This window comes from Perca fluviatilis, chromosome 11 (assembly GCF_010015445.1).
Source record: "Perca fluviatilis chromosome 11, GENO_Pfluv_1.0, whole genome shotgun sequence".
NCBI lineage: Eukaryota > Metazoa > Chordata > Actinopteri > Perciformes > Percidae > Perca > Perca fluviatilis.
Window position 1 is genome coordinate 18325931 of NC_053122.1, and position 72089 is coordinate 18398019.

Sequence of the window (72089 nt, forward strand, 5' to 3'; positions counted from 1 at the left end):
GGTTCTGCCATGAGTACATGATGCTAATGTCTGATTACTCCACATTATCATTGTGATATTTTGTGATTACATTCTAAATCTGCAAAGTTTTCTGTCAGGTAAATCAGTAAGTTAGTAGTAGGATATACAGGGGAGTTGCATATGAAGTGGTCTGGGGTCCTTCTGTAAGTAATTTGGGGGTACAATTTGGTTTTCATGAATTCTACAAGCAGCAATACCACAGGCCAAGCAATCGGCCCATTCCAAACAGGCACATTTTCAACAGGCACTGCACTAGTTATAGTAAAAGCACATAGCCAAGTAAGGTCACTACAGGTTCACTTCTCACTGCCACAAGCACAGTTTTAATCACTGTTGAGCATTATAAATACAATCCAACATAACTTTATTGGGATATGTCATCACCAGAAGCAGCTCTACAAGTCACATATTGTAATCATTTTATTTAAAATAACCTTACATAACCTCGCAACCCCCTTTAAATAAATAAATGTTTTTCAAAACCAAAGAACCCCATTTTCAGATGCTACATGTACAAGATGGTTTGAGGCCAAAATGTTGATTAAATTGGTCAAAAGGAAGAAGGAGCCTCTGGACCAGTTTTAAGAGTGCAGACCATGACACATGGACATGCCATTAAAACCTTACATTTCCTCACCAAAAGCTCTGTCTATTGTTAATGATGCTGACCATCTTCTCCACTCTGAATTTGCCTTCTGGACAAAACTATGGAACACCTAAGATAAACAAAAAGAAAAATAAGGGGTCCTTTGCTACATCGGCAACCAATATAATTAATAAACAGTACTAAAATATCCTCACAACAGGACATTTCAATGAAGTGCATCAACCTTTGAGCATATATTTCTGGATAGCTGATGATTTGTGTGTGGCTGTGGTTTTATTGTTTTGATTGTGTTTATTGAATTGTTTATTTATTTATTTTTGGTGAGACAAACAAATTTCCTGACATGGTAGAATAAAGTTATATTCTATCCTATTATAGTCTATTCCAGTTTTTAATATTTTCTGTTGTGCTCAAAATAAAATATTATTTTAAGAGTGTATTAATGACATATATAATACTGATGCATCAATGTGTAAGCAGCATTTTAATGCTGTTGCTGCCCGAGGTGGAAGTAGTTTTAACTACTTCTGAAATGTTAGGGGCCCAAACAAGACAAAAAGGTTGAAACCACTGGTTTAATTTAACACAGTGTTTTATAAGCTTATCATACTGTATGCTCTAACACCTAACCCTAACCTTATCCAATTTTAATCTAAAAGGAACTACTTACTATAGCTGTCAAATTAATATCAAATAACATTTCTTTGTCACATACACATGTGTCTTTTGTGCCATGCTCTCCTTGTGGCTGTGACACCAACAAAAAATCTCTCTCTCTCTCACACACACACACACACACACACACACACACACACACACACACACACACACACACACACACACACACACACACACACAGAAACAAACACACAAACAGGCCTGTGGTTGTTGTATCAGCTGACACAAGAGGCCCATATCTGGCCTTCTTTTTTATACAATGCATATAAAATAGAATAGGTAAAATATTTTACACTGCCGCAATAAAACAATACAACAGTAGGCTATGTTTCAAATAATAATGTAGTGGAATAAAATACAGTGGAAAAAAAGTACGATAGTGGGGTAGAAGTAGGCCTAGTGAGAGAAAATGAAAATACTCAGGTAAAGTACAAGTACTTGAGTAAAAGTACTTTACACCACTGCCTTTATGTGTTTAAATAAATATTCTCTGACTCTGTGATAACTGAAACTTCCACCAGGGGGTGCTCAAACCACACAGCTCACCCATCATCATAACACATTGAACTGCTCAGTCGTAACCGTAACCATAGACTGTATAGTATATGGTCGTAACGCTCTCTACTAACTTCTTCTCCTCGGTAATGTGAAACTTTCTCTGTCACAAATTGTGGAGTTTTCGTCGTGGTGTCTCCCGTTTGCCCCAGGGGGGGGGGGGTCGGGGGGGGGGAAGGGGTTTATTAGTTTTTTCTCTTGTTTGCTAAAGTGTGTGGTTTTTTTGGGGAGAAAAAAAAAAAAACCATTTATTTTCACCTCGTGGACGTGTGTGTGTGTGTGTGTGTGTGTGTGTGTGTGTGTGTGTGTTTGTTTGTGTGTGTGTGTGTGTGTGTGTGTGTGTGTGTGTGTGTGTGTGTGTGTGTGTGTGTGTGTGTGTGTGTGTGTGTGTGTGTGTGTGTGTGTGTGTGTGTGTGTGTGTGTGTGTGTGTGAGTGAGCCAGCCAGTGTGTGTGGAGAAATCTAGGAAGTAACGTCAGCCTCTACTTAACTCTTCGACCAGGACGACGCGGAAGACGTTAATCCTACATTTCTCAAAGAGACTGTGATTTTTAAGCGATAATGTCGCCGAACTGCTGGGAAATATCAAGTGTATATCCAATATCTAATATTTAATCATTTAAAAACTGCTTTAATTATTAAAACAGTTTTATTGGCTCACCTTTTTTTGGAAAACTCAGGTGAAGCAACCCTCAAATTGTGGGATTGGAGATTGTAGCGCCAGAGATCTTCCTCCTTTCTTCGCTTTCAGGAGTATTTCGGCTTTTAAAGATGGAATGAGCAGGTCTTCTTGAAAGGTGAGACTTTTTTTACTTGTTTAACACTTGTATTTGGGAATTGTGATGAGGATAAGACGAAGTGTCGACTGTCGTTGATACAGAAGGTATTTACATGTTGATACAGTTGGTGCAAAGAGGCATGTGTTTTTATGTCAATTGCAGAAGTTTTTGTACCAGAAATAATTCATTTTACTGTATTTAGTATATTTGAAATGTAAGTAGACTCAATATTAGATCAACATGGTGCTTTTACCTTAATTCCTGCTTTCTTTTCTTCATTTTTAACTGGCATTTGGTTACATTATACAGTATGTGTGTTCCTGCAGTGGATGATGGCAGAGAGGCGGGGCACTGAGTTATGCTGAGGCCTGCCTGAATATCTGAATATCAGGATGAACACTACAGATGGAGCCGGGCCCCCTGAACAGGATGGAGAGGTCCGTGTAGTGCAGATCTACCCCAGGCTGCCCCAGGACACAGCTGCCTACTGTCCCCTGCAGGTCAGTGGTGGGGACACGGCAGAGGCGGTCATCCACAATGCCGTGGCCACTCTGGGTCTGGATGCCAGCCAGACATACAGCCTGCTGGAGGTTAGGAAGAGCAATGGAGAGGAGAGGTTGCTGGAGGCTGGGGACTGCCCTTTGGAAAGGGTCCTGCTGTGGCCACCCGGGGCACAGAGGTGGCACCCTCAGAGCCAGGGGCACTACTTCATCCTGCAGCACCACCAAGCCAACAATGGAGGCAACCAAGCAGAAAGCAGCAGAGAGGACTATGATGACCTTTGTAACCTCCAAACTGTCACTGAGAAGAATATTCTGGAGGCTTTACGCCAGCGCTTCTACAAGCTCAAAATCTACACCTACGCCAGCAACATCCTCATCGCTATCAACCCCAATACGTTCCTGCCTCTTTATTACAATCCCAAGTATGTCAAGTTGTACGAGAACCAGCCACTGGGCAAACTAAGCCCTCATATATTTGCCATAGCAGACGTGGCCTTCCGTGCCATGCTGAACAGGCAGGTTAACCAGTGTATTGTGTTATCTGGTGAGAGTGGCTCAGGGAAGACTGAAAGCCGCAGTTATCTCATCCACTGCCTGACTGCCCTCAGCCAGAAGATGTACTCTAGCGGGCTGGAAAGGACCATCCTCGGGGCTGGCCCGGTGCTAGAGGTAGGTCCCTGTGATGTGAAGCTGGCCACCTGCTAAAAACACTTGACACCCCACATCTGTTGTAGCAGCCCACACTGTTAACTTTTTAGAGGCTATATGACTTCTCACAATCTGTATCAGATATCAAATATACACAGTTATCATCAGTCTATTAAAAATTCTTAGAACGAGGGCTAAAAAGATCAGTCAATCAACAGAAAATTAATCAACAACAATACTGGTTAACAGTCATTTGTCGTGCAAAACTGCCTAGGATTTACTATCCTTATTATCATTGCAAATAGAATATCTTTGGATTTTATTGTTAGTTGGACAAAGCAAGCAATGTAATGATGTTGCCAAGGTCCTGGGAAGTTTAGATAGGAATTTATTATATAAATATTATATTGTAAGTCTCTATCCCTTAGATCAGGGATCTTCAACAAGGGGGTCCAGGACCCCTAGGGGGTCCTCAGAGTCAATGCGGGAGGGCCTCCAAATAATTGTTAATTTTTGAAAGATTTTTCGAAAATTAAAAAAGTCTTAACATGAATCCAACATATTATTAGCTAATATAAATCGCCACTGATTATACGGGCTCAAGCTGTCCCTTTTTTTTTATGGAGAGAGAGAGAGAGAGAGAGTTGCGGTTGCTGTACTCCAAGCAGACCGGTGTTGCCAATCCGAGCAGAGGAGAAAAAAGTTGTAAGGTTGTCAAATGGTAGTAAATATACAGTTTAGGTTTCAGTTTGTCCATGAATAAATGCTGCGGCTCACTAAAGTCAACATCAACTTCAGCCCTGGAGGCAGAACAAAGTACCACCTGTGCTTCACAGTCTGGAAGCTGAAGCAGCTCTGTTTTCCATAAGACCAACATTTGAAGCTGTCTCATAATTGTCATTAGATGTAACCTATGTCTGGTCTGTTTAACAAAGTAACATTAATTAATTAACTCAATAACACTTCAGATGAGTAATTCATAATTCATTCAACACATTGTTGAAAAAAGGGTGATTCAGTTGTTAAATTTATTAAATTAAAAGCAAGTCTCAATTATTTTTCTCAAACATATCTTAACCATGTCATATGAATTGATACTTGCTGTTCTAACCATCTGAGCATGTGATTTCGCTGCAGCCTGCAGTGAGTGACATGAAGCAAGACTCTGCCATCCTGACTTCGTAGACTCATGGTGATACGAGTTTGCTGATCAACAGATTAGTGTGGATGTTTTTCTTGCTCTAGGCCAGGGTTCAGAGTCTAACTGAAACTGCTTTTGACTCATACAAACTGCCCACTCTTTTCTCATATCCTTTCTTTAGACCTGTTAATCACGTCTGTTGAAAAACAGAACGTGCCAAATAAAGAAACCACTCTTTGTACAGGATATATATATATATATGGTGCTGATAGACATTTTATATGTCTATCAGCACCAAAATGTCTATCAGCACCATGTGTTTTGCACTTCCTGCAATAAAAAAACAGTAAATCACCGTAATCAACATTAACCACAGAAAAAGCGGTGTGATCTAAGCAGGAAGGACTATGTGGTCATTTACTGGTAAGACAAAATGCTACAAATGACATCAAGGGCCACACACATTGACCAGTTTAAATAAGAAGGCAGAAAACCTGTATCCTGCACGCTAAATTTTGATTATCAGAAATATTTTTAAATATCAGTGTTTGCATAGTTTGCCTTGTGACGTTCCTCTGACATTTGGGATTGTTGTGAAGCTCACATATGGCCTTAATTCAAAACACACCAAAGAGCAAAGCAGTGTTTGTCAACTAGGAATTCACACGTCTTTTAAACTTCAGTTTCACTCTCGCTTATTTATGGTTAAAAATTCTCTTTGTTGGCTACCAAATCAGCCAGTAACCGTGTCAATGAGTAACAGGACGACACATTTGCCCACATTTTTCTGTAATGTGTGCTTCTGTTTCAGTTATAATAACTGACTTGAAACTAGGCCAAATGTTTTTTTAGGGAAATACCCCCCTCCTTGGTACTTACCAAACATTGTCATGTCATTGACGACACTTGCAGTATTTTTCTTTTTTCTAGGAGTCTGTTTTTGATTCACGAGAACTGACAACAAATCTGCAAGTGGAAAGCAAGGCATTAGTTGGTTTCAGTTCATTTAAAATACAAAACCTGTTGGTTTATTCATGTTGTTTTTGAATGTGCTGCTTGTGGATCTTTGCTTCACACCAGCTAAATCTGTTCCAGCTACCAATATGGGCAAATGTTATCTATCAATCAGTAGACCAACTAAACTTTTTTGCATAGGACCCTGGCCTGTTACTAATCACACCACACCCCCACACCCACAATCCCAAGGGGCCAGCCTTTTGTTAGAGAGTGGCTAAATATGGATTCTTCCTCTCTCTCTGAACGAGTCTAACAAGTTTTTCTTTGAATAAGCAACAGCTTAAGTATTGTTCCTGTTAACTGGTCTTCCTTGCAGGGGGTTGTTTTGTGCTCTTCTTCTGATAGGCTTTCAAATGAGGCAGAGATTTGGCTCGATGGGAGAAAGTGAATCCGAATACTTTATTGATCCCCTCAGGGAAATTGTTCAGTTGCTCACAGTCAAATTCAAGGTAAAAATAAGAGTACGAAAAGAGCGAGTCAATAAATGGATAAAGAAAAATAAAGTAACATAACTACAGTGCAAGAAATAAAAATGTTACTAAAGACTGCCACAGCAGTCAGCCTAAACCATTTACAAGTGTTTTCACCTAAACGGAATATAAAAGGGGCTAGCCAGACATATTTACAGGATGCCTACTCTAGTGTTGAGTCTGTTGTTTGGGGGGCTATGGTTCAGTAGTTTGGCTGATTTGCAAAATACCTCCTGCCATCATAGGGTTTTACTCTATGTGTCACACCCTGAGTTACTTTTTATCTGGAATCACAAAACCAGGACTTATTTTTCTTTCCCTAAAGCTTTTTAATGTTATTTCACTTGACGTGAGTAGGTAGCAGAAACTGCACATGATTATGAAACTGCAGCTTACTCGTGTATTCAATGCCCCTTTTAAAATGTTGTAAGTAATGAAAATCTATCAAAGTATCTTGTAAGTTGTTTCATTTAATCAGGAGATCTGCAGTCAATAGCCAGCAGGGGACTGCACATTGCTTTTATTAAGTATGGCGGGTGGTTGTTGCTGAGCTCCACAGGGGAAATTTGCAGGGCGTTGTCTTTGAGGGAACACCAGAGAAAGAAGAGAAGCAGGAACGTGTCAGAACAGGCTAACCCAGGCCTGCTGGCAAACCTACGCCACAAAGTTTATAACCGCCTCCTCTCTCTCTTTGCTTAAACCCTATTCTCATCACGGATTCTCTGGGGTCTGCATTTCCCAATGTTTTCTTCTTTTGTCTGAATTGTAAGAGCAACTGGAGCATATTGTTTGCAGCCTTCAGAATCCCACAATTAATTTTGCACCAGTTGCATCGGTTGTTTAATGCAATGTTCAGGTGGTCCTTTGTAACTCACAAAGTCAGGAAATACCGCATGATCATCTTCTATCTTTAAGTTACCTGGTTTAAACACATAATTATATGCAATAGTGATGATTGGTCAAGTAGACATTGCTAAAGAGTCCCAAACTCCATTAAACTCCAACTCCATTGTTTGTTCTTTTTAGCAGCCTGAATGACTTTGTAGTTAATCAGACGGTAATACAAATAAATTGATGTTAGATGTATTAGGGTGGAATCTAACAACTATTTATTATCAATTAATATGTCAATTATTTGTTTAATCAATTAATGCCAGAAAATAATGAAAACGGTCCATTACAGTAACCAAGACTCGCAGGTGAGATTTTCAAATGGCTTGCCAGACAGCAGCCCAAAATCTAAATCTATTTAATCTATAATGATGTAAACCAAACAAGAGCAGTACATCCTAATATTTGAGAAGCTGCAATCAGAGAATATTTGGCACTTGTCTTGCTTAAATCTGTTTCAATTTTCAAAATTAATTGTTTTCCAGGTGTCCATTATCTGTCGCACATTTCACATTTCATTCTGTCAAATCAGGTTTCATCAAATTTGTCCCAGTTTTCCTGCTGGTATTTCCCACTTTGTTGCAGTTTTTCGAGGCCAAATTCTTGGTGATATACTTGGATTTTTTTTTTCTTCACTACCTGAATGCATCATTCTTAGTTTTTATCTCTGTTAGGGAGGAGGAGCAAGTTCAACCTGGCCTTCTTCGTGATAGTGTACCTTAGGATCCCTCCTCTGAACTAGGACGTGGTAACCATACACTGGTTTTACAGAGGTGCACAGGGTAGGAACATTCCAGCAATTGAAAGGTTTACCTGCCAGCTTGCGATCAGTACAGTATGCTGCTCACTGTCTACGTAAGCATTTCTCTGGCCTGTTAAGACTTGACGCTCAGCATAGCTCACACTGGAATGAGGAAGAACCTTAGTTACAGTCTCCAGTCACAGAATAACAATCCGTGCAACTGTGAGATCAATCATACGTTTCCTCTTGGGCTGCAACAAATGATTATCTTAATCATTGATTATTCTAGCGGTTTGTTTTTTGTTAAATTGTTTAGGTTCACAGATGGCTTTAAATGGCCTAATTTGAACAACCGTTAAATGTAATGTAAACAATAAATGAAGGTATTTAATTTGTTATAATATGAAACCGAAAAAAAGCTGAAACTCCTCACATGGGAGTTGCTGGAACGAGCTAAAGTTTTGGTGTGCTTACTTGATTTAAAAAAAAAAACTAGAAATGATCAATTAATTTGTTAAGATAGCTGTACATTTTGTGGTGGTTGACTAATCAATCAAACAATCCTCATCAGCTGATTGATTTATCGTTTACCAAATTATTACATTGGAGCAACAGTAACGGTTTTCTAGAAGTACTGCAGTAGAGAAATTACTTTTTTCACTGAAATGTAACCGACCCAGCAGAATTAGCAGAGCAGAAAACACCACTGAAGCCGTGTCTTAAGTGAGAGTAAAACTCCACTGTGTTTATCCAGGAGCCTTATTGAGAAAAGGCTGATTGATGAATATTTTATTTTAAATGCTTGTGGCAACTTAACCATGTGCATAATCGATGGAGTCCTAGTTCAGCTAGGTGGACTGAAACATAATGCGGTGTTGCAAGTGAATTAGTAATGCTGATGTTGTGGTAAATAAGATGGTGGTCCAGTTGTTAATCTGAAGTTTCAGTATTTGTAAATGTATCATAGAAAAAAGAGAGAACGTTGATTATATTTTCAGAAAAGCAGTGCCTTACTGCTGTTTGGTTTTATACAATTTCTTTAAGTTATTATTTACTTACACTTACTAACATCAGTTAGAGAATACCTACTAATATTGTCTTCGATCGTTTTTTGTAATTTGTCTTAATACTGATTGATTCTCAGATGTTACAGACACATGAGAGTGGCTTTGCTTGCGTTCAGAGTAAAGCTGCAACAATTGGTAGATTATTTAGTTAGTCGATCAACTTTCTAATCAAATTAACGGCAATTATTTTTAAATTGATTTAATGATCTTGAGTCTTGTTTTTAGAAATTCTATGGTTTCAGCCTCTCAAAATTGGATTTTTTTTCTGGACTTTAATTATAGTAAACTTAATATATTTGGGTTTTAGAATGTTAGTCGGTCAAACAATCAATTTAAAGACGTCCCCTTTGGGCTCTTGGAAGTTGTGATGGACATTTTTCACCATTGTATTACACAAATAGACCAAAGATGAATCAGTCGAGAAAATAATCAACCCATTAATTCAGGGGTGTCAAACTCATTTTCACTAAGGGGCCACACTGGAAAAAGAGAATCACACCAAGGGCCAGACATGTAAAGTTTATTTGTTTTTGTTCAGACTTTTTTTGTGGCTTTCTCAGACATTTATCACCTTATTTTAAATTTGTTGCTTTTTGTCACATTTTTGTTAACATGAAGCCCTACAAAAGTCACCAAAAGAGTTCCTTAGTCATCATAGAATTTAGCAAATCAAGCAAAACAATGATTTCTTTTTAACAACAACCTGTTTCTCAGCCTGAATATGAAAACTCTCTGAGTCAGCAAATCTGCCAAATTCTGCTTTGAATGTCACGTAATTGCATTTAAAAAAAACTTTCCTGTGTTTTTGGTTTGGCGCACAGCTAGGCGGGCCAAAATGTATTGTGAACCCAAATTGATATGTGGGCCGGATCTAATTCTGCAAGGGGCCGGATTTGGCCCATAATAATGATAATAACGGTTAGTTACAGCCTTAGTTCATAAGGCTGCTAACACAAACAGTCTCATGCCATCCACCAACCCAAGTGATTTATTTGATTAACATTTGCTATGTTTAGGTCTGGGGTGCCAGTGTCTCTGCGAAACAATTTGTCTGTTTATTTTAGTGAAAACGTATGTACGCTATGTTTCAAACAGGCCTTTAGCAACGCTAAGACTGCTGAGAATAACAACTCCAGTCGCTTTGGGATGTTCATCCAGCTCAACTATCTGGAGAGTGGTGTCATCAGAGGGTAAGACATCATGTTTTATTTTTCTCATCAACCTTCTGTACTCATTTAGTGAATCTTCAAGGCTTCTGCAGTACAGTTTATCTTGGTTGGTATATTTGTTACATTTAACAGTTCATTTTTCTTCCTCTGGCATAATTGCACAATGTTGGCAACCACACCAAAGTTTCACAGGCTTTGTTGACCTTCTCTTCTTGTGTGTCTCTTGCAGGGCAGTTATTGAGAAGTACCTACTAGAAAAGTATCGCCTGGTGTCCAGAGATCACAAGGAGAGGTATAATGAAGACCCACAGAAACACTCCTAGTTCACATTTGATTTCTTATTCATACATTTAAAATCTGGGCATGGAAATGAATACTTAACTGGTACCAACCTTGTTCACATTTTCACCAAATTGTACCTGAACCCTGACCTCTAATATAAGCCATTAAAAGCAGACAACCCTCAAAACACTTTGGATGAGGCTCAGTGTAACCTAACTATCTTTACACCGCCGGTTTAGTAAATAGTAGAGTTGAAATAAAACCTAACGTGAGCCCTGACTGTATCGACGCTGTGACCTCTGACCCGCAGGAACTACCACGTGTTTTACTATCTGCTGGTGGGTGCGTCCAAAGAAGAGCAGGAGGAGTTTCATCTATTAAAGCCACAAGATTATCTCTACCTCAAGCAGGTACGTTTGATCCACACACTTCACAGCAGCAGCAATAGAGACAGAGGAGCATGAGTATAAGACATACTGTGTCATTTGTTAGCAAATGGGCGGAAAACCAGTGGTAGATGTTTTACAGAGACAGGCCCATAATATCTACAATCTTCTCAACTGCACTTTAACTAGGCTTACAGTGCACCTGCTTTCCCTCAAAATCATGTTATTATATTGAGAATTTAAAGCCATGTTCACATCCTGATACCTTTGCCTATTTAGTCCTGTTTATTTATGTCCTTTTTAAAATGCTTTTGTTTAATAAAACCCATGGTGTGGACTTAAAAAAAAAAAGTACTAACACCACAAATGGTTGATCTGTCTGAATTCAGAGCCTTTTGTCCATTTTGTTTGTTTTTAGTAGCTCTTGATTTATGATTTATAGTGTTCCAGCTGCAGTCTAAATTCATTCTCATGACTAACTACTGTACGTTTTTGTTATTGCTTTTCTCAGACGTTTAGAAAATAAATTGATAAAGCTTTTTAGCTCAGTCAGTCGCAGCATCATTTGCTTTCACTCATTGAATTTTACCATGTGTCCCTGATTAATCAGAAAGACTCCGCAACAAAACTGTCCTATCAAAGAGATACCAATCTTAAGCTTTTGAAACTCAATTAGAGGTGTGAACACACCCTGGAAAATCTAATATAGTAAGGTCATTTTATTTATAGAGAACTATCAGATAAAACCCTCAAATATAAACAGGAGAATGAATGAATTGCATACACCTCTGTGGCTGTGCTTAATATTTCTCCCCTTTCTCCCCGTATCTGATTGTTCTCCAGGAAGACCTCCATTTAGATGATGAGGAGAAACTTGGGCAGGAGTACAAGAGGCTCCATCAAGCTATGGAGATGGTTGGCTTCCTGTCCTCCACCAAGAAACAGTATGTATGAGTTTGATAATGAACAACACAACTGGAATGCTGCAGGCTGGAGTCAATCTAAACAGTGTAACTATAATGACCTTATAGGGAAAACTAAACAAAAAAGTTAATGGACCTGCAAAACATTTTGTTTCTACAAAATAAATTACTTCTTTTTTTTTTCTGTCAGACGTGAGATTTTTCATCAAGAACACAACAGCACATGCCAGAAGGTTAAGATTGTCTCAGGAATGTATATTATAACAGTAAAGCCCACTCACTTAGTCGCTTTGAAAGGGTGAAGAAAGAATTACAGAAATATTTGACAAATATTTGCTGTACACGGCCCGACAACATTTCACTGGGTTACAACATTTACAGTGATGCTGCCCAGCTCTCAGTTAGCTGTAGCTGTTCTTTAACTAAACGCTGTCGAAGAGTTTCTGCTTTCTATACTGGTGTCAGTAACAGGTCAGAGCTTGTCAAGTCAAGCAGGGGAAAAATGCACCAAACATGTCAACAACTGCCTGGCTGCCTCAAGACACCGCATACACGTTAAAGTGCTAGCAGCATAGTTTGTAACCTGTTCAGGTTGGTCCTCCTGGTGAATAACCACACTGAAGAAAGTAACTGTTAAAGCGAGTAAATCTACAGAGTAATGTACAGTTGGAAACGTAACATTAGATTAGATTCAAAGTAAAGTCCATAAAAATAAAAATAGCTATGAAGTCTGTTAAGGCATAATTTTCCTTACATTAACAGTAAGTTGAACTGTCTCTTGAACTGCATGTACAACTTGTTCATAGGCTTTGTTGCCTAATGTAGCTGATGAGATATATCAAAATATAACAAGACTAGTATATGGCTGGATCGTGTTTGGTCAATGTTCTAAATTGTTACAGGGCTAGTCAGCAGTAATGTCTATAATGTAAATTCCTGGATACAAAATTTTCATCTGCAGCTTTCTCTTGTGGTCCCAGTGATATTTGTTCTGAAAGTATATTGGGTGCACACTAGTTTTACAATATCAGCAACATGACCCCTAATGTTAACTATGCCAAGATACAATAATGCTAAAGTACACAAAAAATCAACTTTGTTACAGAAACGAGAGTAAATGTAATTTGTAACATCCACCCTTGCTTACTACGCACACACTACGCTATATGCTTTAAACGCTGAATGTTTGAAACACAAATGCAGGAAAATGTAAATTTATACAGAACAAAACCGTGGCATCAAAAAATGAGCTATTTTAGAGCTTCCCCTAAGTTTCCTGTATAAGGCTTTCTGGGTCGAGGTTTTCGGGGAGATTAACAAACGCCTTGCACAGCAACAACAACTGCCTCTACAGTACTAGATGTGCTTTGTAGAAGGCAACACTGATATGTTTACATCAACACAGCAATGTTAAGCTGTTGAGTTGGCTACAAATGCACTAGTTACACATCAGCTTTGTGTTATTACTGACATACTGATGAACTGGCAGCAAGGTTATAATAAACCGCAAAAGAAGTGTAAAACGAAAACAAGTCAGTCAGATTTGTTTTTAAAGTGGATATTGTGACTTACGCCCTTCACAGAATATACTTAAAGCTGTGGTAGGCACTTTATTTTTTGGCGTTGTTGGGCAGAAATTCTGTCATTCTTGCAGCATATTGTAATTCAGGCTTCAGTAAGAGGCCTCACTCTACTTCAAATTCTGTCTTTTTTAGTATTCTACCCACTGCAGCTTTAAGTAAAACACAGCAGTGCAACTGAAAATATACAGGGAGTAAAAATTCAGTAGATGCTTTTCAGGCAGAAATAAGCCATCTGTTTGTGTCTGTGTATTTCCACTGTGCAGCATATTTTCCATCCTCTCTGCCATCCTGCTACTGGGCAATGTGACATACAGACTGACAGAGAACACTGAAGTCCTGGAGGTCGGACCTGATGAAGTTTTGTCCACACTTTCTGACCTGCTCAAAGTATGTTGCTTAAATGAAACGGTTGATTTTATATGCTAACTGCTAAATCATCATCTGGAATTATTATCACTAGTCTCTGGTTGATTTCTTGTGTTCATCAAAAACCTTCTTGATGAAGAACAGTTCTTGATGAAATCCCAGTAGCTTGAGAATATTTTCATCGCTAGCAGTGCAACTCCTAGAGATGAACTGCGTCATCGCTACGCCTAAATGGCTGTCTGTATTGTTTAAGAACAAATGTGTTCCAACTTGTTCTGCTTGTCAAGTACAGCAGTTAGTCGGGATTTCCTTTTGTGACTAATATATGTTACAGTATTGTGGAACTGTATAACAGTTTGTCTATTTTTTTTTTTTTTTTTTTTCCTAGGTGAAAAAGGATCTACTGGTGAAGACTTTGACCAAGAGGAGAGTAGTGACCGGCAACGACATCGTAGTTTCACAGTACACTCTACAAGTGGTATAGAATTTAGATTTAGTATTATGGCTGACCCTTTAAGTGAAATTATTAAATTATTACATGAATATAATATAATGTTTTATTTTGAGTTGTGGTGTGCAACAACTTTTTTTCATTTGAGTTGAAGATGTAATTTGCTTCGTTTGATGGTTCTGTGCAATTAGGCCCCCACAGTGCGAGAGTCCATGGCCAAGTCTTTATACAGTGCTCTGTTTGACTGGATCATCCTTCACATCAACCATGCAATGCTCAACAGACGAGACATGGAGGAGTCCGTCTCTGTAAGTCACACAGGCAAAAACTGCAATATTGACTGCAGGAGACCTACTTTTTTAGTCAAATGGGAGAGTGTAAAATATTTCCAATGGTCCTCTTTTAAAAAAAACTTAAAGTTAATTTGCCCACTGGAATATTTTTAAATTTTAAAAAAAAATTTTTTTTTTATAATTTTTTGTGTTTTTGTTAAAAAGAGAAAAAAAAAAAAATGGTTTTTTTTTGCAATATCACGTTGCACAATATTATATCAAAAGTGTCGCAATAAGTATGCAATATTTTTGTTTATTTTGTGGAGCACTGCATCCCATCCATTGGCTGTGCAGCTTAGTTGTGTTTGATTTAGAGCCCGCTTGAAAAACTATAATCATGTTTCATTGGCCAGTTACCGTGCCACTTGCACATGTTAGTACACGTCAGCGCACGGGTCCACTACGTGACAAACCCTATGTAGCGTACCGCGCGTGTGCATATTTTGATAGAGTGACAGTGTAAGTGAAGAAATAGAGACAACAAAACGGAACGAATCAGAGAAGCGAAAGAAAAGTGTCCTGTTCTCTTTATTTATTTTATACTGTACAACCAGTAAAACATGTCCTGTTCTGTAGATATGGTCGTTATTTATTTATTTATTCATGTTGTACCAGTCCAATATGACCGTCAGTTGAAATAAACCTTGTGTTGTAAGAAAACTGTTTAATTTGTTATGAATATATTTTGATGCGTTTTCCCATAACTTTCGTAAGTTTAAAAATATCAAAATTAATATTGATATCGCAATATTCATAATCGATATCGCAATATATAAATATAATATAAATATTTTGTCCATATCGTGCAATCTGATGTCAAAGTTGTTGATCAACAATACTTTAATACATATATACATAGGATTAGCAGTAATGTGCAGACTGAATGCAGATAATTAATAACATGATCATGTTTTCGGTGTTCTGCCTTTTTATATGTTAGTTATGAATTGTCCTTTTTTTGTTTTTAGTGTTTGTCCATCGGTGTCCTGGATATGTTTGGATTTGAGAACCTCCAGACAAATAGCTTTGAGCAGCTGTGCATCAACTACACCAATGAGAAACTGCAGTATTACATAAACAAGCACATCTTCAAGCTTGAGCAAGTAGGTTTTTTCTTTCATGACATTCAGAGGTGGTTAGTTTTCATTGTTTATTTGGACTCAGCATGGGTGGCACCTTTTTATTGAATGGTCCTATTGTCCTTCCACCACTGTGCCTGCAGAAGTCTTTAATTATCTGAAATTATGTTATCAAAATTACGGAATTTACATTATTTTACAGACAGACATACTGTGGTGTAATACACCATTAAGCAGTCCTTTTAAGTGTTTCTTGGTGCTTTCAATTTTTTTAAATATTTTTTTTAATCAGTTGGCATTTAGAAGTCTTAAAACCTGCAGGCACTGTATGTACTGTTTGACTGTTACTAATCTTTTTTTGTCAGTGCCACAGAGCATTGATTTACATTCACTTCCCCGGAGTAACCTAATTCTGTAAATGTGATTAAATATATTCCAGGAAGATTATGTGTCAGAGGGCATCACCTGGCAAAACATTGACTACACTGACAACACTGGCTGCATTCAGCTGATCAGTGAGAAGTCAACCGGACTCTTTAACCTGCTGGATAAGGAGAGCAAGTAGGTGAACTTTGCTTGTAACATGATCCCTGCGGTGATTTGTCACACTTAACATATAATGGTAATATTATACAGGTCAGAGATATCAAGGCATTTGCAAAATTCAATACAATGTAGGGACAAACTGGTCAGTCTGATTACTTTTACAAAAGGTCTCAGGGCAGAAGAGCGGAATAATTCCTTTTTTGAACAATAAATGACAAACACCATTTGTTCTGTGTCAGCTGACCAGTCATGACAAGAAATCCAGCTGGACTTGTGTATCATCATATCATGTTAGCAAGTCAGCATCAATTGCCCAGTGTCATTTCCGTTGCTGTTGACCTGCTGTTGACCTAAGTCAGTCTAATTTTCTTTCCCATCTACCATATGTTGATATTGATATTCTGTCCCTCTCTGTTGTGTATCCTCAGCCTTCCTAAGGCCACAGATGAAACCCTGTTGGACAAGTTGAACCAGCAACATCGGGACAATCCATTCTTTGTACCCTCCTTGAATACAGAGCCGACTTTTGTCATTCAACACTTTGCTGGAAGGGTTAAATATCACATCAAGGTGGAGTATATATTTCCCACACTGCAAACATATTTGTTCTACAAAGTAAATAATAAACATTTGAAATTCAATGAATGTACACTGTAACATAGTGAGGATCTGCTGTAGCCTTGTTAGATAAGCCACCGTGGGAAAAACCTGGAAAATCTTTGAACTAAGTGAATGATTAATGCTGCTCCCTCCACCAAGAATACTGTTGTTGCACTGTGAAGTTTAAAGTTGTGAATACACGTAATTCATGTGGAGCTCTGTTTTGTGTAACTACAGCAAGAATAAAAGAATACAGCATGTTAATTGTGATATTTCTTGTTCTTCAGGATTTCTGTCAGAAAAACACAGAGCACATGCGTCCTGAAGTCATATCACTTCTACGGAGCAGTGAGCGGTCGTTCGTGCATCACTTGGTTGCATCCAGTCCAGAAGCTCTGTTCAGATGGGGAGTCCTCCGAGCCACCATCCGCATCCTCACAGTATTCAAGAAAATGGGACGCCAGAGGGCAAAATCGAGTAGGTAGCTTTAGTTGCTAATTGAGCTGCAAGTTTTGGCTGCAACCAGCAGCTAAAATATTTCACCCTGTTTATAGAAAAAAAAAAACGGCAGATGCGTCTTTGCAGGAATTACATGTTTATTTAACTGTTGTTCTGAATGACTCACCACAGTATCTGCCAGACGAAGCTCCCGCAAGACCTTCAAAGAGAGACTGTCAAGGTAAATTTACGACACTAATGTATTCACTATGGGCTTTAGTTTTACCAGTTGCCACTGACATGTCTCTTTTCCAAATAATATATATCAAACCAAATTTGTTCAAACTGACAACAGTCTTGAATCAGGCAGACAAGAAAATTAACAATTGATCAACAACTTTAGCCATCAACCAACAAGATTTCATTCCAAAAAGAGGCACAAATACTGAATTATGTTATTATGTTATAGTTAGTTAAGCTTTATTTATTCAGGAAATGTTCATTGAGATCAAGATCTCTTTTGAAAGAGAGACCTGAGACCATATTACATATACCAGTACACAAGATCACCACAAGAAAATTAATTCACTAAAAACAACCATTACAATCGCAGATAAAAAAAAGAAAAAGAAAGAGCATATGCTTGTCAAAAAGCAAATATACTCTGAAAATGAAAGCGGACTCTTTGCTGATGAAGTTGAAGTACCTCTCTGATATTTACACCAACAGCATGACTCTGGATTTCTCCTTTGATCGCTCTGATGAAACGCCTCTTGACGTATTCGAAGACATCTTTGTCAATTATGAAAATAGAAAGTAAGTGGGCCTCACGGCTTTAGTTTATACTCACTGATTTTGATGCGCTATGGGTTTTTTTATTTCCAGAGCTGTATGTTCATTGTAGCCTCATTTTGTTTGTATTTTCTGCAGGAAAAGTCGAGCTGGTCGACAGAAGCAGCTTATTCCCAAGGTAACGTGTAATTATGGGTGCAGTGTTGATGAAGCTCAGAGCTTTTTAAAAAAGCAGCACTTCTACACAGATGGTTGTACATCTTAAAAGTGAAAGAGTGATTCATTGTTTGTTCATTCTTCAGTTCATCCATGTGTCCATCCAAAGTCCTTTAGTTTTTGGAGTCCGAAAGCTCACCAACTTTTTTATGTTTTATTAAACAGAACCTCATGGATTTGCACTCCCTCCGACATATTGTTGCTCTGGCCGCGCATGACCGAACCAGCAAATTCATCTTCCACCCTCATCGGCAGACAAAGCCCCCGACAGTTAGCACTCAGTTTCAGGTTTGTTCTCTCTGTACCTTTGCTGACTATTATTGCTTTCTTTCATAAACCTAAATCATGACTTAATGTGACATATGTGGTAGGGAAAGATTTAAGTGTCATCTCAAAAATGAGATAGCAATTATTTGAAAGTTAAGAGTCACTTCCTGCTATCATAATAATTAAACCATCAACCATCACTCACTGTACTTCTGTATCTCACAGGCCTCACTCAGAAAGCTGATAGAGACAATTGAAAACGCAGAGCCATTCTTTATTTTCTGTCTTCGCTCCAATGCTGAAAAGGTAATATCGTCTGTGAATTTTGTAACATAATTCTGTTAAATGTAGTCCTACTGTACATGTTGGACTGTATAACGCAGTCCATCACTTGGGAAAATGTTTTGTTTTTGCAGAAGGAGCTGCACTTTGATGATGAACTTGTGCTACAGCAAATCAGATACACAGGCATACTGCAGATGGTTAAGATCCAGAAGTCTGGCTACAGCGCCACATACACATTCAAGGTGGGCAAATATTTTTGATATGTTCGTAGCACTAGATTTGGACGCTGGAAAAGCAACACTACAGAATATATATATATATATATATATATATATATACTGTATGTATGTATATATATATATATATATATATATATTATATATATATATATATATACTGTATATTTCCAAATGAAAATCTGTCCGTAAGAAAATTTAAACGGTGTTAGTTAACAATAGTCAACTCTCAGAATGATCTGAATCTATGTAAAGGAACTGCTGTGATAATGTCTCAATATACACAATCATTGACTTTCACCTGTCTGAACAGGTTCCCAAGTCAAAAATTATTGAAATTGCAGCTGCTCTCTAAAAATGTGCAGCATTTTGTGAGAAATTATATTCAAAAAGAGCAAGGCATCTAGGAAAAATATAATTTTTTAGTTCACCTTTTGGTGGAGAATACTCACCCTATCCCCACGGTGACATGTAGTTGTCTTTCCTCCTTAAATACAAAGTCACTTAAATTATATATATATATATATATATATATATATATATATATATATATATATATATATATATATTAGGGCTGTCAATCGATTAAAAAATGTAATTGCGATTAATTGTATGATATTTGTCAATAGTTAACTCGCGATGAATCACAAATTAATCACAAATCTTTTTATCTGTTCTAAATGTACTTTAGAAGGGATATTTTTCACGTTTGTAATGCTCTTATCAAAATGGAGGTGGACAGATATGCTAGCTTTATGCAAATGTTTATTATTTTTGCAACAATCCAAAACAATGACCAGTACTGTCCAGAATAACCTCAAAGGTACTGTATGCTCAAAAATATGCTAAAAGCATAATATGGCAAACTCAAGCCGATCAAGCAACAAGAGATGGGCATATTGACCTGAATGTAATACTAACACAATGTAGTGTCCCACTTTATACTTTTTTTTTATTTATTATTTTTTTTTTTTAAAAAGGTGCACTATGATGCATGGTTTCAGCACGATTTCATTTTTGTCTCAAATCGTAGGCATCTCTCCTTGATCCGCTAGCTGCCTGAGCCCTGAATACACGGTGAAAAAGTCCGGTCTCAGGAGACAACTCGGGGGTCGTAAGCGTCAAACAAACAAACTAGAGGCACAGGCTGTGCACCAAAATACACCAAACCACGTTCCAGCCAATCACCGACAACATGGTTGGGGGAGGGGGTGGCGGTTCGTGCTCACTGTCTCCCCATTATGTGCATGTGCCTGTGTTGTCTCCTAAGACCGGGCTTTTTCACCGTGTATTCAGGGGCAGGCAGCTAGCGGATCAAGGAGCGATGCCTATGATTTGAGACAAAAATTAAATTGCGCTGAAACCATGCAGGAACTCATAGTGCACCTTTTAAGCAGCTCAAAACAATTAACCTTGTGCATTACAGCAACAGACACAATGCACAAGTACATGCATTGCCATTCAAAAGACCCTTTCAACTTCTGCTCAAGGAGGTTTGTTTTTTAACATTGATTGGCTTTCTGACGCCTCTGATCACGTAAAAGAGATCTGTTCAAGTCTTAACCTATCACAGCTAATCACAGAGCCTACTAGACCAAATAAAATAAAAGAAACACACATCTGAACTCAACACTTATTGATTTAGTTCTATCCAATAAGTGTAATAAAATAGTTTCTGCCGGTGTATTTTACCTTTAGAATTACTGATCATTGCCCGGTGGCCTGTATCAGGAGTACTTGCCTAAAAAGATCACCAGCCCAAATTATTGTAAAGCGTCACTTTACATTTTTTTAATGAAAAAGCCTTTTTAAATGATCTCCATCATAGTGATATTCGTCGTACATGTGAAATTCCATATACTGAGTTGGCCTTTGACTATTTTATCAAGACCTTCCTATCAGTCATAAACAAACATGCTCCTTTTGACCCATGACCCATGTTTTACCACTGACCTATCTGATTTATTAATGGGAAGAAACAAAGCCTGGTCCCTTGCTAGAGGCTATGGGAGTAATTCTGATGGACATTTTTTTAGACCAAATCTAGACCGAGTGGTGATAAAAACAATCTTAATAGACCAATATCCAAACTGCAAACTATGTCTGTCAAAGGTCTAGTCTGGAATCTCCGATCATTTATCAATTGAAGTTGTTTCTGTCTAGAGCTTCCATTTTGAGCCTGTTTCAGTCCAGCTTTAGAGCAGGGCACAGTACTATAACTGCTGTTACTTTAGTCGTAAATGACATTGTATCAGCCTTAGATATATTTTTTTTGCCGTGCTATTTGCTGATCTTTCCAAAGCTTCTGACACAGTAGATTGACTGCTCTTACAGAGGTTTTCTAGCCTTAAAAGGAATTTTCATTACATTCAAGGAATTTAGAATGAAAAGCACATCTAACTCACTTGTGATTTACTCTTCTGATACCGATTTGCACTTCTGATACAGTTTTTCTCGTTATGACAGGAATTTGTTGAGAAGTTCAGAATGTTGCTTCCAAAAGGAGCTACGGTAACGCCTGGGCACATAATTGAACTGTTTGAGAGGATGGAGTTGGATAAGACCACCTATCAAATAGGAAAAACCAAGGTAACTACTCTTGATCATATTAGTAATTTATTCTGCAGTTTACTCACCATAATGGCCAGAGGATGAAGGTAAAGTTCCCATGGTTGGAAACTTACTTTCTGTAATGTGTTTTGAAACATCCAACAAATGCAGGAATTTTGTGAACATCAAAATGTATTTTAAGGTAAACCGTTATTGTCTCTCTTGGAGAACATTGTCATGAACCAGAGAACACTGTCACTTCCTAACAAGACATGGCAGATTTCATGCTTTACATAAAATCATAAAAGTGCATTAACGTCACATAAGCAGTAATGCATGTATTAAAATGTACCACCGATTACACATTACAAATGTTCCCAGTGGTTTCATAATTTGTGTGCCTCTCTTTCATCTACTCAGGTTTTCCTCAAGGAGAAGGAGAGGCAACTGCTCCAAGACACTCTTAACAAAGAAGTGATGCGTCACATCATCATCCTGCAGCGCTGGTTCCGTACCTGTCTGATGAGGCTGCACTTCCTGCAAAACAGAGATGCCACTATGATTATACAGGTAGCATTTATGGTATAAAATATATATGTATAATATAATGGAATACAACTGGAAATTTCCTCATGGAGACTACTAGACAATAAAACATTTATCCCATCACAGGTTTCCAAGGATGTTGTAGATAGTCTGTCCCTTTGGCTTCCCTGCTCAGTGTCACATCAAAAACAAAATAAAGAAATATTCCCAAAGTGTCAAGAACAAATAAAGCCACTAAAGCTGACGTAGGATTTGTGGTGTTTTTCAGAGGAGCTGGCGTGAATTTTATGAGAAACAAAACCGAGCTGCTACAGTGATCCAGACAGCATGGAGGAGTTCCCTGAAGCACCAACATGAGACGGAGGGTGATGAGAACACGGCGAAGACCCGGCCTGGACGGGACAGGTATACATACCACTAAACGTACACTGCTCACATTTTAGAAACACCAGCTGTTCTTATTGAATAAAATGTCACTTTAGTAGAGTTTTCCTTTTTTTTTTTTTAAAGAATGTAAAAAGGCAACTGCATAACTTAAAAATGGAGGCCAACACATGCCTTGTATTATAGCAGGTTGATGGACTTGGTTGACTGAATGTTTAGTCAATAACTTCAAATCACATCAAATGGTGTGCTTGTCTTTGAAAAAACATTTATCATTTAAATCCACAGAAGCTATATGAAAATAAGAAACATATGCGTTGTTGCAGCATAATGTTCAAGCTACACAAAGGGCCTTTACTTAAATCCTGCACATCACACAGATTGCATTGATTTCTCTTTAGATTGATAATATACTGTATTCCACACTCTCAATAGCACATTTTGCATTAGGTGTGTCTATCTGGCAGTGAATTTTGTGTTCAGGTGTGTAACAGGTAAAATATTATTCAAAGACGGCGGTTTGAGTCAATAAATCATTTTTAAATTAACTAGACGGGTCATTTTATTTAAGTTTACTGAATGTGCATTTAAGGTGGAATTAGAATCAAAACCGATAATAATGCATTAGCATTTATATTATGGAGTTGTTGCTGTGATGCCAGTCTGATTTGGTTCTTGCATAACAGCTCAACAAAAAAGGAGTTCAAGAGGCAGCACAAAGTGGAGCTCAGCCCCAACATGACCCGGCAGAGGTCCAGGAGCCAGGAGAAACAAGAGGGCAGAGGATCCCCTCCTCCTCTCAACAGACCCCTCTCCCTCCCACTGGACCCTAAAGTTGGCAGTGGTGATGGCTCCAACAGCCCCTCTAAGAGCAGCTCGCTTCAGCGCTACAAAGATATGGGGGGCATCAAGAAGAAGGCCGAGAGGTGGAAGGAAAGACAGAGCGAGGGTGAACTGACAGATGAATCAAGTCCGGAAATACGACGACGACGACAAGATGATCAGAAAGACACGTTTCTGTAAGCATCCTGAATTAATAGAAATCTTTCTGCACAAATGTTGGTGTTCTGTTAATATGGTCCCAACAAGGTCTTTTATGTTTCTATGTTTGTATCTATTGTCTATCTCATAACAAGATGTTTACATTGCAATACTTTCTCAAAATCTATATCTTGATGCTGTTACCAATAATTGCAAAGTGTTTTGTTTTAGTCCCACAATAGTCCACAGCTCTGCTTCCATTTCCTTCTGCAACACAGGTGCAAAGGGATGTCAGTGTCTGTTGATCAACTGACCAAGATCAGCTCATCCGGCTCTGATAGCTCACCCTCTACCAAAGAGGTAACCTTTGTCGATATGTTATTGCATAATCCAAAACACAAGATCATTCAATCCATTTTACTTTTTGCTTCTCATACAGTTGTTGTTAGTGTCCTGTACAACAATACATGTGGGCATTGGCTTTTCAAACTACTGTAGTTATGTGTGCTGTAAGCTGACAAACACACAAATGGAGGCTCCTTACACATGAATCAAAGAAGGCCTCTCAGTCTGTGCCTCATCACCTTTCCTGACCCAATCAGGTCAGGGCGCGTCTTCGCAAGCTGCCCAAACATAAACGGCACTTAGCCTGCACCCGCAGTGGTTTGATGGTTAACTTTGGGGGCTCCAAGGAAAGCGAGTACTGGAGCTACCCTCTGCCTCCCATCAGCCCCAATGTGTCCAGCCTGAAGAGCTCAGCCAGTTGCGAGGATATCCGGGCCCTCAAATCCCAGGTCAAGGTACTGACCGAAGGGACGTTTTCACCGACCACCACTCTGCTCTGCATGCAGGCCTTGCATGTGTATGTCCCAAAAGGATTGCAGGTTGCATTGCTCTGGGACTTCTCATTTCTGCTCTGCAACCCAGGAGGAAAAAAAGAGCTGCTGCTTCCGTAAAACAAAAAGGAAATTTCAAAGCCCATTTCCAAAGCTCATTTCTGATCTTTTTTTGTCTCTTCGCCCAAATGAGCCATAGCCCAGCAGGTATAGTTTTGAGTCACCATGGAATATGATGAATTGCTTCTATGTCAGTGTTTTTGGTCATTTCAAAATTAAGACAGGGATTGTGACTTATTTTTGTGTATTGCCTAATTTCCGTTCATTCTGATTATGTTTACAATACAAAAATACTAAATGCCATACAAAAAAAAAATTATGAATTTGATTAAGGCAATTATTATATGTAAGTCTTTTGATTTATTAAGTCATAAACACACCTTCATCTTATTGTTTTTATCTATATATGGCAGTTGGAATATCGTTATTCACACAAATCATAATCAACAATAAAAAAGATCATACAATAGGTGTTCAGAGCCAATCCCATTCATTAATAAACATATAAACAGGGGAATCAAATTTCGAAATGAATGTATCAATACATGTTTTAACACTGACACATTGTTATGCTCTGCTCATCCTAATTAAAACAAAAAAGGTCAAAGTTTAGCTGGTGGCAGTAGACAGTGCAGCTTTGCATGAGTTAAAAATGTACTACCAATATGTTGCTAATATTTTATCATGTTTACGTGGCCTGGTTTGGTGGTGGTGGGGGAGATGTGGTGCAGCCGCTGCAGGGCAACATGGTGGGGAAATAGTACTACTAACTATCAGAAAAACACATTTTTTTTTTTTTTTTATGTTTATGTTTTGATACTTTCGCAGACACCAGCAGAAACTGATGGGTCAAGGTTCAGTTTTCCAGCCAGAAGCACCAATGAATTGTCGGGACAACAGGGATCTAACCAGTCACAACTCACAACTCCTGAGAGGTAAAACCCTCCCCTCTGTTCAAATGGAATTGTTCAAGGTTTTCAGTTTTGGCGTGTGTATTTGATTTGTTGTCTTTTCTACAGGATTTGGTTTCTCGGTAAATTCCTGAAAAAGCGACCTAAAACTTCCCCTGGCCACGACTCTTCGTCAGATAAATCGGGTAACCAAAAGCAGCAAAGCAGCAATCTTAATATATTTAATGTACAATGCAGATATTTTAAAATGTACACATACGGTGCACTTTAAATAGGCAGCAAGTACTGTTGTATCTAATTAAAGGAAAGAGGGGGGAAAAGAGTAAACAATTACAGTGTCACAGCTTTCTGCATGTAATATTTCTTATTGTTTACTGGACCTCACAAGTGGAGGTCACAGTTTACCATCATACATCACTGGTTAACACACTTCCTCTCTTTACTGCCATCTGGAGATTATTTGCTGGTCAGCAACATGTGTAAAACAAGGTCTTCTTGAAGAGGCTCCAAATGTCCTGTGCATCACCAGTAGATATAGTGTTGGAACTTTTAATTGTCATTTTAGACTAATAATGCCACATCTTCCTCATCTGACTGCAGTCACCTTGGCCAGATACACTCCACCTCACTACCAAATGCCAAACCAGAACAGTGAGAGGGTCGGTCACCACCCGTCCACTCGAATCAGCCGGGCCACACGGTCGTTACATGGCAACTCCTCTCTGGAGCGTGAGATCACTGACCCCAAAGAGCTGCGAAACCTCGACGAATTCCTCGGCAATCAGGTGAGATCATCACCTGAGGACGGGAATCTGAAGCACAGCCGATAACCACTAAGTCAGAATTTATTGATAGCACTTTAATATCTTGACACACATATGGCTCTCACTTTATACTGTAGATGTGCAGCTTTGTGCAGTGTTGTCACATAATGTAGCCAAGTTCTTTTACACAATCTTACACTTCACACTTTTTATCTATGCACAGTATGCATATTTACATTTATCTCTCACACACACACACACACACACACACACACACACACACACACACACACACACACACACACATAGATTTTTAGAGTTTTGATATTATTTCACAATTTACAGGTAATTATTTACATACATATTTTATAAAGATAATTTACAAATTCAATTTTAGTACGTTTTTATAGTGGAATAGTTCATATAAATTGTTGTATTGTTATCATAATGTTTTAAATCCTGTGTTTCATGTTAATATATCCCTCGTCTTTGTCCTCAGGTGAATGAGCTGCGAAGTAGAATAAAAGATCTGTCACCAACAGAGAGCATCTTCCTCACAGCCACCATGCAGTTCAGAGATACCATTAAAGGCATGTACTCTCTCCAGGTCAGTTCAGCTTTTTACTCTGTACAATATAAAGTTTAATCTAGAGTCTATCGTCTTTTACAGCTTTTACCAGCATGTCTTTTTCATTCATAATCATTGTAGGAGCATTAGTTATTGACTTACCTTCTGCAGTTCTTTTACAGTGTTTCAGATGTTGGAATGTAGTTTAATTCAAGTTTATTTAAGCATTTATTTACCTCTTCTGTGACAAACAGAAGCCCCAAATTGGCTACAAAGACCTGATGAAGGGCTACCAGAACAAAGTGAATACACTAGCAGGGTCGACGATGACAGAAGTCTCGCTGGTGGTCAACTTGTTTCAGTCTGTGCTGGATGGCTTTATCAGGGGCGAGCTAAAACGAGGGGAGTCTGAACCAGCCAAGGTAAATAAGAGAATTTCAGTCAATCATCAGTCTCAAAACTACTTGGTGAGTGTAAACTATCACTTGAATCTTACTTATGGCTTCTTTCATGCCACCAAGATGACAAAGAAGAGGAGGAAAAAAATGGACACTTGTGTAAGTTAAATATCTTTACCTGCATTGTGAAGTTTCTGCATTATACATCCAAGTAAATTATCTCAGTGCCTTGTATGCGCATCCTCTCTCTACAGCCTGATAGTCCTCTGGATCACCTGTTCAGCACATACCAGGTGAACATTATGCAGTCCTGTGACTTGTGTACCTCCTACATATGGGGAATGGAGAAAGCCTATATGTGCAGTGGTGAGTTCAACGCGCTGCAAGACCACAAAATGTGATGGCTTTTTTAGAAAAAATACAAGAGGAAAGTAATTAAATTTAACTTTCTTCTGTTTTTTTATTTTTTTTATTTTAGCTTGCAAGTTAATATGTCACAAGAAATGTCTGACCAAAATCATCACAAATTGCTTGACACGATGTGCCAGGCAGGTAGGAACTGACATTTTAAGAACTCTTACAAATACTATAGTATGATCAAATTAATAACACTCAAAACTCCCTGTCCATAATTCTCTCATGTATTCTCCTCTTGTGTTTGCTTCTGATAGGTTGACCATATACCAGGCTCCCTTCACTTTGGGGTGCAGGTGTGTGTCCTCACCAGTAAAGCCAACCCTGTGCCAAAAGTGGCGGAGTTGTTGCTGATGCACATCGAGCTAAACGGCCTCTACACAGAGGGCATTTACCGCAAGTCGGGCTCAACCTGCCGAGCGAGGGAGCTCCACCAGATTCTGGCGACTGGTAAGGAATTCTTTGCACACCAGCTGAAACAGAAACCGATCTAGTCGGCTATAGTCTATTCATATGGTAAAAAAATACTTTATCTAGCAGGGTGTCTCCATGTTACATAAAGTTGAGATGAGATTTTTTTTTTTTTTTCACAATTTTTTTTTTTTTTTTTTTTTTTTTCTCTCTCTCTCTCTCTCTCTCTCTCTCTCAATTCAATTCAATTTGCTTTATTGGCATGAACAAAGAAAACATGTTGTTGCCAAAGCAGTTTACAGAAAATGCATATAGTACATATCACATATTAAATACATACAGTAGGTGTCACATATATTCTATACAGTGTAATAAACATACAACATACTACATTACAAAACAATTACATAACACAATGTAATACTTAACAGTTTTGTACAATCTTATAGTGGTGAGTCCCTCAGGTTGTGGCAGGCAGATACATATTTAGCTGCCAGTGGGGCTGCTGTCCCTTCTCCTAGGACAACTACCAGCTTCTCTTCTGATGTTAACATTGAGAAATTTGCTATTTTGTTGGCTATTTTTCCAAAGTGTAAGTCTCTTAGTGAAGAGAATTTTTCACAGTGGAGGAGGAAGTGCATCTCTGTTTCTATCTCCCCTGTTGAGCAGTGAGCACATATAATCTCTCAATTTCCTATTCTCTATTTTCTTACTTTTTTTGTCTTTCTTAGTCTAAACTCCTCTTTTAATTCGTATATTTACGTGTTTGTTTCTTAACACTTAAAACTTAGAAGATATGATAATATCATATTTTATTTTTAGATTATTTTTTGGGGGCATTTTCGGCCTTTATTTTGACAGGACAGCTGAAGACATGAAAGGGGAGAGAGAGGGGGGAATGACATGCAGCAAAGGGCTGCAGGTCGGAGTCAAACTGCTGTGTTGAAGAGTAAACCTCTATATATGGGCGCCCGCTCTACCAACTGAGCTATCCGGACGCCCGATAATATCACATTTGATGATAAAATTCCATAATCACATCCTTTGTCACCTGACTGTGAAGAATGAAAAGTAATTGCATATACTATTTAAATAATTAAAAATGTTGGTGTGTTTTCATCCGTGTGTTCTGTCTTGAATCAGATCCTGAGGGAACATGTTTAGACAACTATCCCATCCACACCATCACAGGTCTGGTTAAACGTTGGCTCAGAGAGCTGCCGGACCCCCTCATGACCTTTTCCCTCTACAGTGACTTTCTGCATGCCGTGGGTGAGTAAATATTGATAGTATGTTGAACAGAAATAAAGCGCAAATCCCCACATTGGTGAAGCTGCTACTAGTGATTTGTTTTGGTTTTTCCGTTTGAAAAATTAAATTACTATAAATATATATATATATATATAATTTTGTTTGTTTGTTTGCCCCCAGAACTGCCAGAGAGCGCTGAGAGAATAAGAGCTGTATACCAAAAGGTTGAGGAACTTCCTCCTGCTAATTTCAACACATTAGAGCGGCTCATCTTTCACCTTGTCAGGTAGGATGATCTCTAGTATTCCCTTCTACTGTGTCTACTCTTTAACTGTTATGCTTGTTTATCGTTTGTTGCAACAACAACAAAAATGATTTCCACTATATTCTAAAATGTGGCTTGCAAAGAATCCTCCACTCCTTACAGTGATTATTTGGTTCTGTTGTTTACTTGTGTGAATGATTCAAGTGGGATCTTGATCTGTGTCTTTCTAGGGTTGCAAAGGAGGAAGAGCACAACAAGATGTCACCAAGCTCTCTTGCTATTGTGTTTGCCCCCTGCATCCTTCGTTCACCTGATGTTGATGACCCCTTCCTTGGTATGAAGGATGTGTCCAAGACTACACGGTGAGTCATACTGCACAATCCCATAACTTTTCAAGAAGTTTTATTTTGTGTACTTATTTATTTATGTATTTTTCTTGCCTATTTAAAAAGCCTGGCTTAAAATATTGTATGTACTCTTGATGAATATACTCTATGTATTTCTAGAGGTTTTTCTGTTGGTGTATTCATATTTGACCGTGTTGCCTGCAGGTGTGTGGAGATCCTGATCTCTGAGCAGTTCAGACGCTACAATGAGAAGTTGCAGAGTATCCAGGAGCTGGAAAATGCTGAGGCCCTGGCTGTCAATCAGCTCAAACTGAAGAGACAAAACACGGTGAGAGAAAACTAAGAGGCCAAAGGAAGATGCATCATAAAATATGACCTGGGTCAAGCAGCCTCTTTCGGTCATTTACGTTTTTATGTTTGTCAATCCAGCTGGAATATTTCAAAGATGCGTAATGCATCAAGACAGCACAGACCATGTCATTAGGAAACGTACAGTACAGGCCAAAAGTTTGGACACACCTTCTCATTCAACGCATTTCCTTTATTTTCATGACTATTTACATTGTAGATTCTTACTGAAGGCATCAAAACTATGAATGAACACATATGGAATTATGTACTCAACAAAAAAGTGTGAAATAACTGAAAACATGTCTTATATTTTAGATTCTTCAAAGTAGCCACCCTTTGCTTTTTTTGATAACTCTGCAAACCCTTGGTGTTCTCTCAATGAGCTCATGAGGTAGTCACCTGAAATGGTTTTCACTTCACAGGTGTGCTTTGTCAGGGTTAATTAGTGGAATTTTTTCCCTTATTAATAAAAAAAGCAAAGGGTGGCTACTTTGAAGAATCTAAAATATAAGACATGTTTTCAGTTATTTCACACTTTTTTGTTAAGTACATAATTCCATATGTGTTCATTCATAGTTTTGATGCCTTCAGTGAGAATCTACAATGTAAATAGTCATGAAAATAAATAAAAAAACACATTGAATGAGAAGGTGTGTCCAAACTTTTGGCCTGTACTGTATACCAACTCATAGAAATGTACATTAAATGTATTGTCATGCGCTTTTGCCAGCAGTTATTTTTTAACTTAATATAAATCTGAGGAAAGTAACATTCGAGAAATGAACGTCCTCCTTTTATATTGATTTTAATCCACACATTTACACCTGGGAGATGGCCAGAATAAGCCAGAGTCAGCAACTATCACCTAATGTTTAATGCATATAATGTTTAAATAAAGAAATGCATCTACAGTAAATGACTTGATAGCTAAACTTCTACTAAAAAGTAGATTACAGTTGTTGAAGAGTAGCACATTTTTGGAATAAAATTCATCTGATTTGAAGCCAGTGTCTGTATTTATCAGCTGACACTCAGCCTACTCTAGCTACTCTGGTCTCTGTGCAGGTTGTTGAAAAGCCTTCAGAGCTGGATGTTCCAAATGAAATACATTCAGATGAAATGGAGAGGACCCTCATCAATAGGATCAAGTCCATCAAGCAAGAAAAGTGAGCTGAGATTTTTTCATTGACGTTAAATGAACAATGCATATAAATTACATGATATTGAATAATATCTTGTTTTGCCATTTTCAGGCTGGACTTGGCCTGCAGGTTACCTGACCTGGAGCAGGAGAACTCTGACAATGAAAACCTGGACTCATTGTCGTCGATGAGCTCAGACAGTCTAGAGGACATCCGAGGCAGCCTGGACTCAGAAGGTCAGTAGAGAGGTACGGTATTTTTACCTTCCTCTGGGTTTAAGGAGACCACTCAATAATAGAGTTAATTAGATGAATTAATTAGATTGTTTTGTGTGTGTTCCCTAACGATTGTACATGGTATATTGGATAATGTCATCATGATAGTGTTCTGTCGGTGTGCAGAGCAGTGCTTCTTAAACTTTTTCTGCCATTTCCCCCTTTGGAGGAAGAAAATGTTTTAAAACCAAAGATTATGATGAATGGCATAGCAGCTGCCGGTGCAGTCAATATGTTTGTGTCCTCTCTCACGTGTGGCAGCAGATATGTTACGTGTTATGTAGATACGCAGGGAGGGGAATAACATTCAGCTCATCAGATGTTTCCTAAAAATGAAGATTGTTCACGAGTTCCAACTCAAGTCCGAGTCAAGTCTGAAGTCTTTTGAGGACGAGTCTCAAGTCAAGTCTGAAGTCACTGTGTCTTTTGTGTTATAGTTTCCATAAATAAGCTACAATATCAAACCAACACAGGGTCTTGGGATTGATAGTGTGTGTGCACTACATTCTCATGCCAAATATGTTTGCTAATCTGATGTATCAGGAAAGATGACCATGTGGTTGAAAACCCAGAAACCCGACTGCCCATCTAAACCTCCTGACCTGGCTGAGAGTGTCAGAAGTCTGATGGCTCAGACCGATGATGTACAGAGAGAGTTCGCACCAGGACAAAAGACAGATGTCACCCAATCCATGTGCTTCCTGCCCAGCCAAGACAACCCCTCCCCAACCGGCAAGCCCCAGATCACCAGCAAGACTTCCAATGGGACATTTGACGACCTGAAAATCCCTTACATTGATGAGGATGAAGATCTAACCTGCCCATAACACCACAAGTTGAAATAATTGGAATAGAAGACTTGGGTTGGGTCCAATTTATCAGTTCCATTTGTCAGTGCTGCTATGGAAACAAAGTGCTTTAAGAATGTATGTATTTAAGGGGAGATCATACAGACTGTAACTTCATGGGTTTTATAACCGATCTGGAGAAGAACCATTAGCAAGGACTACTTAGCCTCTTGAAATACACTGTGATTTTAAAGATATGTCAGAATTGTACAGTTCACATTTTAGAAAAAGGTAGGTACTTTGGACCAGTTCGGTGAAGCTGTGTGACCAGCTGTGTCTCATCTGTAGAGAAAAACAGGACATGCTGAGGAGCAATTATGGATACAAGTGTCTCCTTTACTAATGGGCATTATTCTAAACTCAACCACTGTGGTACTAATAGGAAAAAATGTCTTGTAAGTGTACCAAAAAGGTTGCTAAGAGATTGAAAGTGCTTCTCTATTGTACAGAGTTGCGTTGAATTTTGGCCTCTCATTCAGTGCATTGTTGTGCATCTGAAATGTTTCAGTTGTGTTTTTCTGCTTTTAATTTCCCTGTGGTATCTACTATTGTAACTTACCACTGATTCAATACACATCTAAGGGGAATGGTCATATTGCTGCGCTTTAGACTGACTGAAAATACTTCCCTCTGTCACTGTTCATGGTATTGCAAGGCTGTGCAGTTCCACCAAGTATGCAAATCTGTACATGTAGTTTTATTTTTAAATGCATTCCTGTACATTTTATAAGGGGTAGACATATTGCATATTTGAGTGGGGTGGAGATCCTCAGAGTTTTCTTCTTTTGTCACCAACTAAAATAAACTGATCATTACATGTCTTCTGCTGTAATACAAATTACTACAACCCATACTGCAGGTTTGACAACAAGTCTCTTAACAGCATATGGCATTGTCTGTTAAAACATTTGGTCAAAAATAAAAATGCAGACAAAAAATAATGTACATGAAAAACTGCACAACATAAAAAAGAATGTAAAATATTGTTGAATATAGATCTATCCATTAGAAACTATACAAAAGACCATATTAGTATTTATACACTGATTCCATGATTGGTTATTACAAATGATACTATACTAGACAGATCACTCTATATTTTTTGACAAGGCAAGGTGGATTGAATATCAAAACTAATTTTAGTAAGATTTATTTTGAATAGCTAATTAAATTATCACATCTGGAACAGTCAAGTGAACTTATATAGTGTAATATGTGAGGAAACTGAAATTGTACTTCAGGTGGAAGTTTTAAAGACAAAAGAACTGCCCTTTTGTATCAAGTCAATTTCATTATGAATAAAAATAAAAACTATAGCAGACCATTCTGGGAAAAATATTGATTTAATTTAATCGTTGTATGCTCTTGGTGAATTACTTCTTTTTTTTTTTTTTATAGATCTTAACATTTTAAATGATGCTCTCATTCTTTATGATAATACATCTCTATAGTTTAATCTTTATTACACTACATTTCCATTTTTAAAAGTCCAAACTTCCACTTGTTATTTTTTAGGAGACTCGTACATTTCCACCCTGACACACCCTGTGGCAGATTGCTAGCACAAAAGATTTCATTTTGAATAATTTCCAACCACTTTATCTTCCCAGAAATCTAAGTGAGCACCCATAGGAATAATTGAGTTTTATGGTATCACATTTTCATCGTTCTTGGTTATCCTCTAAAAGTATAGATATTGTGCTTCAAATTGCACTGGCATGATATTTTACACTGATTAATTGCAGGTTAAAATATGTTCAGGTAATTTGATGACCTTTGGGCAAAGCCTAATGTGTGTAAATGGAAACAGAGCCTACCTAATGTAACTTATTTTGAATTCCTTACAACAGTCACGACTGGATTTCCCCCTGGCTTTATACATTTCAAATGGATTTTTTTTATATTTCAAAAATAAAATGTGAAGCTGTACATGCATTGTTTGATTTGATGGTGCCAGTTTTTTTCTACTTTTGAACAGTTTTGTAATACATTGCTACACCATACTGTGTCATTCTATCATTTTAAATAGCTAAACAGGGGACAACTTAATTAAATATTTTGAACCTCACAAAGTACACAAAACAAAGAGTGTAAAATAAAAATCTAAAGATAATATAATAATATAAAATGATGAAAGTATGAAAACATTAACTTTACAATGGTGTAGTCATAGAGTGGACACTTCCAAAGTAGCATAACCATAAAAGGTAATTTATCTATTACATGTAAACAAAACAAAAATATATATTACAAAGAGATTGAAGGACTTCTAACCCTCCATTTGCTTTAAAGGAAGATTATTAATGTTTATGCTATTACTTAATTGTTTTATTGAGTTCGTGGAAGTAGCTGAACATCTTGTACACTTTCTTCATAAACACAGCCACTCACCAATGGATTTCCCTCTTTGTACACCGAACCGCGGTGTGATGTTCACAAATCACCATTTGAGGATCAATAGCACCAACGTTTTTCTAAACCAATCAGTCGCACGGATGGCCTTGCTCTTTTATCAGGCAGCCAATCGGTGAGTGGTGTTGCACTTGAAGGGCGGGTCAACATTTAGTTCAGGAAGACGGGTTGAAATGAGGTGGGGACGAGAAATCATCAGTTAGCTCATTGCTAGCTGCCTGGAGCCGACTGACGAGGTGTTATGAGCTGTAGCCGAAATCGGTAGATTATTTTAGTTTTGATAGGTGCAACGATGACCCTCTGACACCAAGAATGGACATAAGTTAACAATGACGGGGGAGAAAAAGAAGAAAAAGCGGCTGAACCGCAGCATTCTTCTTGCAAAGAAAATTATAATAAAAGATGGAGGAAGTGTGAGTTAAATATTTATTTATCTTCGTTAAGTCCGCTTGTCACGGAGCTAAACTGGCTCTCAGCCGCTGAAGTTAGTTAGCAGCATTGTTTATTGTATGAAAACAGCAGTCGTAGCGGCTTTTGTCTACGGCTTTCTGTCTTTGATGGTTTACCCCAGCGGATAATGTTCACCGTTAGCTGGGTCCGCCTAGCTAACTGGCTAACGCAGCTAGCATCGGCTAATGTTGGCGGCCTACGTTTGCTAGTCGTTTACACGTCAGCTCAGATAACTCTAGCTAGCTGGCTAATGTCAACGTTAGCTGGACAACTATTTATCGTCCTACAGTTAGCTAGTTAACCTAAATATTCAATTATCTAACTTTAAAAAGTAATTCATGTTTTACGTTATCTCACGTTTGTTCAAATCTTGTAGAAAGTACGCGTGACAGTGCATCACTGTGAGGCACAAACTGTGGCTAGGTTAACATTAGCTCACTAGCATATGCGTGTTAAACTGGGGTTGTTTATATTCTGTTGCAACAAACGGAAAATTAAGTAATAGCTTTAAGCTACTTTTTGTACTAACGTTACCTAGCTAATTGTTTAACAAGGTAAGGTAACAAAATACACTAACGTTAGCTATATACTTTCATATTCACCTAACGTTACCTATGATTCAGTATATAAGCAAACTTGTTATATTAATAATTCTTTCTCTAATTTATTCCAGCGCCATTTGTGCTTTTGCATTACCCTATTGTACTACTGTTTAAAATCCTTATATAGCTATTTGTTTACATGTGTATGTGCTTTGAGAGCAACAATAAGCCAGAGTCAAATTACTTGCATGTGTTCACACCTACTTGGCTATTAAAGCTAATTTTGATTCTGATTGCCAGGCAGACATGGATATCCATCGTCGATAATGTGGTTTAAAAATGGGCAAAGGCAAGACTTGTAAACTTAGCAGGGTTTGGATGTTTAAGTCAACATTTCAGGGGAAGCAAAACTATTGACTGCCACTGCTAAAACAGCAGTGTAACGTAACAAAGCTTATAACTATATGGTGGCTGTTCAAAATATGGTGCTTATGATTGGTTAAATATCAGCGTGTTGTTTCTGACACATTTATACTCCTTTCTCTGGGGCATTGATGCCTGTAGTCCAGATAAGATTAAACCACCACATGATGTGATAATATTCACCCTTAATCATCTATCTATCATATCAGGGATCCTAGTTATTTGGATCATTTAGATGGTGGAAGAGATAGTTAATTAGGCTCAAATTAGGCTGTTGGCAAAGATTGATTATGGTAGGATTGTTATAAATACAGGGAGGCATCAGTGCTGGTTATGTAATCAGTGGACAGCTATGCCAAACATGCTGGGTATCCATATGAAGACACTCAGATTTGTAATTCTAATGAAACTATTGTTTTCCCTCAGTATTGGTCCTAAAACGGCCTTGTGTCTGTACATTTTTCACCTGACATGATGTGGCTCTCTTCCAATGAGGTCCTTAGTTTAGATCATTGTTTTGCCTTGCTGTATTACTGCAGCTACTAGGTCTGACAACTCGGCCGTTAAGATTTCACTTTCAACGTCCAGCCCTTGATTCAGTCTAAGCATCTAATAGGCGTAGACGCTTACTAGTCAATGATCCCCTATGGTCTAGCTAGTCGTCGTTTCAGTGGTGAGGAAGTTGCAACATCCATATAATGAGACAGTTACAGATTGTTCCTCATTCCTTTTCAGCTAAGCAGGTGGGGTGAAAAATAGATTTAGCATGCAACAAAAAGGTTGGGAGTTTCCTCTGACTTGCACCCCAATTTGTCATACAGACCGGTAGACTGGTTTTCTGTGATGCTTTTCACCCTTTCCACGTGGGGAAATTACAAACCACATGAGTGAGTAAACTAGCAGCTAGTGTTTGTTTTTTTGTTTGTTTTTAAATTGGCCCTGGCCTACTTTATAGTCACCACAATTATCACACCTCGCTATGTTTCCTGCCAAAGATCCTGCACAGAATCCACGCTCACTCATCACACTTTCTCTCCACCTTATAGACTTGTATACAGGGTTTTCCCTAGATTTGTGGAAGACTTAAGTGCATATATTTGCCAGGGCGTTTAGGTGTCCTCCCTCAAGAAAATTTTACATTTTTCAATTAAAAACAATTATTTTGTACCATATATATTATTACCATATCTATGTCTAAAACATTGAAAAAGCTAGAGCAGATAATTAATAAATAACACTCAAAAAGCTAAAAGACTTGCTAAAGAAGTCCACTGGGGACCAACTACAATCATTAGATCTGAGAAGTCATTTAGTTTCATTTGATGTTGTACCTAAGCCTTAAGCTGCTTGAGACCAAAAAAACGCAATCTGGCAATTTGCTGCAAGGTTGTGCGGTGGGAGTGTCACATTATGTGGAGTTGCGTTTCTCCCAAAGTTGAGTCGGTGGAGTTGCGTTTCTCCCAAAGTTGAGTCGGTCTAAAGTGTGTGTGTGTGTGTGTGTGTGTGTGTGTGTGTGTGTGTGTGTGTGTGTGTGTGTGTGTGTGTGTGTGTGTGTGTGTGTGTGTGTGTGTGTGTGTGTGTGGAAATTAATCAAATAATCGTTGCATCGAAACATGGACAATGCATCGATAATTGGCAGGCTCATAATCGATTATTTCTGTTTACAATTTAATGTATGCCTAACAACATTTCTGTTTACATATTATGTTTTGCACATTAAGGATGCGCCATGTGCTCAGTGCTGTAGTTTTATGTATCCAATTTATTTAGTATTAGAGCACTGCAGAATTTTTTGTTTTTGAAGCTTGAAAAGCTATGAATTAAATATCCTACTTTTTTTTTTTTTTTAATCGCATGCCGCCATTTATTTTCACTTCACATCATGCCTAACAGGCTACTATTTTGACCCTTTGCCGCACCTTTACTTATCATCAAGCTGCCATACTTCCTCGTAACACATCCTCCTGCTGCAGGCATGATGGAGAAATGCAGCAGCAACACAATTCTGAATGGCGCTTTTTATTTTCCAAAACTGCAGGACGGCTCGTAGACAAGTCGAAAGCCATATGCACATTGTGTAAAGACGAATTAAAATATCAATGAAGCACGTCAAGCTTGAGCTACCACCTACGAGCTAAGCATAGTCCAGTTAACGTGACTCAGGTTGATGCTAGTGGGCTCAGGCAAAGCACTATTTTGGAGAGTGCTACTCGCTGACCTGTTGTTGAAACCAAAGTGCAAACACTGTCTCATCAACCGGTGATCACTGGACGTCCGTGAGTAATCAAAATTAGTAACGAGACCGAATAAGAACCAATAACCAATAAGGTGCCTCATTTTGGTGCCTGACTTTACACTACACCTGACAGCAGCTAACGTTAGCCTACCTTTAGCTAGCAGCTGGATTAAACACGGTTAAAATGCTGACAGCTAACGTTAAACAGTGTAAAGTTTAGGGCTGTGCTTGATTGAAGAAATTCTTAGTCGACTAACACTCATTCAATTGTATCGACTAATCGATTAGTTGATTTAATCGACAGATCTGTAAATCTGAGTTTCTCAGCAAAGAGTCATGCAAAAGCACCACATGAATTCTTGTGTTTATCAGAGATTAGGGCTGCAGCTATCGATTCTTTTTGTAATCGATTAATCTAGCACTTTATCGATCGATTAATCGGATAATTTTTTTTGCGTTTTTAAACAACCAAAACTAGCGAAAAAAGCAACATTTTTGGAAAAAAGCAACATTTGTATTGCCTACATTGCTTACAATATCATCTCTCAAAAAACTAAACATTAAGTGCATTTAAGTGCCATATTACATTGTTTTTAAAGATTTTTTTTTTTCAAATGATATCAACCTCAAACTAATACATACATTAAAATACACAAACACTACATTAAGTTGTGCAACTTAACTTTCAGAACTACAAGTTTCAACCTGAGACTGATCTGTATATACAGTAGGCCTATATATAAATATTAGTTATTCTCAACTTATTGTCATTTATATATTTGATTATAATGTCACTCAGCTCTGGGGGAGAGAGAGAGAGAGAGAGAGAGGGAGAGGCTGTTTTTCTGAAGGGATAGTCAACGCATCAGCTCTTTAGATCAGATCGTGGTCACCACTACGTATTTTCTTGTCTTTTGACTTTAGTAGTTGTTGTTTGGTGTAGTTCCACCATCCATACGACTCTGTGATTTACTTTTGTCCGCTTCGTGGAATGGATGATTAAGTTAGACTCCATGTTTTCTGTTGAGATGCTAAAGCACTGACGTTGTGCTATTATCGTGGTAAGCTAGTTTGATTTTGCAGTAGACACATTGTGCAGTGTATTAGTTTTAGTTACGTTTGAACTGATTCCAAACTTTGGCCCTACCAGAGATGTGCTTGTACGTTTCTTGGAAATAAGTCATTCTGCATGAAAAAAGCATAAAACATGACTAATCGACTAAAGAAATCTAAGTTGACTAAGACCAAAACAACTGATTAGTCGACTACTCGACTAAGAGGGAGCAGCTCTAGTAAAGTGTGACTGTATTTCACTGTAGAGAATTCCAACACCGGGACGTAACAGTCTGCTCTGCAGCGCAGCAGTTGCCGTTGTCGGAATTAAACAATACAGACAGTGCGTTCACTTAAAACAGGTAGCCTCGTGGTGCATTCACAGTAATTTTAAAATACCCTTTTCCCATATCGTGGTTGTTTTTGTCGTTCAACAGAAATTTACTGGTGAAATAAGTTAGTTATTACATTATTATTAAATCCTTAATTTTGACCATGGCCTTAACAATAAATAAGTTCCTGACTGTTGTTTAGTACCCTTCTTTTCTTTTTTGTTTACAGTAAATAAATAATAAATGAATACAAATCTTAAAGTCAAGTTCATAAAGTAACTTTCTTTGCATTCATTTGATTCCCAATCAAGATACACTGGTAGGAATTGCTTTCCATTGTTAATATGTACTTAAAAACTGTTCTGAAATGCAAAATAATAGAATTTTAATCATGTGATAAAACATGGGATTAATAACTAACTATATTTATTTATTTATTTATTTATTTATTTTAACTATAGAAATGTAACGATTTAAAAAAATTTTTTATATATATAAACAAACAAAAACAAACCTGGGTTGTTTGCATTTCTTTAAACCAATCACAATCGTCTTGGGAGGCTCTAAGCTGCAGACACAGCGATGGTGCCTTTGGAAAATGGTCTCAGAAGGGGACCTGTTTTGCACAGGCGATTTGCACCCGCTAAATAATATGCCACATACAATATTAAATGAAGTTTACTGTTCACATAATACAGTAATGTGAGTTATTTAGATTAGCTAGACACATGGTTAAATGCAATTTGAAATTACCAGTGTATTGCCGTACGTGTGGACTTCGTCCACAGCAATCCCACCAATCGGTCCAGAAACGTACCACTAAGATAGTAAATGCCATAAACATTCTTTTTTAAACCTTTACAATCATTCCCCTGAAAGAACCAAGCAGGCCTGCCTTGTTACATGATCCAAATTTTCTTTAAAACTAGCTTAAGTTAGTAGCTTGCTAGCTCAAAGTTTGTTGTTGTTGTTTCCTGAATCAAACAGTGTTTGAGAATGGCAACACACAAAGCGAAAGGTCAGGGACATCCGGCTCTCTCTGCTGTCCCGTCTCTTCGTTGAGCAGCTGCCCGGTAAACATTGGCTCATTTGCGGCCACTCCTTCTTCGGAGGCAGGCAAAACCCACCCCAAAATCGTCCTGCTGGCCTCGGTCGTCTTTTCCAGTTTATTTTTGGGATCCTGAAGAAGGTCACCAACACCCCTCTGTCCATGTAAACATGCAATAACGCACATACAGCCCCATCGGTGTCAGCTGTTTTAATTGACATGTACTCAGAGGAAGGCCATGTAGCTAATGTTACAGATGTCATGTAAACAGATTAACCTTGTTGCATTAATATCATAATTAAAGTAAGTATGACTGGATCAATAAAGCCAAAGTGATTGCATGCTTTCAAAAAAATGCATGTATTCACCTTAGTCGCTTTTTGTTTCGTGGAAATTCGATTTTGATGCGGTGCATACTCATGTTGTAGAATAGAGAAATTACAAAAATGCAATTGTGAAAAAATAAAACCGCTTAAAGGTGCTCTAAGTGATGTGACGTGTTTTTTAGGCTACAACATTTTTTGTCACATACAGCAAACATGTCCTCACTGCCTGTCCCATGAACACACTGTAATAAAACGTGGTCTCTGAAGACAGCCCAGGCTCCACAAACGGCAACAAAAACAAACTGCGCCAACCTGCCCCACGAACCATAACAGTGTTCCAGCCAATAACTGACAAGAAGGAGTTGGTTGAGTAATGAATAGGCATTGTGGAAGTAGCCTACGTGCTAACGCTGCTGCAGTGATGCAGTGAGATGTTTGCTGAATGTGACGAAAAATGTTGTAGCCTAAAAAACGTGTCCCATCACTTAGAGCACCTTTTAATTTTTGCAGCGGATATACTGCTTTATGCTCTGTTCTCTGTAACGTCATCAGTTTAGAAAACCATACTAATTTCATTATGTTCCTATTTCCTAATTGTCTGCAGGATGCGGCCCCTTTCTTTTTATTTTATTTATTTATTAAACTATCGGGGAGCTTAAGGGGGTTACTGTGAACATATAAATTCCTTATTGAAAAAGTTCCCGTTAATATTTTAATGCACAGTAATCACATTATTTGTAGTAAATTTACTGATTGTCTGGATGATCGTGTCATGGGAGCAGATTACAAAAGATCCCACAGGAGCAGGTTTAATCTGGTAATGTGTTACCATTTACAGGTACTTTGATACATGTAAAAATGTTTGTTTCTTCTTAGCTAATCACCTTTCTGTTGGTATGTGTCTCTCTCTGTCTCCATCTAGCCTCAGGGAATCGGTGAGCCAAGTGTTTACCATGCTGTGGTGGTCATCTTCCTGGAGTTTTTTGCATGGGGTCTTCTTACCACCCCGATGCTTTCGGTAAGCCTGGACACACGCGCACTCTCACATAGATGCCCGATTATGTAAACTGACATAACAGTTAGTAATATATTCATACGCCTACACCTTGCCTCTCTGGTAACCTAGCCAAAGAGTGGCATTTCCCATTGACTGGAATCGCACAAGGCCCATCAGTGTCTATGAATGATTGAATCCCTAATTAAATGAGCGAGGCCCTGTGTGACGCACTTTTGTTTTCTATGCGTGTGTGTTTGCAGATGTTTTGTCAAGCGCTAATGGACTGAGAAATATGAAAAGGGCATCAATCTGTTGTATTGTCTGAGCACCAGTTCTTTGTTGAAAAGGCTTATCAGGGGGTTGCTGGTTTGTATTGTCAGGCCACAGCATAGATGCCAGCCAGGCAAACCACGCCACACATTTGCTTCCGAATGGTGTGGTTTAACCGTTTACATATTTGCAACAGGCAACTCGGAACAGCATTATTTAGAGGATTGTCTTTCAAAAAGTGTAACCTGTGTTTTTTTGAAAAAAATGATGGCACCAGAAGATCACCGGCCAATATTTAAAAAACACAGATGATCGTCTCCTCAAAAACAGATCTAGTTTGAAAGCAAAGTGCCAAGATGAGTCAGTGATGACATGTTTTAATTGATACCAGCAGGGTTTGTTTATTAATAGTTTTTATAGTAGCTTTAAATTTTTCAGCCAACCTCCTGTATTTATTCAATTTCTGTTGTCAGTTTTCTTTCACACACGTTTTCCTCTACCAATGTAAATTACTTTGGGCAGAAACCGTTATCTCAAACAACTGATGAGCAAACATCTGTGCCCCACATGATGTGAATCAGACAGGCTTATGCAATACATGCTTTTCAGCAGTCTATTATTTGAAGAGGTGGTTGTATGTGCAACTGTTAAGCATTAATCACTGGGGGGTTGTAAAGCATTAATTGTTGCCCCCAAGATCACTAGGCAGAGGCAGGATTTGCATTTTGGACTAATCAGGGGGTGCCTAAAGATGAGAGGTACTGCTTCATTAGTATCCAGCAGCAACAGTCGTCGTGTGTGTGTGTGTGTGTGTGTGTGTGTGTGTGTGTGTGTGTGTGTGTGTGTGTGTGTGTGTGTGTGTGTGTTTATTACCTTATTACCAGAGGCAGAGATTATTAGCCATGCCTCAAGCATTCCCTCTGTTCCCCTAAACAATAATCAAATCCTGTTATTCAGTCTCAGTCAAGCTTCACGTGTCCTAAATTAAACCAAGGCTTCATGTTACCAAACCAGTGACACTTGTGCTCCATACTTGCTGCACACTGACGTTATGGACTTTGAACTGAACATACCATGGATTTTAACTATCTGAACACCCCCTTTCCTCTCTGCACTCTCACAAAGATACAGTATTGCTAGAACACAGCGTCTAGCTATATTTATCCTGAAATACCCAACTATGGTTCTTTACATTTGTGGGACAGCAGTGGTAAACAAAGCATGGTCAAAAATGAAGAAAAAAAGTTCTCCCTATCGTGTCAATAATAAAAGCTTAAAAAAATCAATGTAAACATATCACAATTTGCAGTAGGGCTGTACAATTTATCGCAATTTTATCAAAATCGCAATATGGACTAGTGCAATATAGAAATTGCAGGGAGATCAATATTTGTAAAAGGCTAAATGAGAATCTACAATGTAAATAGTCATGAAAATAAAAAGGAAACGCATTGCATGAGAAGGTGTGTCCAAACTTTTGGCCTGTACTGTATGTGTCAAAACAATTAAGAATTTAGTATTGTGGTGCTGCAGAGACGTCCCGGCCTACAAATCGTATCCTACAGACTAAGTCTTTATTTGGTACAGATCCACCCAAAAATCGCACCATAATCATTTTAAATGTTTTTGATTTTAATATTTTCAATGAAAATGAGAATCGTGCAAAAACTTGCAATATCAGTCAGAATAATTGCAATTAGATATTTTCCTCATATCGTGCAGCCTTAATTTGCACTTAGTAATGGAGCAGGGGCCCAGCCATCTGTGGTGTTGGTTGTGTTGATAGTTTGGGGTGCCCCGGACCACTATGGAAAAATATTTCAACTTTTAAAGTTTTTATCCTCTGTAATTCTTCAATTTTATGTATAACACGTTGTGTTATATGCTGTTTATGGTTAGTTTTGTTTTTCTGTTTTACCTATTTGACAAATTTGCGTCATCCATAATTTTCTTCCATAGGCCTCAATGATTGAATTCCTGTTTTTTTTTTTTTTTTTTTTTTTTTTATTTCAACCTTCCATCATTTGGTACGTTTTTGTCCAGTGGCGTCACACTTGTTTACCTAGTTGTAGTTTAACTCTGAAAAGTACATAAACCACTGTTAATCATTGTTTGAAATGTGACGCAGTATATGTTCATAACGTGGTTTCATGTGGCGTTATCTGTTTTGTATTTCAGGTATTACACCAGACATTCCCCCAACACACATTCCTGATGAATGGGCTTATCCATGGTGTCAAGGTAAGATGTCAGTATACACAAACACAACATTCTGGCTCTCATGAGAGACAGTATCTCATAGCAAGAAATATATTTGTGTTTTAAAATGCAATGACTTAAAATTAATGCAAAGTGGAAAGGTTTTTGTGGATTAACTCATTCAAATATTAAATTTATTTTTCTAGTCACAAAAAGCCATACAGTAAGACATGCCAGGAGCATGTTCTTTTTACTACAGTGGCTGTTAAGGTGAGACACTACAGGTGAATAGGGTAAAATTTTAAAATAATAGATATCACCATGAAACTTCCTCAGTTGATTACTTACATAAGTATATAAAAGAAATGTATTACAAGTTTTTGAAATGTGTCTGTTTAATTATGCAAATTAGGCATTATCTCATTAAATATGCGTGATTTTGCATATATTTTCGGTAGATAGATCTGAACGTATGATAAAGCCAGGTGCAAAATTATTTTTTCATTTTGTTTACACACAAGATGAAAACAAAATTACAGAGGGATTTCAGGATATCTGCTTTCATTACCTAGGAAATCCAAATATACTGTCCATGGCCTTAAAAAATCGATTTTCGCCACATTTTTTTGCTTAAAATGTGACATAAATCAGGCCAGGAATGATTTATTAACAAATCCCTCTGTAAATATCTTCAGAATCCTACTAAGTGTATAACTGGAAAGTTTGGTGTACATACGTGCTACATAGGCTGAGATGTTTATACTGAAAAATGACAAAAAACTCATTTTGAGAAAATGGCATTTAAAGATTTAAATATTGGAATTTAATACATTTCTATTGACAAAATTGCTCAAAAACAGAATAAATGCTCAGCCCCTTAGTAATAATAATATAGAATATTTCAAGCTCATGAAAATTGATTACTTAATAAAATGGCAGGCATATAAGACCTACAAGTGCAGTAACTCATTGAATTAACATTGGCATATCATGCACAAAGTTGCAGACAAAACCCACACTAGACAGTTGTATGGACACAGAACAAGACCAACAGTAGATGTCACAGCTTTCTAAAGTCTAATTGTCCATTCCAGCACCATATGTAGGCTAGTTTAGCTATGCTTAGACTCTTGTGCCTGTGTTTTACACTGGCATATTAGTTTCTCTCATTGAATTGACCATCACAACTGTGCTCTGAAGCCACAACTTCTCCATAACAGAAAGCATGGCAGAGGCACCTTCATTGAAGATGGAGATTGCCATATTGCTGCTGCCTCAAGCTTACTTTCCCCACAAAACAGTCCCCTCAGTCAGCTGATGGTGAAGCTAACTAACCAGTCCCCTCAGTCAGCTGATGGTGAAGCTAACTAACCAGGCTCCCATCAGCACTGGTTCATAACAACAGAACCAAACTAATTATGAATCATTTAAAAGACCACTATTTAGAACATTGGAGAAAGCAAACAAAGTAGACTAAATTGTTATTTGACCACCAACTAGGTCAGACAGACAGGTCAGTGAGAGAGAGAGAGAGACAGGCTCAGTGACCACCAGCTGGGTCAGACAGAGATACTCTTCCTCCTCCACTGGGAAAAACTATCTTAACTAAGAGAATTACACCTTGGAAAAATAGCCAAAAAAATAAAACTTCCCAAAGTTAACACCAGAAAAGAAGCCGGAAGTTCTCCTAGGAGACAGCAGCTCTACTGACAGCTCAATATGGATCTGTCTGCCACAGCCTGAGGGACTCACAACCACTTTAGGATCCCAAAATTACAGATTTGTTTAGTAGCCTATTATATAGTAATTATATTATACAACCATTTTAACTGTTGTGTAATGTAATTGTTTTGTAATATAGTGTGTTGTATCGCGATCAGTACAGTGTAGTTAGTATATATGTGACCCATAGGACATGTAGGCTATATGACTTTCTGTAAACTGCTTTGAGAGAGAGAGGGTCTGATTACCTCCGCTGTCTGAAAACTCCTGTTTTCTGAACGATAGTTGACATATCGACGTACTATGTGAAGGCATTTCATCATCTGCTGTCTTAGTGTGTAATCCCCTGTGTCTTCTTGCTAATAACAACTGTTTTCGTCTTCTCTGAGGTGATTTTCGACCGTTTTTCGACGCATTTCTTTCGACATTCTGAACTACCGGAAATGTCAGAGCGCGTCACGTGACGATTCTGAACGAATCACGTTGTTAGAAATTGGCATCAGCCAATGAGATTGCGCATTTTGAGTTAAATCCCCCCTTTTACTTTCACGATTGGTTGCTGATGAAAAGGAAATGACCATATTTGGATCCGACAGCATTGTAGAGGAGAGAGAGAGAGCTTTCCAACGGTATATGTGATGATAGGGTGCAGACAGCGATCGCGGAGCAGCGGGATGATTTAGAACGCCAACTTTTGTTGAATTTAGGAGAAATCTACCGACGATAACCGACAAAGTGTAGTAAAATAAAGACCTAAATGTGTATTTTGGACTTTCTTTTCACCACAAGTCTGAAAGAAGACATGTTATTGAACACAAATAGCCAAAAATCTCAAAATTGACCAGTGAAAAAAACCCGATGTTTTTGCCTGCCGTGTCTCGCCTTAACTAACATTCTTCTTCTTTAGCAAGTTTGTCTTGCTTTTGTTTGCCCTTTTAAAATTTGCTGAACGTGAGTGCTCTTGTTCAACGACGCCCTGCTTGACACAAGTTGGGCTACATGTAAACACCTGCAAGCTGTCCAAAAAACCTTAGCAGGTTCCCCCGATGGCCACGGAATAGTTCATAAAAGCACATTGAGGGCTGAGTGCCTCAAGTGCATCTTGCTGGTGTTTATTCAGGGAAAGGAAAGTGTGTCTAAAGTAGAGCTGTAACAATTCCAACTTTTGTTGTACAATTAATTGTCTCAAAAATGATTGCGATTAACAATACATATGTCTTTTTCAGTCAAATTTAAAAATATTTAATAATTTGTTACTTTGTCAAACATTAAAGTTTTCAATGAGTCCCAGGATACATCTTTTGTTATATATCAGTTATGTGACCCAGATACGCAAGTACACAGCCTATGAAGTAAACCATGCCTTTTTATTATCCATAAACATTGTATTTTTTGCTTAAATGAACATAAAATTGACAATAGAACATTTATCCCTATCAGTAAATAACAAATAAAAAAAAAAGAGCGTGATCAATTTCTCTAGCTTGAGACAGCTACAGCCCAGGATGTTTGGAGTTGCAATGGCAACAAGTGACAGCTGCCGCTAGCATAGCTTAAGCTCCACAGTCCGACCAATAATGACTTCTATAATTACAATTTGGCATATCAACAACTACCATCAAGAGTCATACCCCTAAGAGCACAAATCCCCAGGGAGCTACGGTAGCATGATGTTAATTAATGACGGCCATTTCTGCTACAACGTCGTTTTTGTTTAACAAGGCACAATAGACAGACGAACTACATTACTAAAACAAATATAAAGCTGCTTTGGTGGATTTTTAACGTTCAAAAGCCGACTTGCGGATGGGGCGTCCTCTGATAGGACTCCTTGGATCACAGGATAGCTACTGTTAGGTGACACTACAGGGTGCACGCAGGTATTAAAAACCTGTTTGATGGATCCAAACAAAAGTGTGACCCATCTCATAAAACAAAACATGTGAATACGGAAAAAAAATTGCAGTTGGACAATTATTTAATGATTGTTACAGGCCGAGTCTAAAGATAGTTGGAGAGTACATGCTTGTAATTATTTTAGATTTTCTACTCTTGTCGTGGCTGTCATGATGTTAAGAACATTGATATTGTCTGAGCAAGAAACGTTTACTCTGCCAACAAGCTAAATTGAGTGGTCAAAACCTATTAGTGACCACCAGAAAGCACTTATCATGACAATCTGTTGTCTATATGTCAACATAATGGATTTTTTTGGTTTTTGTTTTGTCAAGAACAAAAGAAAGATAAGATTGCTTTATCCATCATGGCAAATAGGGCTGAACGATTTTTGAAAATAATCTAATTGCGATTTTTTTTCCCCAAATATTGCGATTGCGATTCGATATTCGATTATTTTTTTAAGCTCTTTGTCTTCTGTATTATTCAACAAAGACAAACAATAAATCATTGTATAGTATGAACAACACACAATTACAAACTAGACAGTTAAATAAGTAAAAACACATATATATATACATACATACATACATACATACATACATACATACATACATACATACATACATATTTTTTTTACAGTGCACAGAGAGGAGCTGCCTCCAGCCCCTCCCCCTCGTGAAGTTGCGTGCCGACACCGTCAACACTGCACTTGCTCAGAGAGGCTATCGTTACGTTAGTTGCTGTGGTCTTGCCGTGGGATTAACTGTACTAATAAAACCGTTGAAACACCGCGGCCACGCTGCTGTGAAAGCTCCCCAAACCGTCATTTATCAGTCTGATTGTTACCCCTCTCGGTGGCAGCTCCTCCACCCATATCTTTATAACGGAGCTAACCGCTAACCGGAGCTAAACGCTAATCAGAGCTTGCTCGTTGCCAACCGAGCCTTCAGTTCTGCGTGCCTGTATCCATTAACTGCATGTATGGACTCGAGCCCAAACAAAACCCTTCTTTTTATTAATATGGCTGTAAAAGTTTTAAACTTCAACTCAGAATTGTTTGAATGACAGAGATCAGCTCAAGGTACAGTGTAGCGTTAGCGTGCTAAGTTGATGCTTTCTCTGCGTAGTGCAGACTGATTTGCTCTTGCGAGTCATCAAATTGAGACCAAATCGCAGCCTTTGCGATTAGGAAATCGCGTTTTAACATATCGCGATATTATCGCAAATGCAATTAATCGTTCAGCCCTAATGGCAAAAACAGCTTTAACAATCATAAATAACTTTTAGTCTTAGCAAGACGAGACCATTTTAAAGATCGTCTGTGTTTTCTGGCCTTCACTGTTGGACAGTCATTGTGAATCTATAACTCTTATAACTTTACAAAAGTTATCCATTTACATTTGCCTCCCTTTCTGTCCCATGTCCTCCCCTATCTTTCACTCTCCATCCTCTCTAGGGCCTCTTATCATTCCTGAGTGCGCCGCTGATTGGAGCGTTGTCAGACGTATGGGGACGCAAATCCTTCTTGCTGCTTACCGTCTTCTTCACCTGCGCACCTATTCCACTGATGAAGATCAGCCCATGGTGAGTTCCAAACGGACAACTCTACACATTTATTTGGTCTTGTATCAATATAGAAGGTGAAGTCTTGTCCTGTGCTGGTCTGAAACCCCATATACTATAATGCAATCTAATAGAACAACAGAATAAACTACAGCTCCAAAATGACCAGTAAACACCATTGTAAACTTCAGGTAGGATTTACAATGTAAACGTTTGTCTGTGCTGACAAGCCTAACTCTTCTCTTTCAGGTGGTACTTTGCAGTCATCTCCATGTCCGGCGTCTTTGCTGTCACCTTCTCTGTGATCTTTGCCTATGTGGCAGATATCACACAGGAGCATGAGAGGAGCACAGCATACGGTTTGGTGAGGAGATGGTTGACCAAAACTGAGTCCTGTTAAACTTGAACTGAATAATAAATGGAATCCAAGGAAGCAATTATTAGTGAAGAATCATTCCTGTATTTGTTTTATCACTTTTCAAAACTGTATGAAAGATCAATCACTTCCTCTTTGCTTACCCTCAGCTCTGCTTCTCCCTCCCTCCAGGTATCTGCTACCTTTGCGGCCAGCCTGGTTACCAGCCCGGCCATCGGAGCCTACCTGTCTGTGGCCTACGGTGACACCTTGGTGGTAATCCTGGCCACAGCCATTGCCCTGCTCGACATCTGCTTCATCCTGGTGGCTGTACCGGAGTCGCTGCCAGAGAAGATGAGGCCAGCATCATGGGGAGCACCCATCTCCTGGGAGCAAGCAGACCCCTTCGCTGTGAGTATCAACATAACACTCTTTGTTGATCATTTTGCCAGGCTTCCAGCACCAGCAATCTCTCCAGCAACACAGAGCAGCCTATATTACACACACACACACACACACACATATACACACATACACACGTACGTACGTACGTACGTACGTACGTTTCAAATTGTGTAGCTATGCAACAAGTTTAAATTGTTCTAAATGTTCTCTTGGGCAGTCTCTGCGTAAGGTGGGCCAGGACTCCACGGTGCTCCTCATCTGTATCACAGTGTTCCTCTCCTACCTCCCCGAGGCCGGCCAGTACTCCAGCTTCTTTCTCTATCTCAGACAGGTAACTCTCTGCTCTCCCTGCTTACACATTTCCAGAAAGACCACAAAAATGACTGTATAATACACACAAATAAGTTTAGATTAAGTGACTGCCATGGCCGTTGTTTACTAGGAGCTTTAGACAGATTAATCCCCTCTTTTAAGTAGGAATGACATATTTTCTGTATCTCTTTTTATTATTGCAAGCCCTTTGTTCAGTCCAAAATGGCAGCGAGTCAGCTGTGTGGCTGCGCGCAGATGTTGTATTGACAACCCAAAAGGAGTGTCTCCTCTTATTATTTTAACCTCTTTGGAATAAAAGGGGATTTGCCCAACAACCACTTTTGCCTACATCGCTTTAAGATGGGGTCAGCAGGTTTGCTGAACAGACGGTTTTAGCTTGTGAATAAGTAGAACAAATTCATTAGGTGTCTCAGCAAAATTCTACAGCAGAAACATCGATGAATTGTAAAAACACGTCCGAAATGGACTGTTTGAGTCAATATCCATTGGTACAGCAGCATCTGGAAGCAGCTGGCAGCTTCAAGGTGAACTGACAAGATGTGACCTCTTTTTGTTAAACTGCTTGAAGTGGGGATTGTTTAGTCTGTGTAAACGGTGTCAGATGAACCAGTTGGCCAAGTCAGACACACAGTCTCCGCTGCTACCATCTTGTAAAAAAAAAAAAGCAAAGTAGTTCTGGAGCATTGGGCTAACATTATTCTACATGCCCTCCTGTCCCCTTTTTTATGCTCAAGTTGCTTTACCGTATATGTGTCTCTCCACATTCATTGTCATAATTTATACACACCTTGTACCAGCTACCCTACTCCTGAGGCTGCCTGTATTGAAGAGATAAAAGGCCGCATATTTGACCTAAATACAAGGGGTGGAAAAAGAGGAGCACCTTTTGTTGTTCCAAGATGCAGTAGTAAACAGCACGTGTTTACAAAAGGCCACTAACAAACTCCTTCTTTCATTGTTTCGTGGAGAATGGGGTGAAGGCTTTGTGTTTTTGAGATGTGTTCGTCTGACTGTGCTTGTCCTGTCATGTCCTAACTTGTGTTATCTGAATGCTTCCTAACCTTCAGGTCATAAGCTTCTCATCAGCGACAGTGGCTGCCTTTATTGCTGTAGTGGGGATCCTCTCAATACTAGCCCAGGTACTGAAAAAATACACTATTGTGGTAGAATTACATTGCTGTGTTTGAAGTTTTAGTATTGTTATTCTTAATGATTAATTTATTTGTTTTGTCTATATCATGGCAAAAAATAGTTTTCAAAAAACATTTCACCTAGAGCCCAAGTTCACAGCTTGAAGGCAAGTCCAATTTTATTTGTATATCACAAATTTGCGTCACAGCGCTTTACAATCTGTACAGCATACCACACCCTCTGTCCTTGGAGCCAAATCCACAAGAAAATACTCCACACAAAAACTTAAACGGGGTAAAAAAAAAAAAAGGAAGAAACTTCAGGAAGAACTACAGAGGACAGACAGACATGTTAAATATGTGTGTACAGAGTAGACAGAAATAACAATTGCTTGTTTTGTTTAAAAAAAAAAAAAAGTTTACTATCAGAAGACAAAGAAAATCAGCAAATCTTAACATTTAATGGGATGGAACTAGTGAAACAATAGATTTATTTTAAATATTGTTGCAGATATTTTTTCTGTCCGATTAATCAAGTAATTGTTTTAGCTCTATATAACAGACCAGATTTCAAGAGTGATTTGAAAAGGATTTAAACTATTTGCTACAATACCTAATGCCTCCTCAGAGTGGTGTTGTCTGACCTGTGTGCTGTGTTTCTGCAGACTGTGGTGTTGGGGATCCTGATGCGTTCCATAGGGAATAAGAACACAATCCTGCTCGGCCTCGGCTTCCAGATCCTCCAGCTGGCGTGGTACGGCTTCGGCTCTCAGCCCTGGTCAGTAACCTCTAGCATGCACACCTTTCAACCACATTCATTCAAAGGGTTCTTAGACACACAGAACCAGTGATACATTAAGAAAAGTGCTTTTTGAATCCACAGCTCTATCTGTATTCCTTGTATCCATGGAGCTCAGGTTCAAGTGGGGACAAGCTTCACAGTAGGGGTGGGAGTCTCTTGGCACCTCACGATTCTGATTCAGAGGCCAACGATTCGATTCTAAACAGATTATCGATGCAACTATTTTTTTATTTTTTTAACAATTATTTTTATATATATATATAGATAGATAGATAGATAGATAGATATACACTTACTTACCTCCCTCCCTGCCATTTTTTTTTTTTTTTCTGCACTCTTGCCTAAACTTTTTCTTGTCCATTATCCCATCCTCTTTCAGTCACTTGGATTTGTACTTGTCTGGAAACAGTAACTTTTAAATAAAAATCATTGAATCGTTCTAGAGAGAATCGCGATGCATCTAAGAATCGATTATTTTTCCCACCCCTACTTCACAATAGATAGTAGTGATACAGAGACACGTAGTCACTTGAGTTAATATATTTAAGGAAAGAAGGAAGTTTGTCTAAGTGCAAAACCGCAGTCGTAGTTATATTGCATAATATATATTGAATAACTTGTGCATGGCAAGATAAAGACTATTTAATTTAAGTCAAAAGAAATACAAAATACTTGATGACAAATGTTTGTGAAAGTCAAATCTACTTTAAATGGGTCGTTTTGCGTTCAGTGTTACTCAAATAATATTCCAAGAACCTGAAGCACGGTCAGATAACAACCAGAATCAATAATCAGAAAAAATTAAATCTAAATGATGAACACTGCAAACATACAGGCCCTATTGTCTTTTCTTATCTATTTTCTTTTTCATTATAGTTTCTAGTCATTGTCCACTGTTGTTGTGATGCCCTGACAAACCACCAGAGGGGAGCATAGCCTCAATCAATAGTACCGTCACCAGCTAGATGGTGACACTGTAATCTGATAACTGAGACTCTTTAAAAGCATCAATAACTTGTAATTTGAAAGATCTTGTTTGACTAATGTAAAATGATTTTCTTAACATATGCACAGGCATGTTACTGTCTTGGAAGTTAAAGTTTGAGATTCAGTTTTTTTTTTTTTTTTTTTTTTTATAGCTTCTTTTTTTTTTTTTTTTTTTTAAGCAAATAGCAGTGGTACAGTAATTATTGTTTTTGTGCTTTTACTAAACAACCACCACCCATACACACAGATCACACTATCATATTTGCTTCTCTTGAAGTGAGATCATAACTGCGTCCGTTTCTCTTGTTTCGGCCTGGAGGGGAAGGCAGAGTGACCCATAATATCTATTGATTCTGAAAGAAAACCTTCACAACATGTCTCCTTGTTGTTTCTCTCTGCTTTGGTCAATACCCAGGAAATTAAGTTAAATAAAGGTCAAGTTGTTCCATGTTCACACAAAAAGTAAATGGCATCTATTACTTGTAGTGTCTCTACCTCGGGGATTACCACACAAACTACCAGAACTCTAAAGCCATCAATTGATGTAAAACCTACAAATCTTTGCCATGGATTTATTTTTTTAAAGCCATAAGGTTTTAGGTTGCAAACCAACTCCACACACTTTCTAACATGCAAAGATGAATGGCAACGTTTCGGTTTGCAACTTTTGACCTACTTGTTCCCTTTCCTACGCACCTGTCTCATGAAATAGATGTGCAAAGTATTTTCTTGTTCTGAGCCATGAGGTTCTAACCAGAGTAGGTGTAACCAGCTTTGAACCTCAGAAGGACATGTTTTAATCTGAATTTTTGAAAGGTTGAATAAAGTTTTGTTTGTATCCTTAACAAATGTGTGTTGTTGGTTGTAGGATGATGTGGGCTGCTGGAGCTGTTGCAGCCATGTCCAGCATCACTTTCCCTGCCATCAGCGCCATTGTGTCCCGTAATGCAGACCCCGACCAACAAGGTAAGGTTCTCAACTGTTAACATCTATCACCTTTTTACTATTTAATCAAAATTAGCATGCATCAGTGTGTGATTTTTACCAAAACAGCTATACATGGGTTTGCCCAAATAAATACGGTCTAAAATTGACTAAAATTATTTCAATTATTAAATAGCTAATCGCAGTATAAGTGAGCACGAGTGAGAATTTGACCCCATATGTAATGCCAAATTAAGGTCCTTTTTTACGGTTTTCTATCCTAAGTAGGGTTGGGTATCGTTTGGTTTTTTTTCGATTCCGGTGCTAAATCGATACTTTTAAAACTGTGCCGGTGCCTGAACCGGTACTTTTCAATAAAGTAAAAAAAAAAAAATAAGGGTAGTAAACAACAGTCAGTGACTTGTTTATTGCTAAGGCCATGGTCAAAATTAAAGATTTAATAACTATAACAATAACTTATTTCACAAGTATATTGCTGTTGAACCCCAGATGGGAAAAGGGTATTTTACAATTACTGTGAATGCACCACGAGGCTACCTGTTTTAAGTGAATGCACCGTCTGTGTTGTTTAATTCCGACCATATAAACATACTGTATATCTATGAATTCCGACAACAGCTGCTGCTGCGCTGCATTGCAGACTGTTACATCCCGCTGTTGAAGTCCTCCACAGTGAAATACAGTCACACTTTACACTGTTTAACGTTAGCTGTCAGCATTTTACCGGTGTTTAATCCAGCTGCTAGCTAAAGGTAGGCTAACGTTACATGCTGTCAGGTGTAGTGTAAAGTCGAGCACCGAAATGAGGCACCGAAACTTTCGTTCTTATTCGGTCTCGTTACTACCGTTTACGTCGGCACCGGTTCCCTATTGGCACAGAGTTTCGGTACCCAACCCTAATCCTAAGTGAAAGTGTATTTAAAAAGAAATTTAAAGTTTAGTACATCGCTTTTTCCATTTGTTGACCATAGATGGCATCTGTGCTTAAGCATTGCACTCTAATATGAGGAGGGGTAAATGGAAGTACACCACATCTGTAAATTGTTATCAACTCATAGTGGTCCCACTTTATCAAAGTGGATATCCAGTTGACACGTATCTGTTTACATGGTCTTTCCTGCTATATAACTGTGTCCAAAAATGGTTGTCTTGCTGCTAGCTGACAGATAATTGACACAATGTCGCATATTTTTATTTATTTGACAAATAACCATAATTATCATTCTAACTGATCACTGAAATGTAGCATTTATTAGAGACTTTCCTGACCGTGTTATGTTTATATCTGCCTGCCTGTAGGTGTTGTCCAGGGGATGATTACTGGAATCCGGGGCCTCTGTAACGGTTTGGGCCCTGCTCTTTACGGTTTTGTCTTCTACTTGTTCCACGTGGAGCTTACCGACACAGACGGCTCTGAGAAAGGTGCCAAACCGAACATGGCCAACCCCACTGATGAGGTAGTTACACAATACTCTTACAAAATACAAATAATAAGTTCCACATATGGCAGCTTTACTTAAATAAAACGTTTGTCTCTCTTCAGAGTGCCATCATCCCTGGTCCTCCCTTCCTGTTTGGTGCATGCTCAGTGCTGCTGTCCCTGCTCGTGGCCCTGTTTATCCCCGAGCACACAGGGCCCGGCATGAGGCCCGGCGCCTATAAGAAGCACAGCAACGGGGCACAGAGTCACTCCCACAGCCCTCAAGGCAGCGGGGCCGAGGGCAAGGAGCCGCTGTTGGAGGACAGCAGTGTATAACCACAGCTAAGGGGGCCAGACAGCGCTCCAACCCAACGCCCATGCACACATGGACAGATGCACACACATTTTACCACATGGACACACTCTCACCTCAGGCACACATCAGACTCAAGTGCCATGAAGAGGTGTTTGTGTCCACAGCACAAAAGTGGGCACTCCCTCCTTAGCAGCCGTTTTCTTTTTTTTTCTTTTTTCAAAGCAGGGTATTGTGAGGACTCTCTAAAGACCCTGTATCAAGAGAGCCTGTTGAGTTTTTTGGGGGGGGGCTGCAGTGGAAAGGTGTGCGTTTGTGAGACTTAGCTAAGCTGGACTCTAATCCTTTGTTTCTATAAAGCAGTAACGGAGTGGAGCATATAACAGCTTGCCCCCACCTCCTAGTGCAAAACAGAACCAAAGTGATTTGGTTTAGAGTGTGAGTGGCGTAGATCTCAAATGTTGCTAAATCCTTGTGTGCTTCATATTCCTCTGTAGCCAGTGAAGTGACAACTTTGTTTGTCCAACAACAGTTAGTTGAGCACTTGTCTAATGGTCTTTCACAAGCTAACTTCTGTTCTGATGCTTGTCGTTGCGAAGACAGCTCTGTTAAAGCATCTGAGAAGGGAACACAGTTCTTCCTCTGAATGCACAGCAGCAACTGTCCACCTGTGAGAGGAGTCTCTGCAAACCAGTGTGGGCAGAGGCACAGCCTAATCTAGGTCAGAATGGGTCAGCCAGTTTGGATATAAAAAGCTTCGTAACACCACACTTTCTTTAAACATCACACTTCTTACGGAGAGAAGTGTGCGAGAGAGACCACTTTATTAGCTAAAACTGTTTTTCAATGTTTACTTGCCATTCTCTTCTAGATTAGTAGTACAGTTTGGGTTGTATATTTTTCTCTGTTGTAACTGAAGGCTAGTTGTGCTTCAAGTTTTTATTCAAGAAACAAATGTTGCCTCGAAGTGACTTACAAAAAAAAAAAATATATATATATATATATATATATATATATATATATATATATATATATATATAGTAACCTGTATGAAGACCGAGGTCTGAGAAGGCTCTGTAATCTTGCGCTTTCGCTCCCATCGGAGCTGTTACACTTTTTATTCCTTTTTTGTTTTCATGCCTCTTCTGTTACTTTGTTTCCTGACATTTATCACCTTCAGGGTTAAAGCTTACAGAACCATGGTTTTATTTTAAAAGCCTCCTGGACCATTTGGAGCTAGAGCGTTGCTATCAGCAGGTCAGTGTTGGCACTGACTGTTAATACGGAGTCTTTGAATTGATATCATCAGGTTAAACAGAATATCACTCATGCTGCTGCAGTAGATAATTCAAAAGTTATTTCTAAAGTTGTAATATGAAAAATGAAACTGTTTCAACAAAGTTTCGAAATTTAAGCTTCCATACAAACTGTTATGAACATGCACTGCACATTCCTCAGATGGTAAAAAAATTGTAGATGGTAGAACCGATGTAGAGCACCTCAAGGGACTGGCTTCTAACTCTCATTTAACAGCCTTCAGATTCTCCACCGAAGGGTGCTATTTGGTCATTGTTGGACCAGTTCCTTTCATGCCAACCTATGCCACCTATTACAAAAGGTTGTTGCAACAGTTGTTCAGAAATAAATGTTAATCAACCCCTACAGGCAAGGAAGGTAACCGCTGCTCCAATTTCAGAAATGTTACAGCTGCAGATTTTTCTTTTTAAAAGCTGACGTAGGAGTGGTTTTAAGGTTTTACATTTACCACAAACACCTGTTAACTATGCTAAAGTAAAAAAATAGTGTCAAATGTCACTCAAAGTGCAAGATTAAAGGTATTCATTCATATAAACATGAAAATAGCAGTGCTCTCAGCCTAATTAGCCAATGCCAATGGCCAAAATATAGAAAATAAATGCCCATTAGATAAAATCAACACACAACTACATGAAATAATAAAACGACTTAAAAGAACCATTTAAACAGCATACAAACAAACTGGGATTAGGACCGTTTTAGTCCTCCCTTTAACCCTCCAATGGATATTAGAAATCTAAAAAAGTAACCAGGAGGACAGAGGTTAGGCTACACAATGGTATTGACATCAATGTGAACGTCCCAGAATTCATTAGTAAATGTGATCCAGTTAACGCACAAAATGTAAAACTTCAAATATCCGCCCTTACAACAACCTGAAAGTGTCAAAACTGCAGCAGCTGTTTGTTTCTTTCCTGTAGACGGTGCACATCGGCGTTCTGTCTGCAGGGCTAAATTGCTGCCGTTGCCTTTCTTGCCAGTAGGTGGCGCATGTTGAACATGAATTGCAGGACCGAAACTGCAGCTCTAGAATTGGATATTGGTCAACGCCTGGTTTTGGTGCTTCACATCAGTGACACTGTGTTCCCTTTGTTCACATACTGTGTAATATTTTGAAAATATCCTAATTGTCATTTTCAAAAATGAATTTGTAAATGCCTCAAGTGCATTTCAATAGCCAAATTGCAACCCGATACGGATTAGTAGCTTACATTGTTTCATGCTGTTTAACATCTGTCTGAAGAGAAATGTACGTCATATATATATTTTGTGCCAAATTATGTTTTTCTTTTTTTTTGGTTTGCTTTTTCATACGGCGTCTGTGTGTATATGTGTGCTTGCACACTTGAGTGATTTGGATATTTTCCTTGTTTTCTCTTGTCTTAATTTCTTTTGGCTGAAAGTTTGTTTTAATGCTTTTTTTTTTATATATATAGCTTTTTAAAACTTCAGTCATTTTTAGGAATCTTTTCAACATTGGGGCTAGATGGTACTTATCGAATGTCCATCTGTCGGTTTTTGGTTCAGTCTTCACTTAATAAGCATTTTCACCGTGGTTAGTTACATTTGCTATTTGTCTCAGATTTATCAGTAGATAATAACAAAAGTCACCGAATGTTTCAAGCCAAGCTGTACATGCTGACCACACTAGACCCTCAACATTTTGACTTAACCTGTCACAGTTTTTCTTTTTTTATTATTTCAGAGGGGGTGTTACTAGACAGGAGGCCATTGGTGTTGATTTAATCTCTGAATATTATACTACTTTTTTAATTTCAAATTTTTTTTGGACCAACACATTGGTAAACCCATAAATTAAAATCCTACTTAAATTGGTAAGATTCTGCACCAGCCCCATGTGCACTCGTACAGCTTCCAAGCAGACTGTAGATGTACAAAAATCACCTGTACGTACAGAATATGTATATATTTATTGCTCAAGGAGATGGCCACCTCTTGGTCTATTTGGTTGTATGGTGCAGTTATTATATATTTCTCAAGACTTACCTGCTAGCCACTCCTGTTTTTAGTTTGATGTGGTTTGTGGCCTGAACCCCCTCTTTGTGTGCCTAAAATTAGCCAAGAAATGAGTGGCAACATAAGTAAATGGAGGTTATTATGTAAATATGGGAAACTAATGACAAACTATTTATTAAAGGTTTATTGTACAATTAAATGTTTGATGTTGTCTCTGTGGATTTTGGGGTGTGTATACTCTTTTCTTTCATCTTCATTCCAAAGCTTATTGAGTGATCTGGGTGTGCCTCTGCAAGTAACCAAATAATAATTCTTATGTGTTATTTTTGAAACGGGGATCCTAAATCCCATTAGATCCCATTACAAATGTTTAGCAAGCCCTTCAGCCTTTACTTAATGTTCAACATACCAGAACTTTTGTTTAATGCTCTAACTTTGTTGCTGGTTGTTTAGTAATCCTGCAGTCCGCGACCACAGAAGGCTTGTATCATGTGGTCGCACCGACAGTTTTGTTGGCATTACTTAGAATTCTTCATGGGGGCGACAGAAACTATGCACTGTAGCTTTAAGTTCAGTCTGTGACTGTTAATCCAAGTCTGGTCGAACGCATTACTTACCCGCCGTCACACTTTTCACATGTGCTAACATGATCTGCATGAAATTAATGGTGCTTTCATATCACTTTCACTCTTGGGGCATTTCCAGAATAATCTCTGCATGCCTGAGCAGTCTGCCTCACTGGGGTTTCCTTCTATCTGCTGGGATGTGATGATGTAAGCAAAGTGTCCAAGTGAAGCGACAGGTGCTGAGTGGTCTTAACCTGGGATAGAAGAGATGATGATAAGGCTCTTAGCTATAATCCATTGCCATGTTTTCTGAGAAGCCCTCTAACAGCGCTGGCCACTGAGGCGGATTTAGTTACAATGAACTCATCAGCACAATGGGGCCTCTTATTGAGCATCCATAATCATCAAACCACTTTGCTATTGTTTTATATCACACTTTGATTTTAGTTTGCTTTACATGTAAATGCTTGCACTCTTTTCCATGTAAAACACTCCTAGCACTGAAAGGAAGGGGGGAATGCTTTTAACTTGCAGCCTTCAGTGCTTGTAGCTACACAATATATACAACAACACACAACAAACGGCAGGTTCCAGCTCTCTGGAAATTAGGGGCACACAGCCTTGTTGGGATTAACAGCTCTGTGGCAAGGAAAGGATTGGGCATGTTTTAACAAGAGCAACTTGACTGAGCGCTTTAAAGAAAGTAGCTGCTCAGATCACTTCCAAGGTGCAATTGTGAGTGCAAGAGCCCCTCTTGTTTAATTGTGCTCGTGTTGGGGATGAAAAGGGGCCATGTGACTATTTGGGGGAGCTGCTGGAATGTATTGTGATGCAGAGTCGCTGTCATAGCACATTTACTTTCCGGGCTTCAAATAGGTGCATGAGAGTGGAAGAGTGCTTACATGTTTGAAAACTGGCCTCCTGGACTTGGCTGCAGGCCATACGCAGTCCACAGCACCGTTACTACAAATGTGAGTGTCCATTAACCTCAGAGAGGCAGAGCATCCATCAAGCTCTGCCTCAAAAGTATTGTCTTTGCAAACACTGAATGTCGGCAGGAAGAAATCTTTCTTTAGAGCCGTACACCTCAGAGGCACTGGGAAGGGGGAGTGGGACTGGGCCCAGTGGTGGATGTCGCACCCGGCCCTGACACGCGGCAGCATCTTTTCCTGTGGCTGAGAAGTGTAGCGTACTGGCGTCTAGGAAGAGCCCTGAGGTGAATCATGCGTGAACCTCATTGTTCTTCTAGTCAAACAGGTCTGTGTGAACTTGGGTTTGTCACTAACCTCTGCCACAGTGGCTGCTTTCCCATGTTCTATATGCAGACCACCAAGGTTTCCTAATGTGACTTCCTTGCACATGTAGTTGATGATTAACCCAGGGATAGGCGTGGTCCTCCAGGGACTGGCTGCTTCACACACAAGGCCCCAACATCTCTAGATACTGTTTCCTCCAAGGCCATGCTTTAAAAAGTATTATCTATTCCAAACTCCTTGTATTTACCTCTCAGATATCTCCTGCACCTTTTATAGATACTGTAGACTGACAGCCCCAGTATGTCAGTACATTCATACTACCAGAGTGAGTCAGCCTTATCACTCTGAACCCTGACCCTGTTGTTTTTGCTGTCACGTTCAAACAGGGTGCAACCTACATGTTGGAATAAGGTAAAGTGTGGTTGCTATTAAATTGGCTGCATTGCAGCCTTGGCAGCAACCGCCTACACTGCAAAGCAAGCCAAGGATGACTTCTTAAAGAGAGAGTCTAAATGAGAGTCTGACAATAAACGCAATAGTGGCGAAGCGTTTCAGAGATGGAGAGAAAATGTTTCTAATAGTTTAGCTTTCTGCTAACAGGTAGCCAAAGGCTCACGACTGCAGCTAATTTAAGTTTATGAGTATGTTAGCTAGAGCCTCATCACAGTGTGTCATCTCAAAGGGCTTTTAAGTTTGCAACAAAAAAAAAAACAGTACGGTAATGGTCGTAGAATTGCTACTATATAACTGCATCAGGATCACAATCCTGGTCAGGATGGTTGAAATGACTGATACTCATACTGTACGGGTTACTGTATGAAGCGCATGCATATGCCTGTGCTGCTCTAGTGAGAGGGGCTTAGTACAGAGGGGAGAGAGCTGCAGCAGGAGGGCAGTATTTTCAAATTGTGGTTGGTTGTTGCCTTTTCCAGAAAACTGCCTACCCCAGCTTTAAATGATGTTTACATATCTGTAATTAAATATTCTAAACTCAATGTTCTAGAGCTTTCAACCATATCTCTCGGCCTTAATCCAGCAAAAAGAATTTACTCAGGTGTCGTGGAGAGTATTAAGTAAATATTAAAATCTTTTATTTTTTGTGATTAACAATTTAATTCATTTTTTTAAATAACATACAGTGCATACAATTTGCTAATTTGCAGCACCCACCCACCCAAACAAAAAACCAAGAAAAGATGACACAATAACCACAATATAAAGGACCAACAATATAATAACAAAATAGACTAACTGTAAACCAAATAAACCTATGTATAATGACAACACCATAAACCCATCATACACATCTCTCCCCAGCACGAAGCTTCTTAGGAGCCGTCAGAAAGCTCGAGTACCTTCCCCATTTTCCTGTGTAGACATCCAATCTGACAAACCGTTTGTATGACATCTTTTCAAACGCTGCCATATTATTTCAAATTTCTCTAGTTAATATTTGTCACTTTGTGATTGTTTTGTAACTCAAACTTTCCCACCTGTGTGATCACCTGCCCCGCCCTAATATGTTTCCCCTTTGTCTAATTGTCTCCCTGCTTCCCTTAGTATACATATATTAGTATATACTGTATAGCGCCCTCTCACTAGCCGTAGTTGCCAAATTGTTTTGTACCTCAGTGACAGCGTTCTAGCAGCCCTTCTTCGTGTTTCTAGTATGACCCTTGCCTGTTTTTTGACTCAGCCCTTGTCTAGTGATTTTGTTTTACGATTTGGACACCGTTGCTTAGATTGTTACAACAATTCTCATTGCCTGTTGAGTCTGGCATTTGAGTGCATCCTGTGACAGACCTGACATTAAGAATCACTGCCAAAAAGCAATGTCTTTAATGTTTGTGCCAAATTCCTTTCCAGGACATACATGTTTGCTTACTGCTCATCTTCCGGGTCGGATTTCCCCATAACGTAGCTTGTAAAGTCAATGTTTTTTTGACAGCCGGATGTTGAAGCTTCCTTGAAGGTACCGCAAAGGAAGAGTTCTCCAAGCAGCATGAATGATGGTACCCAATTATTTAAAGTAGTCAGTATGTAATTTATTGACAGGTCAATGGATGGAAGAACATGCCAGTGTGTTTGCGAGTTTTGTCTACTTAACTGCAAATCATGTGTGCTTTCCATATTTTCTGACCATTTTCTAATGCAGAGATGTTTTTTTAGATTTCTTTTGTTGTATTTCCCCTACTATCCATGGCAGCTACTGGTTTTCATTGATTTTTGTGCAGTATATCTATTAAAAGATTGTTGACACTTGCTTGAGCTCTGTAACCAAGTCTGTAATTTTTGTCTTTTTGTTTTTGGAAGTCTGCACCACCCTCAACTGACCCCAGCAGAGGTCAGGAGGTCATCACGACTAGAAAACAGCTAAAAAAAACTACTACTACTAAATACTCGTTTTACTCCCCAGCAACAGGCATCAGGCTATCAGCATTCACATCATGTGTTTATGAGTCATTTGTTTTTGTTCATCTCAGCCTCAAAAACACAAATAGTTCTGAGCCATAATGACATTAATTAGGTCAAAATAGCAAAGTAGGGTACATACTCTGCTCTGCCTACACTGGTTTGAACTAAATATCAGGCACAAACATGAACTACTTGAAATGACATTAGGAACAATGCATTTTAGTGATTCAAGATTAAGGAAAGATTGTTAATGGACATTCACTTTCACATGACATAAACATCTAGAGCTAAAAAAGTGGATCTTTTAAAGGAGGTCAGGCACTGTTGGACATACAACACATTAAACATACTGGAAACAGTTCTGATGTGTTTTATGGGTTCTGTTAGTTTATTTTGCAGTTTTTAATCTTTTATTGTATTTTGGTTTTGATTTGATTGTTTATTTTATTCTTATCCAATGTAAAGCAATTTGTTACACTGCTGCATGGTGCTATATAAATATGGTTTACTATTATTAGTATTGTTAAAGTCGTAATAATAACAATACATTTTATTTGGAGGCGCCTACCAAGACACCCAAGGTCACCTTATATTAGATAAAAACATGAAAAAACAGCAAGACAGGCAATGACAAAGACAAAACACGACGGAACAAGAGACAAATGTGACACTAGTTAAAACAATACGGTTGTGGAAAGGAAATCAGTGAATTTCATAAATTGTAAGCTACAGTGAGTATAGTCGGATGATAGCATGTTCATCCAGTCACTCACTAGGCTTTAATCTCATTAAGGCATCCCCCTCCTACAAACTGCACACTCAGTATGGGATTAAGATATGCGATTCACAGCAATGCATTTTAGTTTTGCTTCCTATGCGAGATGCTCCTGCATTGCATGATGGTCCAATCGGCTCAGTAGCTAATTATTTTGGTGCCATTGGTAATCTTTCGTTCCCACTTGTTGTTATAAGTGGCACCTGTTGAAAGGCCATGTTGCTTCGGTTTTCCTTCAACCATTTCAGACGTGTTGTTGTAAAATAATAAGGGCTTGGTGTTCATTTACACCACCTGCCTGCTTCACAGACAAATCTCAGCCAGAGAATATTACAAACCAAATGATTAAAATGTGACAGCTGCTGCAGAAATCCTGTAAGTGCAACCTTTTTAGTATTTCAGTAAATTCTATTTCAGTACAAAAAAACAACAACAACAGGACATGATTATCGTGCACCAAACATGCTACTGTTTTAATGGAGGACGGAAACAGGTAGTGGATTAGCAGTGGTGATAGAGATGGCATTGTGGTACAATTGTAGCTCACACAAACATGCCAGAAAGAACAATGTCAGATATTTTCGGCCTCTGAGAGCTCATGTGTGAAATACGTAATCTTGATGTTTTTCCATTAGTCTGTCTGCATGTGAGAACATCATAGGATCAAAGGGAGAATCAAGTTCTGTTTTTAAACAACAGTTGAATCACACAAGGTTTTTCCTTCCTCGTCTTTCCCCCTCTGCTTCCTAAAATAACTGAGGATTTTCTTAGTGGGATCAAGTCCGACCGGACTCAATCGCACTTAGTTCTTTCCACAGAAAATTAAGGATTTTTTAGGTTGAGTGGGTCTTTGCAAAACTCAACAACATGTAATCTCTAATTGAACTGGAAGAAGGATAACAGCCAAATGAGTTGATGTACAAGTGACAACACAATGTGAAGGGGAAATTTGACAGAAAGCTCTTTTTAAGTTAGCAATAATTAGCCTGTGTCTATGTTATCTGCAGCTACCAGAAGAATTCCAACTTTCAGACACAGGTTGCTCACGTCACATCTACGTCGTCAAGCTCAGTTGGAGGCTGTGCAGTAACGCTCAGCCATCACCGGAGAAGTGCTCCTAATAGACTTCACTGGTCTCTGTGGAAATCTACGGCGTCGCTTTGTCCATTCATTTTACTGTCTATTGTTTCATGTTTACCTGGACTTTGTTTTCACATCAGTTAAAACGCTTAATGCAAAGAAAGAAACTTCAATGTTATATTTCTATTACCTTTAAATCCAAAATACTTAATAGATGCTTATAGACAAAATGCAAAACCCTAAAAGCTAAATTTTCAGAATACCGCCACCTTACAGTGTTTAGGTGTTCTGTATCGGAACAACACTAAATCAACTCAGCGTGTGTTTGCAGACTTGTCTTGGCAGGCTACTGGTAACATTAGGTATGCAGCATTGCAACATAATTAGTAAAGGCATTAGAAAACCTGTAACCTGTACCAGTTTCTGAGTTCATGGATTAGGCCTGTTGGTATTGAGTTTACTGTATTTTTCTAACAATGTAATTACAATATATAAAGTATATAGTGTATATTTTGTTCAACTTGGATTGCCACCAAGTAATTACTGTATTTTTTTTTATTTATGGCTATCTTCACTTTCATTGATATCTAAACTATAAATTAAACTTATCAGTGAAAAAAGTGGTGGGCGAAGGGGTTGGAGTGGTATGTTGGCAGAATATGGCAACCCCTTTAACTCAAACCACTGCTACAATGGACATGTAACTACTTGCTGTTGCACTAAAACTCTGCATACTTTAGCTAAACTGTTTTATTTGAACCACTTCTACTACCATGCATGTTTCTAGATAATGCACTGTAGGGCTATTTGCAGTATTCATTGCTGTATAATAGTACTATAATATGTATGTACGTCCTAGAAATCCTGTTTAATGTCTGTGCAAATAACCTGATATTTTCTACTGTACATCTTGAGAAGTGATTCTGAGAAAACTGTTTTTATGCAGTAAAATAGTTGAACATGCCACTTACAGCTTCTTCTGACGTCGCAATCTGAACAAATTTAACTGGAGATCAACAACAACAACCGAGTTAGGGTATCTCCATGACAACGTATCGAGCAAACCATCCACTGAGAAAGACTGAGAGATGTGGTTGAAGGTGTGCAAAAAGCTAATAAGAGGTACTTGAGTTAAGATGTACTGTGTTGTTGCCAAGGTCCAGAGTGAACTTATTGTATCCATTTCTAAATCCGATTTCTTTCTCTGCTTTCAGTCAGTTGGCCAGCATTTGATTTTTGTCAGGGGTGGGGCAAGGCCAGCAATGTGCTATCCAATCACATCTAAATTATAAATTATATTAAATGTTAATGATCCCCCCTGTTTAATTTGAATCAAGTTTAACCGAAACTGGAGAAATTCAATTTAATTTAGACTAAAATCCCTTTTAATCTTAAGGTGAAGCAGCTAAAGTATAATCATAATCATGATTATGATTATTATTTCTACTACTATACTATTATTGTCATTAAATGTTAATAAAAGCAGAACAATTGTATTTTCGGGTTGCAACTAAGATTATTTTCAACATCTATTACTCTGTCAATTATTTTGTCGTTTAATGAATTAATTTAAAATTTGTTTGGTCTATAAAATGTCACAAAGTATGATTGGCAACTGTTTCCAAAGGTAATGACTAAGAAGCTTTCCTTGTCCCAATTCTGATGATAACCTAACATTCAACTTATTATCATATAAACTAAGAAAATTAGCGAATCTTGCCTTCTTGACTTTTGCTTGAAAATGAATTATCAAATAACAAATAACAACAACAAATACAATTGATTATCAAAATTGCCGATTAGTTTTCAGTCAGTGCAATTAACAATTCATTGTTTCAGTTTTGGTTTGTATTTGTAGTAGCCAGATTTAAATTTTAAATTAAATGGCAATAACTTCATAGCAGCTTTCAAGTCTTTTACACTACAAAGTACCGGTAGATGTTATTACTTTTTAACGCGTTACCACCAGACAGTAGGATCAGTTTGTTGTGTAATCCAATAAACTCCAGTCCGTATTTCCCCTGAAGCCCATCTGGCTCATTGGCAAGGTTTGTTTACTGGCGGAGAGGCTGGGAAGAAGGGGATCCTACAGGACCTGGGAGACTGTACCTCCTACCTCTGTTTGTGGAGAAGAAAAGGAGAAAATAACTCGAAAACTTTATATCACCTACTTTTCTCTCATTATGATTCACGCTTAGTCGTGGTGACAGGAGCGTAAACTCAATTTGCAGCATCTATTTTTTTTTTTCTATTCCCAAACCAAAAAAAAAGTACAGCGGAGTGCTGCGGAGCCACGAAGTGTCTGAACACGTCTGTCTGTCTATCAGAGAGGTCTGAAGGTATCTATGAAATCTCTGCACTGACTGAAGAGGAGTTGTCGCTTTGGAGCTACACATCTGCCCGGAAACAAAACACCTTACTTCACAAGCGAAATAATTCAACTGATGTTTTGTGCTCGCTGGATGACTTGAGGGGGATTTTTACGAAAGACACGCAAACGTTACGCCACGCATGCCACAACCATCGAGTCAGAAGCACACGGCTCCAAAAATTCCTCTAAATTAAATTAACCGTCGCTTTTAAAGAAATGTTCCTGCATGCAACTTGTCCACTGTTACAAATAATATGCACTGCAGCTGTGTGTTATGCGGGGGGTTCCTTAAACTTAAAATAATTTGAGACCGTTGCTGGAAAGCAGCGCAAACTTAACTTGTGGCCTGGACTAGAGTGGTGGAGCCAGGCGAATCAGCTAACGTAGCTAGCTTAGCTTCTTCTCGGCCAACAAGTCTTGTTTTGCTCTTTTTTCCCCCCAGAAACTGAAAAACCCAACTGTGCCAGTTTAACTAACCATTGTATTTAAATACACAAAAAGAGCACTCGTGTCCCGTGGTGGTGTGTGTTAACGGTGTTTTTCCATGAAGTGGCTAACTTTAGCAGCAGCATCGTTAGCTTGTGTTTGACTGAACACGTTGGACTCGTGCCTCCGCCCATCTTCCGGGATGTCTTTTATTTATTTTTGTTTACCTGTTGGCCCACGCCGCAAAACAAAACCAATTTCCTGAAGGTATTTCTCGTCCAGTTTGAACTTTCCTCCTCGCCAGGATTATTCTGCATTTGACCCGGAATAGTGCTGGATGGGGTATTATTCCGAGTCAGTTATGTGGCTCCGGACTTTGTGCTTGTGTTTTGTTTTGACCGCTGTCTGCTTTGTGATGAGCTGTCAACGAGCAAGTGGAGAGGGTAAGTAACACTAATATTTTATCATAGTTAATATTAAGCAATGCATATATGTGGCTGGCTGGACTGTACAACTGATTGTGTATAATTTAAATTTTTACAGAAAATAGAAATGATGCATTATGCTAAGACCTACAGACAGACTCGCATTTGATTGAAACAAAATTGTCTGTCAAATATTCCGCAATTTTCTGTCTATTCCATGTAAGGGGATTGACACTGGAATCTAAAAGCATTACACATTATTTAATTGTGCCAAGAAACAGGGTGTATTGATTAAATTGATTATCATTTTAATATTTTGATAGAGATCCATATAGCCTTTTAGAACCCAAATAATTGTTACGTTAATTATCATGGGCTACTACATGCAAATTATAAACTATGTACAATATTTAATTATGTTGCATTATTAAAATACAATTACATTAAATGGACAAAAATGCTTAGACATGCTATAAACATACTAGTGATCAGTGCAGACAACCTGTAACTCCCAGATTTGTTTGTTTTGTTAGTGATGGTAATTTGATATAGGCACGTGTGCAGCAACAGTGGTGTTGTAGATAGTCACTGCGTTGAAGGGACAAAGGTTAAGGTTAAGATATTTGGAGTCTGCAGGAACTGTAAACAAAATGTTTCCCCCCCCCCAAATAAGTAAGTAGCCTGAGAATTTAGAGGAATTAATTCTCTGTTATTGTAAAAGGGAAAGCCTTGGCTTGTTGCCGTGGTCATTGCAGGAATGTAACAATAAGCTCTCTTTACAGCTCCTGACAGTCCCTTTTATATTCACCAGCCAACAAGCACAGGGTGATAAGAATGAATGGACAACATTTGCAATCACCCAGAGACATTTTCACATTTCTCAAACACCACAATGACTGCACACACTTAGTTTTTCAAACCGTTGGAATCTGTTTCTTAAAGGGTAACTACCGTTTTTTTCAACCTGGACCCTATTTTCCTATGCTTTTGTCTATAAGTGAGTGATGGGAACAACAATCTTTGAAATTAGTCCAGTATTAAGCAAGATAGCTTCAGTGGGCGAAACAAGCTATAATGTAAGTTAATAGGGCAATTGTCCAGCTTGTATTTTACCTTCACAAAAATGATCGTTTTGCCACTGACGGGCTCAGATTAATATACTATATTAAATAATGATTTTTATAGTTCTCACTCAACTTCCTTCAAATTTTGCATTGCATACTACAAAGGATGCATGTCAAAATACACTGCAGTGGTTTTGGTGCACAATTGCAAAATATTATAGACTGTTATAGATTCCTTTTATTAAGATAATCACTCAGTAAATACTACTACATTTCTCTGTCTTAACTCATTCATTATTTTATTTTCTGCTCTTTGAGAAAACATTTCTTCAAGGCTTGTGCTGTCTTACAATAATCTTGACACAAAGCCATACACAGTAACACACAGTCCTCCTTTTATACAGTATAGGTAGTTTGTCCACTCCATGTACACACAGTATGTAGCCCCAGGTAGCTTTAAAACTGTTACTACTGCAGTACTTTATGTGGCCGTAGCTGGATTTAAGAGGTACTCGGAAGGAAAAGAAAAGAACAGGCTCTCTCACCTTTTCATCAGATTTTAGTGAGGGGTGAATAGAGCGATGTCATCAAACCAGTTTGAGCAAGAATTTTAAGACATAAATCAAAAGCAAGTTGTGTAATTGCACTGCAGCCCCTGCCCTCCCCCCTCCCGTGCTTCTCCCAGACTTGACAGTGAACCACAGAAGGGAAGAGTGGAACCTGGGCCTCACACTGGCCGATTTCATTAACCGGACTGACCAGTGTCGAAGTCAGGAAACCTCTCAGAGCCTTCTGATTTGGTAACAGTCCAACTCAGCTTGATGGAAAATTCACTTAATAATGGAAGCTTATATTAAGTGGCAGCATGAATTTATTTCATTTATTTAGCATCAGCTGGCAGTTGAAAATGTTAGTGTCAATTTGTCCCTGTAACTGCAAATGTGTCTTATGTTTCGTTACATATTGCACATTTCATGTTTTCAGCTAGCCCCAGTTAGGGCCTCTTAATGTATTCAAGTCACAAAGCTAAGCATGCGTTTTTCTGAAAGATAAATACCCAGTGATCTTTTAAAAACTCAGTAGGTCGTTTAACAATGCTTACTGCTGTTCTGAAGGTATCACCAAGATCTCTATCCTAACAATCTGGATGAAAAAATATTCTCTCTGCTTCACGATGAAAAAAGATTTTTACTCTGTTTCTCAAGTTGTGCCACGGTTTTCTAACAAAGATGTTAGCTGGAAATGACATATGTCTGTGCTCAATTTGTACAATGTAAAACAGAATGTAAATTATAGACTATTCAGCTACGCCTCTATTCCCTCAGGCTTTTTGACTGTTTAATGGTAAACCTCTGTCACAAGGTATGTGTTTTTAGTCTATGGTTGTCTTATTTATAGTATTTTGATACGTTTAGGTTATTTTGTTTTCTAAATTGCAAACCTCTCGCACTTTAAGGTGCATTGTTTTTATCTTCTATATTTATGTTACTTTGTGTAGTATAGTATATTCTTGTATGATAGTTTTATTATTAGTATGTTGTGATGAATCTTGTCCTGTTGGTCCGGTTTCACTGTGAGCTCACCAAGAAAAAGTTCCTAAAGTCAACTTAACTCAATTTTCTAAGTTTTATCATCTGTTATATTTGTCTATATTGACGCTGTATTGTATTATCTTGTATTTCATTCAAAAAACGTGTTTATTTTTCTCTTGTCTCATACAAAACAAGCAAGGAGGTATGTCATTTCTGACTATGAAAAGCAAACAGGTTAAAAATCTTTCTTTTTATCATGCAGAGTATTTTCTTTTATCCAGATGGTGATTCTTAGAGGATTTGGGAAATCCCAAAGTGTTGTTTAAAGACCTTCTGGGTTTTTCTAGTCTGG

The 72089-nt window shown here is 38.5% G+C and overlaps 3 protein-coding genes across 6 annotated transcripts in view; all 3 read left to right on the top strand.

The window, feature by feature from the left end:
- Nucleotides 1-2327: 2327 nt before the first annotated feature.
- On the top strand, nt 2328-34300 carry myo9b (myosin IXb). 4 transcript variants are annotated; one of them, XM_039815871.1, is made up of 41 exons: nt 2328-2657; nt 2966-3811; nt 10214-10308; nt 10517-10579; nt 10880-10979; nt 11799-11899; nt 13725-13848; nt 14216-14305; nt 14470-14586; nt 15579-15713; nt 16129-16250; nt 16664-16805; nt 17123-17312; nt 17466-17514; nt 18003-18089; nt 18204-18243; nt 18447-18569; nt 18774-18854; nt 18965-19075; nt 21536-21658; nt 22040-22189; nt 22434-22570; nt 23236-23568; nt 23809-23890; nt 24133-24330; nt 25255-25361; nt 25446-25522; nt 25938-26122; nt 26601-26708; nt 26924-27091; nt 27191-27226; nt 27322-27433; nt 27546-27619; nt 27739-27931; nt 29036-29164; nt 29324-29429; nt 29639-29770; nt 29960-30083; nt 31172-31272; nt 31360-31496; nt 32067-32201. In XM_039815871.1, the coding sequence occupies exons 2-40, from the start codon at nt 3032-3034 to the stop codon at nt 31490-31492; spliced, it is 5358 nt and encodes a 1785-aa protein (XP_039671805.1). In that variant the 5' UTR covers nt 2328-2657; nt 2966-3031; the 3' UTR covers nt 31493-31496; nt 32067-32201. The 4 variants fall into 4 exon arrangements, with proteins under 4 accessions (XP_039671805.1, XP_039671803.1, XP_039671802.1 ...); XM_039815869.1 differs by having other exon boundaries at nt 2329-2657; nt 2949-3811; nt 31360-31484; nt 32067-34300; XM_039815868.1 differs by having other exon boundaries at nt 2329-2657; nt 31360-31484; nt 32067-34300.
- A 651-nt stretch (nt 34301-34951) lies between these two features.
- mfsd14a2 (major facilitator superfamily domain containing 14A2) lies at nt 34952-59041 on the top strand. Its single transcript, XM_039815899.1, has 12 exons — nt 34952-35196; nt 42116-42211; nt 44639-44701; nt 49737-49864; nt 50093-50207; nt 50391-50609; nt 50821-50934; nt 52004-52075; nt 52732-52844; nt 54724-54821; nt 56100-56257; nt 56344-59041. Exons 1-12 carry the CDS (start codon nt 35113-35115, stop codon nt 56554-56556), a joined length of 1473 nt encoding a protein of 490 aa, XP_039671833.1. The 5' UTR covers nt 34952-35112; the 3' UTR covers nt 56557-59041.
- Nucleotides 59042-69053: 10012 nt separating this feature from the next.
- insra (insulin receptor a) overlaps nt 69054-72089 on the top strand; it is a 58982-nt gene continuing 55946 nt past the window's right edge. Inside the window, exon 1 of the mRNA XM_039815220.1 lies at nt 69054-69159. Within this exon, the coding sequence (XP_039671154.1) occupies nt 69054-69159 (106 nt within the window). The remainder of the gene's footprint in view (nt 69160-72089) is intronic.

Excerpts from the sequence above, each read along its gene's own strand:
- myo9b (XM_039815869.1), top strand. The coding sequence starts at position 3,032 with ATGAACACTACAGATGGAGCCGGGCCCCCTGAACAGGATGGAGAGGTC. Across the intron at positions 26,709-26,923 it reads AAGGCATGTACTCTCTCCAG|AAGCCCCAAATTGGCTACAA; the intron begins GTCAGTTCAGCT and ends TGTGACAAACAG. Across the intron at positions 29,165-29,323 it reads TGACTTTCTGCATGCCGTGG|AACTGCCAGAGAGCGCTGAG; the intron begins GTGAGTAAATAT and ends GTTTGCCCCCAG.
- mfsd14a2 (XM_039815899.1), top strand. The coding sequence starts at position 35,113 with ATGACGGGGGAGAAAAAGAAGAAAAAGCGGCTGAACCGCAGCATTCTT. Across the intron at positions 49,865-50,092 it reads CTGATGAAGATCAGCCCATG|GTGGTACTTTGCAGTCATCT; the intron begins GTGAGTTCCAAA and ends CTTCTCTTTCAG. Across the intron at positions 54,822-56,099 it reads TGCAGACCCCGACCAACAAG|GTGTTGTCCAGGGGATGATT; the intron begins GTAAGGTTCTCA and ends GCCTGCCTGTAG.